The sequence below is a fragment of the Sardina pilchardus genome, chromosome 22, assembly GCF_963854185.1.
Source record: "Sardina pilchardus chromosome 22, fSarPil1.1, whole genome shotgun sequence".
Lineage (NCBI taxonomy): Eukaryota > Metazoa > Chordata > Actinopteri > Clupeiformes > Clupeidae > Sardina > Sardina pilchardus.
Window position 1 is genome coordinate 18,698,539 of NC_085015.1, and position 61,524 is coordinate 18,760,062.

At 45.8% G+C, this 61,524-nt stretch overlaps 4 protein-coding genes and 1 long non-coding RNA gene across 6 annotated transcripts in view; 3 read left to right on the forward strand and 2 right to left on the reverse strand.

The window, feature by feature from the left end:
- The window catches only part of si:dkey-94f20.4 (synembryn-A), a 7,424-nt gene extending 4,924 nt beyond the window's left edge, over positions 1 to 2,500 (forward strand). The window contains exons 8-12 of the mRNA XM_062527020.1: positions 1 to 65; positions 468 to 618; positions 989 to 1,084; positions 1,409 to 1,553; positions 2,220 to 2,500. The exon at positions 1 to 65 is cut by the window's left edge and continues 30 nt beyond it. Coding sequence (XP_062383004.1) covers positions 1 to 65; positions 468 to 618; positions 989 to 1,084; positions 1,409 to 1,553; positions 2,220 to 2,500 — 738 coding nt within the window. The remainder of the gene's footprint in view (positions 66 to 467; positions 619 to 988; positions 1,085 to 1,408; positions 1,554 to 2,219) is intronic.
- A 1,279-nt stretch (positions 2,501 to 3,779) lies between these two features.
- Positions 3,780 to 12,800, reverse strand: irf3 (interferon regulatory factor 3). Its single transcript, XM_062526603.1, has 11 exons — positions 12,624 to 12,800; positions 11,340 to 11,507; positions 10,373 to 10,559; positions 9,655 to 9,698; positions 9,305 to 9,359; positions 8,862 to 8,927; positions 8,062 to 8,304; positions 7,703 to 7,793; positions 6,067 to 6,359; positions 5,420 to 5,541; positions 3,780 to 5,316 (listed from the first exon to the last, which is right to left on the reverse strand). Exons 2-11 carry the CDS (start codon positions 11,502 to 11,504, stop codon positions 5,191 to 5,193), a joined length of 1,392 nt encoding a protein of 463 aa, XP_062382587.1. The 5' UTR covers positions 11,505 to 11,507; positions 12,624 to 12,800; the 3' UTR covers positions 3,780 to 5,190.
- Positions 12,801 to 13,479: 679 nt separating this feature from the next.
- On the reverse strand, positions 13,480 to 34,385 carry prr12a (proline rich 12a). 2 transcript variants are annotated; one of them, XM_062527155.1, is made up of 15 exons: positions 33,469 to 34,385; positions 31,517 to 31,674; positions 31,068 to 31,229; positions 25,719 to 30,733; positions 25,140 to 25,328; positions 23,986 to 24,808; positions 23,114 to 23,823; positions 21,567 to 21,683; positions 21,053 to 21,186; positions 19,210 to 19,661; positions 17,427 to 17,546; positions 16,694 to 16,791; positions 15,860 to 15,991; positions 15,518 to 15,613; positions 13,480 to 15,218 (listed from the first exon to the last, which is right to left on the reverse strand). In XM_062527155.1, the coding sequence occupies exons 1-15, from the start codon at positions 33,549 to 33,551 to the stop codon at positions 15,084 to 15,086; spliced, it is 8,424 nt and encodes a 2,807-aa protein (XP_062383139.1). In that variant the 5' UTR covers positions 33,552 to 34,385; the 3' UTR covers positions 13,480 to 15,083. The 2 variants fall into 2 exon arrangements, with proteins under 2 accessions (XP_062383139.1, XP_062383138.1); XM_062527154.1 differs by having other exon boundaries at positions 21,053 to 21,192.
- Positions 34,386 to 34,457: 72 nt separating this feature from the next.
- LOC134070726 (uncharacterized) lies at positions 34,458 to 43,436 on the forward strand. The gene is made up of 5 exons (XR_009936968.1): positions 34,458 to 34,541; positions 34,898 to 35,046; positions 40,452 to 40,596; positions 42,501 to 42,605; positions 43,084 to 43,436. It is a non-coding gene; the product is annotated as an uncharacterized LOC134070726 (long non-coding RNA).
- Positions 43,437 to 44,395: 959 nt separating this feature from the next.
- brsk1a (BR serine/threonine kinase 1a) lies at positions 44,396 to 57,399 on the forward strand. Its single transcript, XM_062526578.1, has 19 exons — positions 44,396 to 45,182; positions 45,360 to 45,454; positions 45,770 to 45,855; positions 46,054 to 46,194; positions 46,386 to 46,502; positions 46,936 to 46,969; positions 47,150 to 47,218; positions 47,956 to 48,102; positions 49,111 to 49,142; positions 49,402 to 49,569; positions 50,449 to 50,546; positions 51,001 to 51,151; positions 51,793 to 51,853; positions 53,011 to 53,293; positions 54,527 to 54,575; positions 54,878 to 55,001; positions 55,551 to 55,770; positions 56,043 to 56,132; positions 56,419 to 57,399. The coding sequence occupies exons 1-19, from the start codon at positions 45,095 to 45,097 to the stop codon at positions 56,598 to 56,600; spliced, it is 2,235 nt and encodes a 744-aa protein (XP_062382562.1). The 5' UTR covers positions 44,396 to 45,094; the 3' UTR covers positions 56,601 to 57,399.
- Positions 57,400 to 61,524: the final 4,125 nt, after the last annotated feature.

Below are 61,524 nucleotides of genomic sequence, written 5' to 3' on the forward strand. Positions count from 1 at the left end.
GCCATTCTTGGCCACTGCCTAATGGTTGACTGTGAGGGGGAGAAGGAAACGGATGACTTGAGAGGGTGAATTTACATAGCAGATACGTTACACAGGGTCTGTCTCACTCAAACAAACCAGCTTTCAGTTCTGTGTATATAACTGAAAGCAAACAATTAGATGCCACAGACTTTTGACACTGTTTTATGTTGAATCACTGTCACAATCAGAATGGGATTTTATTCGCTAAGTACAGTGTGTTCACATGCAAGAAATTTGGTTCTGACCTTTGGCATCATCACTCTAGCATTACATAAGATGATATATTATTCAGACAAGAGATTGTACATGTATATAGATACATGTACTGTATACAGACCTATTGACATAAGAGCCATGCTCTCTTCTCTCTTCCTCACTGCTCTCTCTCTCTCTATTCGCTTTCTCTTTCTTCTCTCTCTCTCTCTCTCTCTTTCTCTCTCTCTCAGACACACAGTTAATATGCTGTCTGCATTGCCTCTGAGCTGTCTGGACGTCCTCGCGACGGTGCCACTCTCTCCGAACTCTGAGCAGTGGGAGGGCTTGAACATGGACTGTGTCCACTCTCTCCTGCTCTACATGGAGAGGAAGCTGGAGAAGGTAAGACAGCCAGGCAGAAGGAGAGAGGGATAGAGAGAGAGAGAGAGCAGTGAAAGGAGAGTGAGGAGAGACATTGTGAGATAAGAAGAAAGGAGAGTAAAATGTAGAGGAAAGGAAAACAGATATTATGAATATGAGCCCATTGAGCAATAGGGTGTGCGTGCATGTGTGTGTGTTTCAGTGTGTGTGTTTCAGTGTGTGTGCATATGTATGTGACAAATAAACCTCCTTGTATCCTTGTGTGTGTGTGTGTGTTTGTGTGTGTGTGTGCGTGCGTGCGTGCGTGCGTGTGTGTGTGTGTGTGTGTGTGCATACACTGTATACAGTATGACTGCATGTTTGGGTGGTAATTGTACGTGTGTATTCCCAGGGCCATAAGGTGAAGGAGAAGCTCACACCAGTGCTGAACTTCCTGACGGAAATCAGCAGAGCTCACAGACAGACACGCCGCTACCTCAGACAGCAGGTGAGACCTTGCATTCACACCCCTCATACCTATACACCATAGGTGGCTCTCAAACACTCTCCTCCATCCTCGATGCGCAATCCTCGAGGGGCGTTCCCATTGATCTATAACTAACACTGGATAGACTATCCCATTGTTGCCGCCTCATCATTTTTTATCTAGATCAGTGAGGACGAGGGTCGAGGAAGGAAGGGAGGGTGTATAAAACACCAAACAAGAGGCACCCCTTGACCTCATCACACCACTCCAACAGGTGTTATACTGTTATTAAGTACGCATAAACCAAATGTTACCCTCCCTTTTCCCCTCCCCAACATCTGTCAGATCCTGCCCCCGTTGAGAGACGTCAGTTTGCGTCCAGAGCACGGCATGACGCTGAAGAGCCGGCTGGTGCGCCTCATGACGCACGTGGACACGGAGCTGAAGCACTGCGCCGCCGACCTGCTCTTCATCCTCTGCAAGGAGAACGGTACGAGAACCCCCCAGTCCCCTCGGCCCTCGTTCCGCTCAACAGAACCCTCACATAAGGACCTTGCATGGAACCTCAAATAGAACCTCACCCAAAGACCTCACACAAGGGTCTCACAGAATCCAGAAAAGAGTCTGTGTCTGTTATAGACATCCTTTTGAAAGACCGGCACGTCCGGTATTGTGTTTCACTTCCTCACTTTTTGACCGTGGTGCAGGCAAGAGCGGCAAAGCGGCAAAATTTGCGCTATGCTGAGCGCAGCGGCAGACCAGTTCTTCAGCTCAAACCATTGAAAGTAATGGGTTTCATAGCGCATAGCATGTGTAATGTGATGGGGCCTTTTAACTAGGGCACTGTAGGATACCTTCAACTTCATTTGTAGGCTATGAGTGTGTGTCTAAGACTGATCATGCCCATACCATACTCAACACTTGAATCAAGAGAGTAACATGTAGTTCTCATCAAGTGGTCCCTATAGGGTGGACATGAATGTTATTAGCAGTGCAGACACTATACCCTCTGCTACCTCATAGCATAAGAATGAGGAAGAACGATCATAGCATAGGACTGGTAAACCAAGTCCACAATGCTCACACATGACCTCGTTCCCTGTGTGTTCCCCATGGTCGTGCCTGAGTTCACCTCTATTCTCCGTGCGTTTGGCAGTGGGCCGGTTCGTGAAGTACACGGGCTACGGCAACGCCGCCGGCCTCCTGGCCACCAGGGGCCTGCTGGGAGGTGTTTCCAAGACCAGCGTCGTCTCGGCGTATTACTCCAGCGACTCCGACTCGGACACGGAGGAGTACCGGCAGGCCAAGGCTCGTGTGAACCTTGTGACAGGGCGGGTGGAGGAAGAGCAGCCCGACCCCATGCAGGGAATGACCGAAGAGGAGAAGGAAGAAGAGGCCCGACGCCTGGTGTCTCTCTTCAGCAAACTCTCAAGGTGAGCACTTAATAATAATAATAATAATAATAATAATAACTAGAAAATCACTCCAAGAGCGCAGACCTCCGCCAAGCGAAAACATAATCGCCTCCTGGATCCAGACGGTGATCAGGATCCATCCATAACTTTTTGAGTTATCTTGCTAACAGACAAGCAAACAAACAAACAAAAATGCAAACAAACAAACAAACCCCAATGAAAACATAACCTCCTTGGCAGAGGTAATAATAATAATAGTATGATGTGACATGAAGGTTATATGTAGTGTACTGTGTATGTATATGTGGTCAAATTTAGTATCCTCCTCTAATTCTACTCCCCCACCCCCAACTGACCGCCAGAGAGAATGTGATCCAGCCAATGGGCCTGAACGCAGACGGCCGTCTGACCCCGATGTCTGGACTCATGACTGACCCCATGGCCGAGGAGAGCGATCAGGAGAACGGCGGCGTCGACGACCTGGAAGATGTGGAGTAGAGCCAAAAACGAACAGTGTTAATTTGCTTCAGCCATTACCAGACGCTTGTGGACACACTAGTGTATTTGTTGTGATTTTCTGCTGAAATTGTTTATAACCCATCCTTTCATTTACAGAAAGGAGGAGAGAGGGGTTTTTTTAAAGGGTAGAATGCCTATATGAATCATCATTATTTTGCGCCCACATCAGTTTCAGATGCCCTGATCAAAAGGGGAACTAGAAAATGTTTCAAAGTTCCCAAGCAATGGTATAGCCACAGAGTTCTGATGAACTGATGAAGTACATTCTTAACCAGCTAAACCGATACCATAGTTCATTTCCACTTTATTTTGTGATGCATAGAGTATGTACTTCTTTTTTCCCAACCATCTAAGGTGATGTGAAGGGGCATGTCAGTTTTGCTAGTGTGTTCTCATCATTCTGGTCTTTGCACTTCCCTGTCTGGATGTGTTCTGTTTAACAGCCGCAAGCTTAATATATCGATGATATTCGCTCATGAATTATTAAGGCTCATCTCTTTATTCATTTTTTGCTGTTAAAGATTTTACCATTTCTAGATGTATAATGATGAATTTTGAAGCCATGATAAATTAAGTGTTTCCTGATTATTGTGCATTTTACAAATCGTACTTCGTTTTTTCTGTATCCTACTTAGTTATGCACATATCAAGTTCTGCTCAATGATTAAAAAAAACTGTGAAAATACCAAAATATGAATATGTACAAAATAGACAGGACCAGCTCATATCCTTTACATTATGTTGTTATTGTAGCTTTAGAAGCATTCATCTTTTCGCTACAAAACCACAGAATGCACCTTTAATCCAAGTTTATTACTTGTTCCATACACATAGAAAACATTGACCAGACCACTGATTCTTTTTGTCTAATTCAACTCGATGCTCCTCCTCATCATGCTTCTCTCCTTCATTGGGTAAAACTTCACAAAGCTTCACAAATATTAACAGTTTTTTACCAAAACCTAAAATGAATCATGGATAGCACCTTTCGACTTAAAATGCATTTATTTGATCTAAAAACTCCATTCCCATTCCATAATTCAATACCACATTCACTACTCACAAACAGTAAGGCATATCTGGCTTTCGAGTGAACAGAAAGTACTGAAACATTGAACATGTTGGACATGACCATTCTAAAGTTTAGAGAATATCACATTAAGTTCACCTGTAAAGTCTGTAAAGATTTTAAGCTCATCCTACCCTGAAAATCCAGAGTTCTCGCGAGAGCACAATTTGAATTGGGTTCGCAAGATACTCTGGCAATGAGCAATGATGCACGTTACTTTTACCCCAGGCATCGGGGGAAACCAAAAAAGGAGTGGGCGAGCTAAATTGATGACGACAGCGCTCCAACTTTCGTGTTTGGTCGCAGTCTTATCCAATTGTGTCAAAGTCAAGAATCAGTCAAAGTAAACATTGGTCGTAGTGTTATCCAATTGCGTGCAGTGAGATTTCCAAATGCATGCTTGGTGCCGCCCCTCGAGTTGGGCCATTTTCATTATTCGTGGCCAGACCCTTAATCTGAAAGATTCCAGGGTCTGGTTTACTACCAGGCTAGGCTCATCCTGAAATTTCAACCGAAAGCCGAATATCCCTGACTGTTTGTGAGTAGTATACAGTATAACCAATGTCACACAAGTCTGTCACACAGGCACTGTGCATCTATTAAATAAATTGTTTCAGGTAACTATTGTGTTTGTAAAGTAAAACGTTAATTAATTTCATTTGTTAGTTCATTTTATGATTCTTGCCTTTACAAATGGGCATCCCATCCTCTCCTAATGAGTGATTTTTTTTTTCAGAAAAGCATTTTTTGTCACATGCATCAAGCATCTTATCACAATCCGCTAGCAGCCTGTCCCCTGAGTACACTGTAAAAAAAAAAGAAAAAACACGGTCTCTGTAGACAGCCAGAACAAAAACAGCCTGGCGCTGCCTGGACCGTGACACATAGCAAACTTACCCAGCCATTCACCAACGAGACATACCACATGTCAGGTATGTAGCAGAATGTAAACAGAATATAAAGTGTTAAAAAGAGCAGATTGGCTCCTCTTAAGAAATCCACAGGTCTTTGAATGAACTGATGTTTTTTTCCTTTGACCAATCTTGAATTTCCCCTTGGGGATCAATAAAGTATCTATCTATCTATCTATCTATCTATCTATCTAATCTGAGTGTCCACCATTATTAAGACCAGTCCATCATGATCTGCTCCAATGACAGCTGCAGTTCCGCTGATGACGGTAGAGAAGAGGCTCCTCCATTTCCTTGTACTGCCACCATTTTTAGTTTCTCAAGGACATCAATAATCACCTGGATGAACAAATATACACAGTATTTGCAAATGTTAGCAATCATCAACTTTGCTGAGACTACAGTAGTGAATGGGGGAGAAGTGGAGGACATCCATACACACCTCCACCACGATGAGTTTCTTGTCCCAAGGCTTGGACTTTGGGTCAGGCCACTTTTCTCCAAGGCAGAAGAAGAGCGACGTGGAGGGGCATTCACATTGCTTATCGGCATAACCCATCAAATCTGACAAATGAGCACAAAGTCACGTCACCTTTTTTTCAGCAGCATAAGTAGCTAGCTACAAAGACATTTGTTGCAGAAACCTTATTTTCACAAATATCCCAACAAATTGCTCAACTCAACCCAATGCCGTTGAAAAAAGGCATAACAATGAGATCATAATTAGTTGGCTCATGCTGTCAAGTAAGGGCATACTCACACTAGGCAATTCGTACTGTACCCGAGTACATTTGGCCCCTAAAGACGATACGCTAGTACGCTTGGAGGAGGTGGACTCTGGTACGGTACGCATGTAAGCACAGGACGTCACTTGACGAAATAAACAATAACGTTCCAATTAACAATCACACGTTTGCATTAAGATTCTAGAACACAGCAACTCAATCGTACCCAAGTACGGTTTGATATGCAGTGTGAGCGCAGACCAGGGACCAGAGGCAACCGTGCTCCAGTACGGTACGGGTGAACCGTACCTGGTGTGAGTATGCCCTAACTCTTCATGCCGATATATTCATCCTGATATCTCACCTGAGATAAACTGGCTAACGGAAAATATGATTTCAGGCTCTTGCTTGGCCAGCTCTCTTGGTGTTGAGCTCTGTTCATACTTGTCGGTACTCCAGAAGACATGGCATTCGCCGTGGCGACTGCCGTAGATGTTAGAGCCGTAGTTAGCGTTAGAGACCTTCACCTCCAGTCCCCTGCCCATTGTCTCCAGGATCCTTGTGGTCAGTTTTAATGCCTTCTGGTCGTGCATGTTGCTTGGAGGTGGAAGGAGCACTGTCAGGAGGCTTGGGTCTGATGGCACACAATCCTCTTGTCTATAAAAGCCACACACACACAGAAAACACTCAATTAATTCTTAACACACATTGTCAGTATAAATAGACAAGCTCTTTGCCTTTGATTTGTTAATTACACTCTCAAAAATGTGTTATTACAAAAAGTATTACTCCTAGCATGACCAAACATGTACTGTAGGTTGTATCAGTGCGACTCGTTTAAACTGCATGCAAATTGATGGAAATAAGGCCCTAAATTCAGACCAAAAGTGCAAAACAATTATATTGAGGGTATATATGAACACAAGATATATGAACACAACATTAATCAAATAATATGTATTTAAAAATTTGGGATGGCTATAAAAAACACTTAACACCCTAAACCCAAAATTGCAATCACAAGCCTTTTGTTGCTATAGTACAGGACAACTTACATTGTTTAACTTATTTGTTCAAGCCATGTATGCAGGAACTGCTATAAATAAATTGCTGTAAGGTGACTAGCCTATCAGATTGTTTGATTGTTTAATAAATAATTCAAGAGGGGTCTAAAGACATATCTGTTCAGCATACACTTAGTTAATCAAGCACTTCTTATGAGTTATGGTTTGTATATACAATCTATTATAGTATATTATAGTATTTATTTATTTTCATTGCTTTTTTCAGTAGGCTATTGATTGCATTGGCATTATTGTTTATTATTGCTATTCTCCTTAATGTAGCCTTACCAACGCTTTAAAACTGTTGTTCACTGTTAATTTAAAGTGTCTGCCAAATCCCATAACCATAACCAATTATAATTACAGTTATTGAAATGTTTGACTGGTTTTCGTAGATTGAATATTGAATGCTGATTGAGATTTTTGATGTTGACTTTACAGTAGGTTCTTTATTAGAGCGTACACTCATTCAAATTCAAGTTGAAATGCCACTTCTAAGTAGGTTTATTTTATCTATAATGCATTAATTGGACCTTTAGCTGTGTACATGTTTAGTTCGTAATGATGGAAATATATTATTGATCATTCAATAAATCTGACAAAACACTCCTTTTTCCATACATCATGATATGGTTATGGTTATGGTTATGGTTATTTAGCAGACGCCTTTGTCCAAAGCGATATGATGATATGGCCTGCCACTTACAGTTCTCCATGTCTTACAATCTGAAAAGTGTGCATTACAGCTGAGACCATTTTTCTATTTCATTGTCCATATTTAGGGGACGTAATATACTCCATACGTAATATACTCAAGTAAATATGGTCTATACAGTATATACTGTATTCATCTTTCACAAAACCTCAGACTTCTATGACAATAAAAACGCTATTTCACTGTAGTATTTGTGATGCAAAAATGTGTGGATAGTATACCTGTATGCCAGCCTGAAACCGGCTTCATTCGTCACAAGCTCTTCCTTCACCCTCTGGCCTCGGTAGTAAACCACCACAGTAAAACAGGTCCCTATGAGTAGTGACAGAAATGGCACAATCAAGACAAACACAGACAGACAGAATACGTCACTCAGTAAAGTATTTGATCAAAAACAATTATATTAATATGGCAGTCTGCAGGAGTTGCAAAATTATAATAATAACATATAACTGAACTTTTAAATTGCTTGCAAATCATAGCCTCAGACAGACAGAGTAATTTTAAAGAATGTGCTTCTCAACAAAAATTTCCTTTTGATAATATCCTTCTGATTCTAGTGCTGGATTCAGATTCTTACTGAAGTCCATGGGTTGGAGTGTGGTGATCACTGGCTGCTCCTCGGGTTGGTCAATGTTGGGTGTCACTAGAACCTCCTCTACTGGAAAAGCCAGGTGCTGAGGGACAACACAGAGGGTGTCCTGAACGTAGTACTGCTCCCCAAAAACGGCACCATTTGCATCGGGCACAGTCATGCCCGGTACTGCTTCAGGTGGCGCAGCAATGCACTGCACCACACCTCCGTCAATACCCACAGTATGATCTGGAATATGGGTATAAGGCTCATTAGGTGACTTTATAGATCCTTATAGTCATCTCCTACAGGGTCTTTCTGGTTGAAATCATCAAAAATCAAGGCTTTGAAATTAAACTTTGAAATGAAAATGATTCAAGAGTTTAGCGTTATGCTCTACAAAATGTTGACTTTAGTTTAAAACTTTGTTTTTTTTTCTGTTACCAAGTTACCATCTCAATATTCTTAACTGTGTCAACGGAAATACCTTAGGAGCGCATATGCTTGTTTATTCACTTGAAAGGGTCTTATTTATTCAGGTGTTTCATCCACTCTCATGGGCATTGGCTTTTGTCTGCTATTCCTCAGATAGTTATGCAATATACTCACAATGTTATTGTTATGAATATACTCACTCCCTCCTATATAACTGAATGTGCAATAGCTTTATGTAAAGTTACAGGTCAGGTTACAGATACAGTTACAAGTATGACTTTCAGAAATTAAATTACAATATGTTGCTAAAAAATGGCATTAATAAAATACATTCATGCTGATTAATGGTGCTTATATGTGACAGGCCATACCTATTTGAGGCGACTCATATATACAAAGGTCATCCATACATTGCTGCAATAAATCCGGATTCTTGTCTAGATAAAAAAAAAAACATGAGGAGAGAAACCACAATGAAAAATAAATAATCAGATATCATACAGAACTTCAGAGAGATTACGTCTGTGTTTTCATGAAAGATCAGATTCATTCTAAATAGCACAATTCTTAAGCCAGGTAGATCAGCTAATTAGTGAAATCACCAGTGTTAAGTGCACAGGCAGAACCAATTCATGGGTTTCATCAGGTCGCTTTCCACAGGTGTATTAATCAAGCACCATGCAGTCTGCGTTGATAATCAAGGTGCTTGAGTTTATACACCTGTGGAAATGGACCTGATGAAACCCATGAATACATGGCAAGACTTCTTCTTTCTGAAACTGGACTTTTACATCTCTGTGAATGAAAGACTCACTTTGGAAGATTTCCTCTTCTGCCAAGTACAATTCCTCATAACCTGGCTGGGCAACCTAAAATACATATAAGTATTTGTTAAGTCACATGACACAGACATAATTTATCTTTAACGCAAATACATTGGGGTGGTTTCTCTGGGAACAATTCTACTGTTGAAATAATTTTGATGTTGAATTCGACAAAAGAGAGACTTGGCCACAACTACAAAACCACTGATTCAGTTTAATTACATAATCACGTAATAGGTTGACTGTTGTCTCAGAAGACAATTCATGTAACATGCATACTGTACATGAAAGAAAATGTAAATGTATTTAAGCGAGTATACATATTAAATATGAAACTTACCGTTTCAAGGGGACTGTTTTGCACAGGGGAGGCTTCACAGGATGCTTTCAGAGACAAGAGGAGGAGAGGAGTGTTGGTTTAAGATAAGTTGAATGCTGAAGTTAAGAAGTTGGATGGAGATATCCAGAGAGTATTTCAGTGTCATGCTCCTTTCTTCATTGCCCTCCCAATCCCTTCTTCCTCTCTTCAGGTCCCGTAACACAGTGAGATAATTCAGAGACTTTGTCTGCACATCTCAAACTGTTTATCAACTTGTGTATGACTGCATACGGTAGTTAAAGTTAATATGTACAGTATGTAGGAACTGGCCCTTAAGAGAGGTGCCCTAAAGTACGGAGGAAAAAAAAAATGCAATCTAGGACTAAATAGTTTATAAAAAATACAAGGATTTTTACCTTGAACATTACAGAGCCAATCGGAACAGGACAAAAAGCAAACCTCAGATGTGGAAATGTTTGCTACAGCTATGAGCTAATTAACTAATTAATAGCTATATAGAAAAATATATTGAAATATATCTTTTAATTATGTTGGAAAAAATACATATTGAAATATATGCTTAAATGTAAAAAAAAGTAGAAAATTATAAACATGTATTTTTTACATTTAATCATATATTTGATGTTATTTTTTTCCAATATATTTTAAATATTTCAATAAATGTATATAGATATGTTTATCTACAGGCTCCCTCCTCTCTCTACTGTGTTTGGCTTACCACTCGACTGGGACCCTTCTGTGGGCCAGCGGTAGACCTTGTGTGGGTTGGCTGCGTCATTCTTGTTGTCCGCCAACATGGAGAAGCCCCTTGCTCTCAGGGCACTCCGGAAGTTTCTCTTCCACACCGAGGGGTCTCCGTGGGTTCCACCATCGGACTGCCTACCCATACTTGCCTCTGCCCACGCCTGACCATGGAAATTACAGTGACATCAGCATCAGAATCAGAATCAGAATCAGAATCAGCTTGAGTAAACAAACAAGGAGTTTGACTGGTTAATCTTTGCTCTCAAAGTGTAACACTCAACAATAACAAATAAATACAGAACAGTAAGAATAGATTTAAGGGCAGTAGAATAAGGCTACAGCATGTATAAGAATAAATACAGTATGCACATTTGCAATAAGTAGACACTATAGGTAGGAATGCAATTGTCTGGAAGTGCGGTTGAGTGCGGTTGGGAATATTGTCCCTGTCAGGTTGCCATGGTCGTGGACACCTCAACAGGCCCAAGCAAGATGCAATATACAATTGACAGGAGGGTGAGAATAGTGCAATATCAGTATAGACTGAGGTTTAGGATTAAATATAAATATAGTGCAATGCAGTTCAGTGCAATGATAATGTATTAATAGCAATACTGCAACTAAGATTGAAGAGCACATGAGGTAGATGAGCAACACACGTTGATTGACTATGTTCGATGTAAGGGTTGGTGCTATTTGAGTGTTCAACAGAGTGACTGCTTGAGGGAAGAAGTTGTCTTTGTGTCATCTGGTTTTATGGCGAACAGTGCCCTGTATCATCTACCAAACGGAAGAAGGTTGAATAAACGAGGACAAAGAGGACTATTAAACATTCAATAAACAATGACAACACCTGTAATCAAGGTAAAATGATTCGCACAGATATGTTTATTTTATTTAATTGTATAAATTAATATACACAAGTAGTAGGATAGACTCACCTTGAAAATGAGAATATCATCACTGTTGGAGTCCTGCCTCAAAGCATGCTTCCATGGAATGCAGAATTCTGTTCGCTCCCCATTGGTCCACTGAACTCCAGGGTAACGCCCACTGTTTATCTGTTCCTTCAGCCATGGGATCAGGAGAGGTTTGGGATTGGCCATAACCTGTGCAAAGGTGGGCCTTGAGCAATACTTATACTTGGGATTGTTTACAGTATTCAATAACCAGTTTGGTTTTCGTATCCAAAATGTTCTCATGATGTTCGATGTTCTCATGAGTCGAAACACCGCAACTGGCGCAACTGGGCTGTAGACTGTTGTGGCAACAACAAGCTCCATGCCAATGCATTAAAGACTGAGGAAAAAGTTCTGGATTTGAAGAGAAGGCCTAACATCATTGCCCCAGTTATTACGTATGTGACCAGCCAACAACATACAGTAGACTCCTTTAACTCCTCCTTGGCTCATCAGCAAGAAGTGCTTGAACTTGAAGGGGAAATCCACACCACTCACACTAGAAGAAGGCTCAACAAAGACTATACTTCCTTAGGCAACTTAAGATGTTGCATGTGAGCAAACATCTGTTGGTGCATTTCTACAAACCCATCAGAGAGCATCACCACATCATCCATCACTAGGTATAGGAGTTCTGACTGTTGCACCATAAGGAAATTTTTAGAGCGAGTTGTCACCAAAGCCTCTGACATAAATGGGTGTGACCTCCCTCCAGTTCACACTCTGAACGCACCTCAAACCATGCTTCCAGAAATAAAAAGAGCGAATTCTCACCCAAACCACCACTTTTTCCAGCTTCACCCCTCTGGACAACTAGATCCATAAGGACTGAAATCACGTTTCAAAAACAGCTTCTACCCTTCAGATATAAGGGTCTTGCACACAACTAAACTTTATTTACTTTACTTTTTCCTATTTTATTTCTATTTTTAAATCATTAGTTATTATTTAATGTTATCGACTATAATTATATATTTATTATCATTAGGCTGTTATTATTATTTCTTCACAGGACTGAACTAGCCTATATCCTGTAACAAAATACCACCAATAGCAGTGTGGCAAGTATCTATCCTATCGATTTGGAATTGGTCTAAAACATTAGAGTAAGTAAACATTATATTTCATAATGATTAAACACAGGGAAACAGGGAAGTGCTCATACATCTGACAATGAAGCCTGTTACAGACCTCCCATTGCCGGATGAATTTGGCAGAACAACCTTACAGACTATCAAATCAGCTGTTGCAGCATGTAAACTTTACCTGACAGTTCCAAGGGTCAGCTGGATATCTTGGACGTTCGCTTTCTGTTTCCGTAGAAAATAATCTGACTGTCACTGTGTCACAACACAAGTGTATCCTTTCCAAATATGTTAGGTTCTGTTGTGAGTGATATGTATTACACAGCAACTCTGTAGGCTAGCCAGGAAACCCCTTTCCGTTCAGTTTCGTTTTCTATTTTCTACGTCATCCCCCCGCCTTTCAGCCATCTGATCCACTTGGGGGCGCGAGAGGCGTTATCGTAGTTTTCCAAAGAAAGGAGTTCCCCTGCACTCCCAAATCTGCTCACGCGTGCACGCGTGATTTGGAAGAGGGGGTCGTTTGTAGAATGCATCCTACAAATCACTCGCTGATGTTATTATCTTCTCCTGAAAGCAATAATTAATAGATAAACCAATAGAAAGACCAAAGAGCCTACATTTCAATTGATTTGCAACATTTCTGAAAGAGAAAGGAAAGAGCAAATAGAAAGACTGGGGAGTTTCCACAGGGCATGGCAAACTGACGGAATACCGAAACATTCAACCCTCCAGCTGTTCCCATCCTGGACAATATTGTATGACACTGAACGTCATATTAACCATCACCACTCACCAGTGTTCTTACAATGACCGAGGACCTATTAGGCTATGTATACCTAGATCATATTTCTTAATGATAATGGAAAAAAGAGAAATCTCCTGTAACATTTAATCCAACAACAAACACACAAGTACTTCATACTTTAGAAAAGTATATTAACAATGGCATTTCCTATAAAACAGGTAAATTATTCTCTAATATGACACCGTGGGATATAGAAAATAAAGCGATGTGGAAGAAATAGAGCAGACTGCAGTGATGTTACTCCACTTTGAAGGTTTTTTATTTGTTTGTCAAATACAAGGATAGTCCATGTTCAGGAGAAGCAGAGGGGGCTGTGGCAGAAGCTGTACAATATTTACACAAGGCTGTTTTTCAGGGGGGAAACAGAAATATTAAGATTGTTCCAAAATAATACTCATGATACCAACAAACAACAAGCGGATAAAATGAAAACATCCTTAAATATTACGTGTACATAAACCATCCCTTGTGGGGAGCAGAATGCTTCTCGAAGCTCTCTTACAACCGTTTTTTTTGTTTTGTTTTTTTTATTTATTTTTTTAATGAATGAATGGATGAATGAATGAATGAAATTATAGCCTACAATGCTGTTTAGTTTTCAAATATATTTAACTTTTTTTTCTCTCTTCCTCCACATTCTCTGCATCTTATTTTTAAAAATGAAACAAAAACACTAAAACTGACGCCACTTTAAGTCCTCCTTGAACGCAAATCCTTCGTGCAGAGCGTAAAGGCAGAAAGCTAGGAAATGTGGCAAAAACATTTCATTTGTAACCTTTGGAAACAAACAAATAAAACAAACAAACAAACGAAAAAGAGTTACTTCAAGGGCTAATGAATGTGTTTCTCTCATGTGAGTTCCTGTTAAAAACGTCTTTCGTATAAATAATAAAAATGCGTGTATAGTATTATTCTACATCATACACAGCACTCACATTGCCTGAAGCATTGAATGTCAATACATATTTACCCCCCCTCCCGCCACCCATCCTCTCGGAGTCCATTTTAAAATCTCACTGCATTCTTCACTCGTCATTAGAAACACTACCAGTCTTCTCACCTGCTCTGTAGTGTCACTCACAGAGTAGGATAAAACCATTATTATTTTTTAAAAAATAATTCTGTGTAAAACAGTAACAGTTTCACTCTCTAACCATTGTTCAGAACCAGTTCACGCTGTCAGTAATGAAGTGCACAATGAGTCAACTGACTCACAGCGCCCTCTCAAAAAAAAAAACCCAAAACAACGACAACAAAAAAAAGTCTCCTTTTGCATCGAAATGTGATTCCGTACTTCCTTGAATATCATGGTTCACAGTGCCGTATCATATCTGTCTTTTTGCATCAACGTTTTTTTTTTCTCTTTTTGCAAGGTGTGACTCAAACCACACCGTTGCATTCTTCATCTTCATCGTTTTGTCCTGTCCCCCCATTGAGTTTGCTTGTTTATCTTTTAAATGCGATGGCTCCTGTTTCACAATGGCCTCTTACTCTTCTCATTCAAGTGAATCTCACTACAGAGGGTGGAGACGGTGGTCTTCTTCACCACGTCACCCTCAGTCCCATTTCTTGTCAGGTGCTGAAGCTATAAGAATCGGTTTCAAAAAGGATATTTACGACCCACTTTTTGTTTCGCACTGATGCCTTGAAGTCAGGCAGATTTTCGTGTAATATTCCAGAACAGATCCGAGGCATGGCAGCAGCTTCCAAATCTCGCCTATGAAATTGTTCTAAAATTTCATTTCTCCTGTCCTCGTAGTCCTTCTGCCTGCACTACATCAGCCAGGACTGTAGAGGGCAGCACTTTGACCCTCCTCATCGCTCCTGCTGCCTCTCTCACGCTTTTGAGCTGAGGGCCATGAGCTCGATAAAGGAGTTGAAAAGGGTCTCAAGCCAGTTCTGATTGGCCATACACTGCTGCACCACCTCCTCTTGGCCAGGGTCTTCTGAAGCCTGCTCTATACTGACAGTCTAAAAAAAGAAACGGAAGAGAGATAGAGAGCGTGAAAGAGAAAGAGAGAAAGAGAGAGAGAGCGACACTGATGATCACTACCACATATTCACACATTATTTATTTTTCATTCATGATTCATTTTACCAGTGAATAACCATTAACAATAATACTTTATAAATCATTGTTTTTAATACTTACGGCCATTTACAACTATTCTCACACACTATTTTGTGCTTTTGCTTTGTTATTTTGTCATTTAATTTGAACCACTTAGCCACACCAGCAATATTATGGTTGTGTTCCAGATTTGGCTTACCTCTTTTTTACAGTGTAGGAATGTGTGGTATTTATAATGATGAAGAGAATGATAGAGGCTGTAGATGCGACACGTTTCAGTCGACAGTTTAAGGTCCTGTTAAACAAAAGACAAAAGAAAAAAGAAAAACGGTCAGGTATCACATCCTATAAACACAAAGTAAAAGAGATCAAGAAACAGCGATTAAATACTTAAGTCAAATGAAAGCGATCCAAAATAATCCCTATGTATTCATTTTCAGCCTATCTTAAATGACCTCTGTAAATATTTTAGATATTATAATTCCCCGTCACATTAGGGAACTCCATAATGCACTGGCTCTCCCTGTGGCTGGGGCTGTACCTGTGGTTTGGGCAGACTCTTTTTGACACGGTTCAGGGTTTTCCGATTGTAGCCCTCCCCGCCTAGCCGCACCCTCACTGTTCCAGAATCAAGCGGGTCGGCAGATATTTGAGGGAAGGTGTGAAGGGCTTCCTGTAAGGAGATAAGGACAAAAAAAACGTCAGCTTCAGAATAATTCCCATTTCAAGGACCACACAGTGATTCGCCAGAGAGGATTCGGTCATAATCTCTGTAATCTCTGTAAGGGTTAAACAGATTTGTAGCCAAAGATTGTACACAGGAAGACTTGTGGTTTCTTCTGACCAAGATGAGGACAGAGACAATGTGCTCTCATGCTAGTTGCCCTTGTGACAGCAGGTGTAACGCATCAAACACACACACACATTTTAATGGCCTTTATAATGCATGGGACATCAAAGGCATAAAATGTATGAATCTTAATGGAGAGGAACGAATCATGCATTCACCACCCCTTGTGTGTGGACAATAACCGGTCAGGTAGATGGGGGAAGTGGATGGAAAAGAAACTGATATAGTGTGTAGGACTGTGAGGTCCGTGAAATCTGTCCTATTCCTTATCAACTGACTAACTAAAGATAAATAAATGGACGGAAAATAAAATGACTGACTTTTTATATCATACTATACTGTTGCCATTTTTCCCATCGCTACATAGGAATAGCAAGCACACTGGGGGGGTGGGCTCTGACCTAAAACATCTATTTGGCAATAACATAAAATGAATGCGAGGCACCGTTTGAAGTCCATTTATCTCTTCTGTGTATAATCTATTTAGCATGGATTATAAGGATGGAAATGGAAGAGGTGAGGTACCTGGTGTTGGGAGGCCATGGTGACTCTCCTCAGGAGCTTCCGTTTCTGTTCGCCGAGGATGCTGTCAATCTTTCGCATGGGCGGGAGGTACAGCTCGTCTGTGTACCAATGAGAAAATGTAAAAATCACTTGCCACAGACAAGAGAACAAATATACAGTAGAAAGATAAGGAAGACCACAAAGACCACAAAGGCCATTATCTTGGGTAAATATGAGAGGTCCTTCTAACAGGTCTATCACACTATTCAGTGTTCACACTCTAAAGCTTGGCTGCCAAGTTAATTCTCCAGAGCCTTCAGTTCAGTATCCAAATACTTAATGTCAGATAATGAAAATTATTAAACATAAATATGATTTTAATAAGGGCTGCAACTATTTGGTAACCGTTTTTTTGTTTATATTCTCCTGTAATTCTCCTGATGGCAGATTGAATAAGTTCTGCTCTTGACAGAAAGCTAAACATCTTTGGCATGTGGACATAATCATAATTTGGGAAACAATGATTGACATGTTTGCCCACCATATTTTACTGATCTATTAATCAGATTAAACACCTTAATTCATTGTGAAAATAATTGTTAATTGTAGCCCCTTTTGCAATAAACTGGGCACATTACACGGTCAAATTACAATACCAAGAAAAGCAAGCATTTCTTACGAGACCAACTGACAAGACAATGACAAGACATGACAGGAAATTAAAGGCTTTTGTTGGCCTCGGTCGATGCCGCACCTTCAGTGTCCTCCAGCGCCTGGATCATGTCGGGGTCCAGTGCCGTGCTGACCAGCATCTCTACGTAGCTGCGGAACATCTCCCTCATGGCACGTGTGTTCAGCCCACCTCGCACAGATACTGGAAGAGGGGAGAGAGGGAGACACAGAGAGAGGGAGAGACAGAGACAGAGAGAAGGAGAGAGAGACGGATAGAAGGAGAAAGAGAGAGAGACAGAGAGAGAGGGAGAGAGAGAAAGCATGACTTTTATTAACTCCTCCATCCTTTCATGCATTTCAAAGCACCATGGCTTCCTGGAACACACAGGCCTCAAAGCCCAATAATCAATATCAGTCTGAATCATTGTGCAGAGAGCATTTGGCTGCTCTGACACATATTAATCATTGGATATGGTATAATATGACCAACCGTAACAGCAAATCACTCCAATCAATGTATTTTTCAAAGCTCATATGCAGAAAACATTCTCCTAGATATATTGCCAGTAATGTATTAGTACACTGAACATGGTTTACAGTGAAACACCAATCCGACCTTGAAAAAAATGGTTAAGATGAATAAAAATGGAGCAACTCAAAAGAGTAATGATGATCTCATCCCATGTCTAATAGTCATTCTTAACATATGCCATGTCCATTGTAGTAGCCTACACCACCGCGGAGTGATGTGCCATCACCGTTTTAAAACAATAACAATATATCGCGAGTCACTTTGAATTTGTTTGAGTCCATTTCGATTTGCATCTCAGAGCTACAGACCAAACTTCAGCCAACAGCCCTCTGTGGTTGCAGGGGCTCTGCGCGGCATGCAAATCGTGTGGTTTTTAGAGGACGTTTGTAGAGTGGAGCACATCAGTGGATGAGAATAACCTGCAGTTCCGCACGAGGCTGCGCTGACTAAAATGTGCTGACAAGTTGAAAAGTCACACGTTTGCGTGCCTATTGCCCAGCAAAAGGTGTGTCTGCTCAACGGCTCACTTCCTGGGTTGAATTTTTTTTTTTCTTCTTTCCTTTGCAGGCAACAATGCCGTGAGAAATTTCAACAGGGGGCTTAGTCCTATGAGTGAAACAATTGAAAGATAACTTATCTATTATCTACTCATTATCTATACATCTAATATGAGGTATGCTCTTTTCTGGAATTAGGACACGTTTGGCAGTGTGGCACGTTTGGCAGTGTCGTGTCCCCATGTGAATAATGCTGTTGCCTTGAAATTGAGCTAAACTGTGCAAAATGAACTGTATGTTGAGAAGGCCATGGGAATTTGAGAAGTCTCATCACTTTAGAGAAGTTCATACAGCATTGGAACACAGTGTGCTCAAGACAACATTTTCACAAGAACACCCAGGGGTGGTTTGAATTGAATAAAACATGTAGCTCTGCTCTACTCTGCTCTGCTCTGCTCTGTTATTTGAGAGCTCTGCAGCAGGAGTGTGCTCCCACCTGATGCAACATTTCAACGTTCCACATTTGTGCCCCATTTCAATTAGCTATGGTGCATTTAGCTCCCATTTTCGCAAAAACAAAATGCACTGCATCTGCAGCCGCTCCGGTTGTCGTGAAACCACAAAAGCTTTCTCCATGGAGACAAATACTAATATATCACACACTAATATTTCATACAAGTTATGACTTCATAGACTAGTAGAGATAAAGCAAAGGAATTACTATCTTCACACACACACACACACACACACACACACGCACACACACAGCTCACACACACACTGCGCACGCACACACACACAAACTGCACGCACGCACACTGTGTATAGTCACTCACCTTCATCCTCACTGGCCGAGGAGTCGGACGAGGATGACGACGGCACCTCCTTCTGCCACTTCCTCCTCTTCTTCGGCGGCGGCTCGGCCTTGGCCTTGACCTGGACCGGTTTGGAGGGACGCTCCGACCTCCTCTCTCCGCCGCCGCCGCCTCCGCCTCCGCCTCCCTTCTTCTCCTCCTTCGCTTTGGCGCGTTCGGCAGTCGCCGCCGCCGTGCTCCTCTTCTCGGCCTTCTCGATGGCCGGCGGGGCTCGGCGCTCCCTCTCTTTCTCGCGCTCCTTCTCTTTCGTCTTCACCGCCCGGTCGGAGGCGCGCTGCTCCCGCTCCTTGGCGTTGCTCCTCTCTCTCGTCTCGCGCTGCTCCCTCTCTTTTGGCTTGTCCTTCTCCTCCTTCTCCGCCAGAGGGGCCGACTGGTTGTTGGCAGGGGCGGCCATCCTCTGAAGGGACTGGCGCCTGGACAAAGGTGAGAATGGTGTTAATTGGAAGATGTCAAATGACTTGTGAATCCTGCCTTTCCGTTATTAACACAAACATGTCATACAATGTATGACTACACAGACTGGTAGAAATCAAGGAAAATAATTACAATCCTGCCAGATACACACACACACACACACACACACACAGAATACTCAACTAACAACTTGTAGTTTAGTCACTCACTTTCATCCTCACTGGCCTCCCACTGTTTATTTGCTTAAATCATTTAAATAAATTGTTAAAGTTCTAGGCAAACTTCTACTTGATCCAAGGCCAGTGGAGGTGTTAGAGACGTTTTGGAAGGCTTTTGAGATGTTGAGACTTTCAAGGATGGTCACTGAGTAGCTGTGAAAGTTATCTGAGGCTGCTGAAAAGACAAGCCAATGTCATTGGGGTCATGCTGTGACCTGAATTGACTCTGAGATGTTGGGTGTGGCAGTCCCCGCATCACGGCAACGAGAATAATAATGTGTTGGTGCCCACATCCAAGGCTTGCGGTTACCTGTAGTCTAGTTGTGTTGCTGATCAGTTCAAAAACAGCCACAGCAACAAAGAGGAATGACCGAAGAATTTGTGGGTGTTTGTTGGTGGCCGCATTAGGGGTTTGCGCTTGGTCTGGTTATGTTACCGATCGAATCAGGAATGGCCACAGCAAATAGAAGGAGCAACTGAAGAATGTGTTGATATTTGTGGGGTCCCCGCGTTAAGGGCCTGGTGGTTTGTCTACCAATACCGTAATTTCCAGACTATTAGCCGCGGCTTATACATTGATTTAGCAAAATGTCTTCAGCTATGAGGTTAATACAGGGGGGCAGTTAATATGGCGTTAACATGGTTTTGTTTCTTTTAACTTGCATTAAACACTGTCCTGCGGCTTATACACAATGCAGCTTATATGCGGAAATTACTGTACTGGAGATCAGATCATAAACGTCCAAAGCAGCGAAGAGGAACGACTGAAGGATTTGTTGGTACTTGAGAACTCCAGTGAAATGCTCATAAAGACTGCTGCTCTGTTGGTGATGCTGCTTTGTGTTGCTTTGCTCCTCTGGTTGGGCATTCAGGCTTACTTGCAACACACATGGTACCATGAAAGAGGTATAACATGCGGCGCGATTGAAACTGATGCCAGCCAATTGTGCACGATCACATCCTGCAGCATGCTGTGTCATGCTAAACAGGCCCTGGCTGCTGATTGGCCACTGAGGGGAAATCCCCCTAAATACAGCACAAGAAATGTAACACTGTATCTGAAGTTGAGATAACACAGAAAAACACCCGCTTGTAGATGTATTGATAATTCAAACAGTGGGCCGCTGTTTAACAACAATGTAAGCATCCAGAGAACGTTGGGGGAACTATACCTGAGCGTGACGGAGGGTCTGTGCCATGGCTTGCGGGAGCAGACTCTCACATAGTCCTTCTTGTTCACATTCTCCAGGAACTTCACGTACAGCCGCTGGTACCGTTTCTTCGCATCACCAAAGTAGCCCAAATACTGACACCACACATCGAAAAAACAAAAACAAATGAATATCGGTGCATATCGACATACCCAAGGACAGAATCTAAAACAATAATCTGGGAAACACTGATTGGCATCTTTTCACCATTTTCTGATTTTTTATATCGGTTAATCAAATAATCGATTAATTGAGAAAATAGCCAACCGATGAAAACAATCATCAGTAGCAGTCCTGATGATGGGAACTATAGTAATATCACTATGAGTGGGGATGACTACAGGACATGCGACTCGTGGCTGCGACTCGTCCATGGCCCATGGATACATCCCGACTCACGGAATGCCTCTTGTCCAATCAGAAATCCAAACTGTTTGACCCGGATGCAGCGCTTGCACGATAGAGCCCCACTTACGTTGCTGGTAGCACAGAACTGCCGTTGGCCGTCTTTGATCTCGGGGCTGAACTTCTGCAGCAGAGCTTTCTGCACCCTCCAGATAGGCGGCGGCTCTCGGCCCGTTTGCAGCGCCAGCTACGGAGAGAGACACGCAAACACAACGTCAACCTCTTGATCTGATTCCGAGGATTTACAACATTAAAAAAAAAAAGCTGGATTCGCTAATGATTTAAACAAGTCATGTTTCCAGGCTGAGGATTTTGGTTTACAGCCTACAGTGGCACCACAATAAACAATAACTAATCTGTTGAGTAAGTAAACTTTTTAGAAGATGCACAGTTAACTGATTTTTTAAAAGAATTGAAATGCATCAAACTCGCTCATTCACTGTGCCTGTGCATGCTAAATATGCATTCAGTAACAAGGAAATAGGCATATGATGTATTCTGTCATCTCTGAAAACTGATCTGACATTTCACGTTTCCAAAACCTATGCAAACCATGGGTCTACAACACATAGGTCCATATCTCATAGACTATCAATTGCATACAGTACAATTTGCTTTGCGCATATACACGTCTTTGCATATCTTTCCATAAAAGACATTTGTATGTGAACATGACTGCAAAATTAGACTTTCGTCCTTAGTCTGCTGCTCATGTAAACTGTGATGGATGCTGTTATACCGCCATCTGTTCTATTGCGGGCGCAGAGGACATGGGATTAAAAAAAAAAAAAAAAAAGAGAGAGAGAGAGTGAGTATCTATTACCAATGCTTCCTAAAAATAGATGCTGTATTGGTGGCGAACAGTGAAGACAAGCATGAAATCACTCTTTGAAAGTGTTTTTGAGAACACGACACACGATCACGACAATAATGAAAACACCCATCTCATTTCATCATAACCATAATCAAAACCACTGAAACAACCCAAGCATGTACTGTAGTGAGCTCTAGCAAACACAGCATTACCAGAGGGTTGAAGTGGAGCTAGTGATCAAAGATCTACAGCATTACAGCTGGCTTTCAGCACATTGGGTTGCCAGATCTAATGTCTCCGGCCATGTCAGCCGAGGTCACGACCCTAACACCTCATGGGTGAAAAATCTCACACATTTCAATGTGACTGACGCCCATTAAAAGTCATCAGGTTTAGCTCTGGCCTTTCTCTCTTTTTTTGTTATGGTAATGTTATTGGTCTATTCAGCACAAGGACTGTTCCCATAGCCTTCTCTAAAGCCAAAACAACCACCGTTTCAATTTCCATCTACTTGGCTCAACCCAGAAAAACAAATGGTGCCTGTTAACTCTTTTACACTTGTAACACCCCAGTTGACAGTGTCAACACTTTTGCCCTTGCGTGAGTTATCGCAAGTTTGCGCACACACACACACACACACACACACACACAAATCTACATTTAGGTGAAAAAAAAAAAAAGGAAAGCATGTGTGTGCTATTACTGTTGATATGATTAGCAATAACTTTCAGTGACAGAGACATGGGGGTACCCTCTAAACAAGAGAACAGCTAGGCCCCATTTACACAGGCAGATATCCCCACCTTGAGTTGCTTGATGTCCTCGATGCGCACGACAAACTCGTCGCGCTCGCGGAAGATGCCCTCGCCGCCGCTCTCGCTCTCGTCTTCCTCGCTCTCGCCGGTGATGGCCGCGCCCGGCTGCTTCTGCGCCAGGTGCAGCGGCAGGATCTGGGGCGTGGGCGGCTCCTCCGGAGACTCGGGGGGCACCAGGGCCGCCGGCGCCGCCCGCTGAGGGGACGCAGGGGACTCGGGGGCAGCGGGCGAGGACGGCGCCGGAGACGACTCTCCCCCCGAGTGGCTGGGGGAGGGCGATGACTCGGCGGCGGTAGGCGCCACATTGTTGTCGTCGTCGCCGCCGTCGTTGTCGTCGTTGTCGTCGTCGTCTCCTCCTCCCGCCGCGTCCAGCGACAGGGGGGCGGACGGCGGTCGGGAAGCCGAGGAGGGCCGCGGCGGCGGCGGGGGCGAGAGGACGGGGATGGAGGGGGCGAGCGGGCTCAGGGGAGCGGGAGAGGACGCCGCCGACGATTGCTGCTGCTCCTCCTTGTCCGGCTGCGGAGCATCCTCCTCCTCCTCTTCCTCCTCCTCCTCCTCCTCTTGGGGAAGGGGTGACGGGAGGGAGAGAGGCGGGAGCGGGGGAGGAGAGGGAGAGGGAGAGGAGGAAGGAGCGGAGGATGGAGAGAGGGCAGGAGGAGAAGAGGGGCCCGTTGGCAGAGGAGTCTGTTCTGGAGAGTCTGTGGAGGGGGAGAAAAAGAGGTAGAATGCAGAAGAATGAGCAGCTATGCATCATGAGTGGTGAAAATAGCTCCGGCACAAATCAGGTGTGTAATGTAGGTCAACGCAACCCCACGGTTCTTACGAGAATTGGGTTGCATTGATGGGTCTTTTTGTCTTACCTCCGACCTTCGGAACGCCCAGCATCTCGAGCTCAGGAACTCGGTCCTCCTCGGTGTCGTCCTTCTCGTCCTCTTCCTCGCTGTCCTTTCGCTCCTCTTCCTCCTCCTCCTCCTCCTCCTCCCGACGCAGCTCCTCTTGCTGCTGCTGCTGCTGCTCCTCTGACTCCTGCTCCATCTCCATCTCTTCCTCCTCTTCCTCCGGCTCTTCCTCCGGCTCTTCCTCCGGCGCCTCTTCACGCTCGAGCACGGCGGGCTCGGCGTGCTGACCGAGGCCGTGGGCGTGCTGGCCGTGCGGGGTGTGCGTCGGGGGCTGCGGGCTGAGGGCGGGAGGCTGCTGGGTGGGGGTGAGCGGAGCGGGGAGAGACGGCGGAGGCGGTGGGGGCAAGGAGGGCGCCGAGAGCGACGACGAAGTGCTGAGCTGGGGCGTGTCGTAGAGCGCCGAGATGGCCGACGAGATGCTCTTCTGCAGGTCCTGGTTCTTGCCCACCGAGTCCTCCTCGTCCGAGGAGAACGACGGCAGTGTCTCCAGGTTGCGCTTGAGCTCATCGTCCAGGCGCTTGCACGGGCTCGGGCAGCTGCCCAGCGACAGGCTGCCGTCGCCCTCGCTCTCGCCGAAGCCGCCGGACGCCGGGGGTGGTGGGGGCGGGGGCGGAGGGGGAGAGAGGGGACGAATCCCACCCGTCTTTCCCGGAGAGGCGTCCCCGTTGCCAGGGCCAACCCCGGGACATGGGGGCATCCCCATCCCTGGAGTCTTCTTGCCGGATTTCAGGAAGTCCAAGAAAGATGCCATAAAGCCAGACTTCTCTGGCTCTTTGTCGTCAGCCTATAAGGGGGTAGAACAGGACAAATGAGAAGATTCACAAACAACGAGTAATGATGCATGACATAAACATATTCACAACAATGCTCTACTCTATTGAGTTTATTAGTGATAAGTGCTCAGTGTGTTGCCAAATTGAAACTCTTGATGCCTTACAGTAATTTCCTGTGTATTAGCCGCATTGTGTATAAGCCGCAGGACAGTGTTTTATGCAAGTTAAAAGAAACCAAAACGGTGTATTAACCTAATGGCTGAAGAAATTTGGCAAAATCAATGTACAGTATAAGCCGTGGCTAATAGTTGGGATATTAACGGTAAAGTTGTCCATTCTCACCTCCTGGCTCTTGGACTTGCTCTTCTCCTGGCTTCTGCTGAGGTCGGGAGGGCCCGGGGTCCCCGGGCTGAGGCCCAGAGAGGGAGCGGACCCAACGGAACCGTCAGAGAGCGCCTGGTCGGTGCCGGACAGAGAGTCCGTCCGCAACAGGGCATCAGAGGACGGCACCGAGCTGATGGGCAGTTTGATCTGCAGGAGGAAGGAACGTACGTTTACGATTGGTCACGCTGCACTTAACACATATGCTTATATTTAGAGGAGACACTGTTATCAACTGTTTCATCAGATGTGCACTCTGGTCAGTGTTTTTTGGTGTTGTTGGTATCATGCTCTGCAACAGTTCGGGTAGAGTTCAGTACACTTTGTCATTTTTACAACTGGATTAACTTCTTGGCAATGCACTGCAGTAGATCTAGACCGATATCACTGATTGCAATCGAGTTCAATCTTTCCTGTGCACAAGATAGTGTGAGTGTGTGAGTGTATGATGACTCTAAAAAGGTTTCATTAAAAGCAGCAGTATTTCATCTGTAGCATTTGAGAGATAGCATAATGGACCAGCTTTCATTTCTTGCTCACCTTAATGGGTTTGATGGGTTCCTGGTGCTGATGGGGCATCGTCTGTTGTTGCTGTTGATGTTGTTGTTGCTGCTGATGATGTTGTTGTTGTTGTTGTTGATGTTGGTGATGCTGCTGCTGCTGCTGCATGTGTTGATGATAGAGCTGGTTCTGCTCCTTGTGTGTCATCTCAATGTCCATCATGGCCTCGTCTCGTCTCCCTCGGCCTCTGCCTCGTCCGCGGCCCCTGCCTCTTTCCGGGGGCACGTAGCCCGTGCCCATCTCGCCCATCATGCTCCTCGACAGCTGGGGTTCGGGCAACGGGCGGATCCGCGGACGACCCCGCGGCCGTGGGGGTCCTTCCCGTTTGGGCTTGGTGGGCTTCCTGCCCCTCTTCTTGGGCCCGTCGTGGGGCAGCAGTTGAGGGGGAGGGCCGAGAGAGGGGTACCCGAAGTCGAGGTCCTCCATGAGCGGGTTCATGGCGCCGCCTCCCATTCCGCCTCCGCCGGACTTTCGGCAGCTGGAGACGAGGTCGGGGATCAGATCGGGGAGCCGGCGGCTGTTCAGGCGGATGTCGGCGGGGCCGTCGGCCTTGTCCTCGTCGTCCTCGAAGTCGTACTCCTGCGCGTAGCTCTTCTTGGGCATGGAGTTGGGGTCGGGCCTCTCCTTGAGGAGGTGGAAGGAGCTGGACTTGAGGAGCTTCTTGGGTCGGGACGAGCAGAAGATCGGCGAGGTGAGTCCGCCCGCGCCCGGGCCGGAACCGGCGGCGCTCTGCATCTTGTTCCCGGGACCGTCTCCCATGGCTCCGGCGCCGCCCATGCCGAGACCCTGCGGCTGGGACTGGATCAGGCCCAGCTGCTCCGTGTTGACGGTGGACGGCAGCTCGTGAGTCTTCAGCGAGTCCAGGTCCAGGTGCATGGTTCCGTTGTCGGACTCGGAAAGGTCGGGGCAGTACTGGCCGTACCCTTGGTCACTGTGGTGTCCAAGCATGTCGTAGCCGCCCTCGGTACCGTCTCCTCTACCTGATCCTGCCCCCTTCATGCCCTCCATGCCTTCCTGCCCCCCGTGGCCCTGTGACACGGCTTCCTGCCCCTGGTTCTCGCCCCCGTGGCAGCTGGACTTGTACTCGTCGGGGCAGAACATGTCCTCCATCCCCGGGAAGAACGACCGGTCCTCGTCCGGCAGGAGCGAGTCCGGGAAGCAGATGGACGGCAGCGGCACGTACCTCTGGCTCTGGCTCTGGCTCTGCGGCGGGCCCTGGCCCATGTCGCCGGGCTTGACCGCCGGGCTCCGCGTGTCGTACTGGTGCTGCTGCTCGGACGCCTGGTGCGCCTGTTCCAGCGGAGGCGGCTGCTGGAGCTGACTCGAGTGACCGGGGTGAGGACCGTCCTGCTGCTGCTGCTGCTGGCCGGCTGACCCACCGGCCTGCGAGTTGGACATGTGGTGCGGGTGGTTCTGGGCGCGAGGATGCTGCTGCTGCTGCTGCTGCTGCTGTGAGTGGGGGTGTTGGTGGTGGGAGTTTGGGTGTGGCGGCGGAGGGGCCTGGTGGTGCGACGTGGGCATATGGTGCCCGTGGGCAGCCGCCGCCGACATGCCCAGGTCCGGCTCCGACAGGTAGGAGTGCAGCTCGGACGCGTGGTGCTGCTGGGCGTGGTGAGACGGGTGTCTCTGCTGCTGCTGCTGCTGCTCCTGCTGGGCTCGGTGGCGGTCCATGGACCCGCCGCTCCCGGCCTCTCCCCGAGCGCCCATGCCTCGTCCGCCGCTTCCCCCGCCGCTGCCCCTCTCGTCGCCCATGCCGCCCTCCGTGCTGGACGTCCGCGAGAGCGAGCGCTCCAGCATGTCCAGGGACGACACCGTCGAGGACTTGGACCGAGACTGGTCCTGCTGCTGCTGCTGCTGTTGTTGAGACGCGCGCCCGTAGTGGCCCACCGACTCTAAAGCCTGGGACTGGAGTTGGAGCTGCAGCTGGGACGTCTGCTGCTGCTGTCGGGCTTGGCTCTCCGTCACGCCCCCAGCGGCTGCCGCCTCCATCATGGCCTGCTGCTGCTGGCTCATGGAGTGCTGTTGCTGCTGCTGCTGCTGTTGTTGTTGTTGTTGTTGTTGCTGCTGTTGGGCCTCCATCTTGTTCCGCGTGGTGTGGGAGAGGACCGACTGGAGCAGGTGCGGAGGCTGCCGCGGCTGGTCGGTCGGAGAGTCCATCATGGAGATGGACGACTGCGACTGGGATGAACGCGACGGCGGCGCGTGGTGCTGCTGGGACTGCTGCGGGTGGGACTGCTGTGGGTGGTGCTGCGCGTGCTGGGGCGGAGGCTGCTGTTGTTGATGATGGTGCTGCTGTTGCTGCTGCGCCTGTTGCTGTTGTTGTGAATGCTGTTGTTGTTGCTGTTGATGTTGATGCTGTTGTTGTTGTTGCTGCGCGTGTTGGTGCGAATGGTGATGCTGCGGCGGCACCTCGGGCGTCTTGCACACGTACGCCATGTCGGCCGAGTCCTGCGCCTTCTTCTGGAGCTCCATGTGGGGGTGGGAGTGCAGGTGCGGGTGCGTGGGGGTGTGCGGGGCGTGCGAGGAGTGGGACGAGTGGGAGCTGTGCGGGTGGTGGCCGGCCGCGTGCTGCGACAGCGGGTGCTGGGAGTAGGGGTCGCCGCGGCCGTAGTGGACCACCGAGCCCAGGGCGTCGTGGTGGTGCGAGTGGGGGTGCGCCTGCTCCGCGCTGCCCCGTCCGTCGTTGATGGACCTGCTGCTCTTCTGCTGCTGCTGCTGCTGCTGATGGTGCTGCTGCGGGTGTTGCTGCTGATGCTGCTGCTGTTGATGTTGCGATTGGTGTTGTTGTGGTGGCTGTTGTTGTTGTTGATGCTGCTTATGCTGCTGCTGTTGTTGTTGTTGTTGTTGATGTTGTTTATGTTGTTGTTGCTGCTGCTGCTGCTGTTTCTTCAATGACATCTCCAGCTGGCCGTCCAGGCCCGCGCTGGCGCCGGGTCCGGAGACGCCGCTGTTGGAGGTGGCGCTGTGCGTGCGGATGACGCTCTGGAGGTGGTACCTCTCCTCGGAGCTCTTGCTCATCTCGTAGGCCAGACCCTTGCCGGCATCCTGAGTGGAGGCCACAGGCTGCTGCTGCTGCTGGGCCGACGGCGGAGGGTGGTGGTGGGAGGCCTGGGGCGCGGGGCTCTGGGACTGCAGCAGGTGCTGGATGAGGAAGTCCTCCTCGTCGTCGTCCTCCGGCGGAGCTCCCCTCTCGGCCACCCCGAGCAGGCCCGCGTCCGACTTGGACTTGGGCGGCGGCGGGGGGTGGTAGGACTGGGAGCGCGGTCCCCGTGTGTCGGGGTAGCCCTGAGGCGACGGCAGGAAAGAGGGGGACAGGACCGACGACAGGTACTTGTTCGAGCCGGCGGCCCCGACGGGCGACTGGACAGGCCGGGAGGGCACGGGGGAGTGCAGCCCTGGACGGATGATTCCAGAATTGCCGGAGGGAGAGGGGCTGGAGTCGGGGAGGTGGTACGACCCACCGCCGCCTCCGCTGCTGCCACCTCCGCCGCCCCCGCTGCCCGCGCTGTTGCCCCCGCCCCCTGATCCGCCACCTCCTCCGGAGCGCAGGAGAGCGGGCGAGTGCCCGGCGGCTCCGTAGCCCATCGACGGGCTCCCGGCGCCCCCCAGAGAGGGCGGCAACGAGCCGTACCCGGAATCCGCCCCGTAGACGGAGTCGGCCGAGTAGGACTGTCCGCCCATGCTGCCGTAGCCCTTGGCGCCAGAGCCCCTGCCGGAGGGCAGGTCGTGGGCCTGCGGGGAACTGAAGCCGCCGTACGACTGCGAGAGGTGGGACGACGGGGGCTGACCGGGGGAGTAAGACTGAGGCTGGGCCTGCGGCTGTGGCGGCGTCTGACCGGTCAGGCTGCTCGAGGGCTTGACCGAGGCCACGGGGGACCCGTAGCCGGACAGACAGGACTTGGGTATGGACTGCTGTGTGGAGTTGGAGGATGTTGGCGCCGGTTGAGGGTGCGTTTGAGGGGGAGGGGGCGCGGACTGGGTGGGCGGCTGCTGGCGCGATGGCGCCGAGGTGGAGCTGGAGGTCGGGAGGGAGTTGGACGCCCGCACGCCGGCCGCCGAGGAAGAGGAGGACGAGGAGGAAGAGGAGGACGACGCGGACGACGCCGACGGGGGAGTGTGGGGGGTCCGCGACGACGACCCCGAGCCGGAGGACGAGTAGCCGCTGCTGGAGCTGCTCTTCGTCCCTTTCCCGGCGGCTCCTGAGGAAGAGGAGGAGGAGGAAGGGTACGGCGGCTGAATGATGGGCCGGTACTGCTCGATCCGGGGGGAGGGCTTGTGGTCCGACGAGGGGCTGTGCTCCCCGAGCGGGCTGCAGGCCGAGAGGCCTCCGTGCCGGGAGTGGGAGGGGGGCGGCGGCGGCGGCGGCGGGGGCTGTTGGTACCCGGACACCCCGCAGCTGAGATAGTGCTGGAGGGGGTGCGGGGCGGACGAGGGCGCCTGGGCCGAGCTGGGCCGCTGGTAATGCTTGATGACGCTGTCCTGCCGCGGCGCCGTCCGCTCCTGGGTGCTCGGCTGCGGCGGCGGCGGGGCCGGCGCCGAGGAGAAGACGGAGGCGCCGTACAGCTGCGAGGACTGATCCTGGAGCTGCGACGACAGCAAGTTGAACTGGTGCGACTGGAGGTGGCGCGCTGAAGCCGCCGCCGCTGCCGCCGAGGCCGACGCGGACGCCTGGGCCGACGACACGCTGCCGCCAGTGGGGTCGTGACCCCCGCGGTAGGCGGCGGCCGCCGCGCCCTGGGACGACAGCAGCCGGTCGAAGCCCAGGCTGGACTGCGAGGGCGTCTTGATGTGCAGCAGCGGGTCGTGCGGCGACAGGAGGCCGTTGGAGGTGGGGCTGAAGGTGGAGGCGTCCTGCAGGGAGACGCCGGGGAAGGAGCGGCCGGAGAAGGAGGCCGGGTGCTGATAGGCGGACAGGGCGGAGGACGATGGGAAGGAGCCAGATCCGGGAAGGGCGCCAGAGATGAAGAGCTCGGCTGGGGCTGGGGTGTGCATCGCTGGAGACATAAAAAAGATAAATAAGGAAAGGTAGCAATGGATAGAGTGAGAGAGAGAGAAAGAAAGAGAGAGAGAGACAGAGAGAGAGAGAGAAAGAGAGAGAGAAAGAGATGCAGATACAGCCCTGGCACTGAATATTTAAACATCTAACTTGAGAAAGCACTTGTCACAGACAACTCAGACTAAACATAAACATCAAATGAGAATCATCCGGTGGGATGGCTACAAGTTTACTGCCTGAGAGCCAGGGCTATGAATCCAACAGGTGATAAAACAAAAAAAAAATAGATCGGTAATCTCAGGGTTCTCGTTCGCTCGGCGCCCGTAGCTCACCAGTCTGCCAGGAAGGCGTGCGGAACTGCGAGAGGAGGGAGGAGGCGGAAGGCGGCGGCTGAGGGCCGCGGGACTCCAGGGCAGAGATCAGGTTCATGACGGATGCATCCGCACCTGAGGGGCTGGCGTGGTGAAGCCCTGCATCAAACAACCCTGACAGGCCTGGAACAACATCAGTGTGTCGTGTTAGATTAGATTGTCACTCTCAGTCAACACTGACGCCATAGAAGTGAGAATTACGAGCACCACAAGACAACGGAGAGATATTTCATTACAAATCCACATTTTAATCTACATTAGATTAAACTAGATCTAACTAAATTAGAATCCAAATCATCTGTTATTTGGATAAATCCAGCACAAATTGCACGCATTCAAATTAGCGTTCTCACTGAGGCATGAAATAGAACGAGGCATCAGCAGAACTTTGAAATGAAGAGCAATCTTACCCAAACTTCGCCCAGCTGCACCCCAGGCTCCTCCCTGGCCAGAGCTACCTGGGTGGTGATTAGTTGCATAGCCCTGCAGAGGGTGGGGTGTGCCGTAGGCCTGCCGGTGAAGGAGTTCTGACTCTGGATGCGATGACCTGGAGCTTCCATAGACCAGACTGAGATGGAGAGAGAGAAGATAGAGGGAGTGTGTGTGTAAGTCTTAAGCAGGCTTAAAAAAAAATCAATACTGAGTTTCATGGAGACTGTATACTACTACCACTAGTAGTAATAATAATAATAATAATAATAATAATAATAATAATAAAAAATCAACAAAGTTATCAAAAAACAGAATAGGTCGTGACATATCTGTTTACTTCTGGATATCTGCTTAAACTACAGGATTTGTGGGTAGAAATTGATGGGATTTAATGCTGAATTGACTTGAAATAGTAAAGTACCAAAATAGAATGCATTTCCATCAGAAAATAGGTCGAGGGTTTTGTAGGGGTACAGCTGCACATGCTCCGATGGGATGTAACGCCAGATTTATTTCACCTAAAATGCAATTGTGAGGATATCGTAGAGCCCCAGTACCACTGGGCCCACAGAAAGCCATTTAGAACAATTTCCATGCCGTAAAAAAGATGCACGACTGAAACTCCCTATCTAGACATGCAAACGAAAACCATTTCCGAGCAGTTAGTTGTATGTACCGCGCTTAGCAAGCTAACCTGCTGGCAAAATAGACCACCTTGTCATATGACTTTGCGATAATCGTTATTAATCAAATGGACGAATAGTATCAAGTAATATCAAGTAACATGTATTTTGCATCACAGGCTAAATGTGGTTTATCAATATTGTGTGTGCTACGGGCGTTATTTCGAAGAGTATGTTAGCATCGGCTGCAGGCTACGGGGTTTTCAGTAACCGAGGCCTGCCGAAGGCCTTGTTAGCTGACCCGGCTAACGCGTTGTTCGGCAGTGATCACAACTTCCCGATTTAGTACACTGAATATCTCAGTAAAAGGCTATAGCAGAATAATTGCATGCTATACTAGCTACCACATTTAACAGTTTGCATTTTGGTGTAATATGGACAATTTGTCCTAACACGCCTCCCGACCCATAGCATAGCATGGATTTATGGTGAAGGCTAAAATGTGGCTCGTGTTAAGCAATTAACTTTGGGACCGGAGGAATCATGTTAAAAATATTGGCGTCATGCGTCAGTCGGGTCGCTAATTACTGAGGGAAATTTGGAGATGTCCTATTTAGAATTTAATACATCAGGGAACACCTAGATTTCACCATGCTCTCTGGGAATTTCAAATAGTGTATGTTGTCATTAAATTAAAGCAGGTAACGTTAACTTGTCGTCGTGACTGCTATTTCTATTTAATTGTCGCGACAATGCATTATATTTGTCAAGCCCGTGCATTAGACATTCAATGTCACCTTAAGTGTGTTCAAGGAATTGTGTGGTTCTATTATTTTAGACAAAAGGCATCATTATGGTAATCAATCTAAATGTGTGTCCACTGTCACTTTTTAACAGAGCATGTGTCTAGGGCCAAGGTCTCATTCTAATGGGAGGCGTGAATTATTGTAAAAGATCCAGTAATTTAAAATAAATAAATAAATGGCAAGAGCACAAACCCGCCCTCCCTCTGCTCTCTCCACCCAAAAAATCCTTATGTCTACCTTCCAAACCACATTAGGACTGTCAATCACATTCCTGGGGTTTCCGAGACCCCAACCCCCTCCCACATGCACTGCTTTTCAATTGATAGCCTGGATGGAGGTTTCAGACACCTTCGTAACGGCGGTAACCTGGGTAGTGTTAGGTCACTCACAACAAAAAGCGGGGGGTGGGGGTCTAATGGCGATGTTAATGTTATTGATTATCAGATTAATTGTTTATTTTCAGAGTTGTGATATGCATCATCCACATGGTCAATTTCTTACCTTGCCTTCGCCGATCTCTCATAGCTCCATCCTGCTCCTGCGCCTAGATCACCAAAGCCCGCTCCTGGGTAATTTCTATCCATTAGTGAAATATGTGCGACAGAGCTGATGGAGGCAGCGGAACGCGGGTTCCAATAATCCCGACTGTGCGACTAGGTCTTCGTGACTGTCAGGTTCTGTTCATTATCCTCCGTTCAAAAAGCAAATCCATGCGAGTGGAAATACGGCATATTGAGAGGGAGAGAAATGGAGGAGAGGGTAGAGGGGGTGTTCACCGTCCTCTGGAAATAATAATGAGAAAACGTTACCTCCTGTCTTACTCTCCCTCCCCTACCGTTAAACAAAAAACATTCTCTATGAAAACCTATGGCTGTGCTGCAAAAGATAATCAAATGTAATTAGGAAAGCAATAAATGACTGATGTACACATATGACCGTACACGTCCTTTCCTCCGCCTCTTCTCCCCTCTCTCCGCTTACTTTACTTGAGTCGAAAGGTAAGCTAATGGCCACGCACGCAGGGTGGATCAACCGCTGTTACATTATAGCCTAAATTCTCAAGCAAAGTGTGCCACGATATTAGGAGTAAGTGTAATCTCAATGCATTTCGATATGGCATGCAAAAAAATTCCCACCCCAAATTTGTTGTGAGCTAGCTAGCATCGAGCTAGCCCTGTCGACGCATCCGAATAAGATGGTGCTGCTCTATTTTCATATTTTCGTCCTCCCTTTGTTTTCGCGTTTTGAGAAAGAGACGATATACTACACCTAAAAAAATAATCAACGTCCTGATTCCGATTTAATCCAACTAGATTTTGAGATCGCGGCCTCGTCTTTTTTTCATAATATTAGTCATTTTCCCTTGAAGACGCCATTTTTGAAGGCGGCTGTTTCTCTCTCCTCCCTCCCCTCTCTTGTACACGAACTCACGCGTAGTCTGCCCCCTCCACCTCTCTCCACTCTCCCCTCACTCAACAAGCTCAGCCGACAGAAATTCCCAGAATACATCTCACCCTGTATTCAACATTTATGTCCAAACTAACGATGGACAAGGGAAAGAGTGGGGGCAATATGTGAGTAAATGCACACGGCTTGCTTTCAATGTTTCACGGGGGAACATGAGAGACCATTTGACGAGATAAGAAATGTTAAACCATGGTAACAAACATATTGTTTTTTTCCTGTAAAATGTAGAGCAAAAGGAAGAAAGCATGGGGTTTTTTTAAATATAAAATTAAATAAAATAAAATAAAAGTTTAATAGAATGCCATATCAATTATTGTATTTCGATTCTGTGCCATCCTCTCGTAAAATTCTTGAAATAACTGATGATTGCGCATGCTGTTGTTGTGTTAGCTGAATGTGAAAACGATGTTCATTTCATGGCATAATTTGATGTGTGACTGATGTCTTGCACAATCTGGTACAGTATGTCCATTACAGAATCAAAAATGTCTCCCAACTGCCCTCTGGTGGCGACAAGAGGAACAGTTACCAAATAGCTGTTGCTATGAGGTCCCTAAGCATCCGTGCAAGCGCTTCAACTTCAACTGGCTATGTGGAGCACCCAAGCCAAAGGTTACATGCTTTTTATTACTGTTGTCTGGTCTTATCTTCTACGGTAAAGATATGGGTAGTGAATTATACTGTTGAAAGAAGAAATCAGGCCTAAACTTCACTTCAAACGTGTTTTCAAACAAGTGGGAGACCCCATTTTAAAACTCATGTCTATAGGCCTACACATGTGGATATGGTACAATATTCAGAACAATAGTACTGAATCACCAATCTACATTAATCTAAGTCATTGGCTAATGTAGGTTGTCATTATTCTTCTTGAATCACCCATGCATCTCAATCATACACCAAATTACACAGTTCTTTATCAAGAAATGTAGGCTAAAGCTATCATCTATCAGTTAGAATAGGATTAAAATTCATGCCTACTGAATACAGTGGATTATAGCCTAGACTAGACACCTTAACCACTCGATCACCACTATTACCTATATGATTTTACACGTCAAGAGTGGTGCTTTATCTTCTCAGTCAAACGTGAGCAGTAAGACTGCCGTGAGTTGACAGACGGAATGGTACAGTTTTGCAGATTCTAGGGGGGAAATATTGCCACCCAGTGTTTTTGTGCAGAAGTGCATTCTATGCACACTGTAGTAGGCTTGTTAATATCCTATCCTCAGTTCAAACCACATAAATTGATCTAATCTAATCTATTCTCATAAACTATGTAGGCTAGGCTGCCAACAAATATTCGGAATTCAGACCATATAAACTGATAAGTCTAATAAACTATATAGTCTCCCAACAAATAATGTCAGTAAGGTCACTAAATGTGTCAAGTAGGCCTATATGTACAATGCCAATAGGTATTAGCATGTATACTGTACCAGTGTACTAGGCCTATACGTGACTGTTATCCTAAAATGGTAGGGAGAGGTTTTATTGGAGATGTTGCATCTTAAAATTATACAAGAATCTGGATGTCATCTGATCCATGCAGTGAGTGGAGGGGAGACCAACCATGGAAACACCACCTTATTTTCAATAACACTATCACAGCAGTGGAATAATCCGGTATCTTATGGCAAAGGTTAGTACATTTTGGTTGTCTCCTACAGTATGTCTGCCACTACAGCCTGCACCTCTGGTGCTGGGCCCTAGCAGGAGTTATTCAGTGGTGGAGATGTAATGTGAAGTTTCTCCAATAAAATACAAATGATAAACACTATACAGTACCACCAAAACATTATAACGGTATTATGCATATTTACACTGTTTCCATTCATTATATTAATACATTTTTATTCAACACACCTTACACTATACTTACTGTCGTTGAAAAGTGGTTAGAGTTCAGGTTCTGTGTGTCCCTGTGCTTAAGCTATTCAACAGTGGCAGCCACCTTCACCTCCACACAGTTCTTTCCCGTGACTCAGCTGCACGGACACAAAGGGTCTCCGCCACAGCTCACAGCGTGATGATTTTGATCTCGGCTCACTCGTCGGGTCTCCTGCCGTCTCGTCTCACTCAGTTCAGTTGCGCCGTCGCTCGCTCCTCGTCTGGTGCTGCTGCCAGATTGTCTCAGCAGCTCCGCTTCTGCTGGGACCAAAGTCTGGGAGTTTGCCACTGACGAGAGCCCGAGAATGGTCTTATAGTTTTCAGTGAGTCAGCAAATTATGATGAGTGATTGATCCATTTCATCTAAATATCAGGAAGCCTTTTTGTAATTGGGCCTAACCCAGGATATGCAATGTTGTCATAGCGCCAAAATAATTGAGCCCAGAGATTTGTTTTAAACTATCATATTGTTACAATATATTTAAGCAATAAGCCCCGAGAGGCCGTGGGTTATACTGTATAATCGAACAGTTAAGGGGCGTTGTTAGGCACGACGCGAAGCGGAGTGCCTAAAACCCCCTTAGCTGTTCGATTATACAGTATAACCCACGGACTCGAGTGGCTTATTGCTTTTCTAAAACGGTTACTACGTCGATCTGGCAAGATTTCATGAAACGAAGGCACAGCAACGACAATGTAACGATGTATCCATAGATAATCTTTCTTCCGCCAAGAAATATATTCCCTCTTTATGAATGGTTGCCATGCAACAACAAGACGCAGCCACTGCTAGTTTTGTGCTAGCGCATTACTATAGAACGAAATGCGGTCAAGGTGTGAGTTTATCATGATATTTACAACGGCATCGAACGCGATTCAGCCAATCACAATCAAGGACCGGAACTATCCGTTTTAGAAGTAAGGGATAACGGCCGACGAGGTGACCGGTTCGATGGAAATAATGGCTAGGTGGAGGTCTAGAACTCCGGCGACGTGCGAAGCACGGAGACGGAGTTACCTCCGCCGTGCCATTATTTCCATCGAACCGGTCGACCTCGAAGGCCGTTATCCCGCTTATCTCCCGTTAGTATTCATCACATGTATATTTAGAACATAGTTTTATTCCCCCGTTGCGTCCGTTAACATCGCTAAAACTGTCTTGACTGTGGGACTACTTTCCGCCACATATCAACTTTCTACTTGCAGGACAAAACTGCCGTTACTAGTTCTAAATGGATGGTTGCTATGGCCAAAAGCCAGTCGTTAGTTCTAAATGGCTGGTTGCTACGGCCAAAAGCCAGTCGTTAGTTCTATCTCTCCCGTTGTCAAGCGGGCATATCCCAGGATTCTGATTAACTTTAACTTTGAAAGATCGCTACTTTTATAGCCTAAATGGCATCCAACTAGCTACAATCCACCTCCGTCATATGCTACAATGTTACTATGGTTCTGCACGTCTGTATTTCAGCTTGGATGCAACGTGACAGTTCATTTAAACTTCGCAACGAGTTTGGCGAATTAATATTCAAGTGTGATACGGGAACTACTTCAAAGGTAGCAGGTTATACGAAGTTAATGGCCACCCCAGCAGCCAATCAGAGAAGAGAATTCCATTGTTGAGGGAGATAACTTGAAATAATCATGTTGGATTTTTTTGTCTTTAGGTAATCAAACACAGTAGTTACAGATCTGTTATAACCTGCCTAAAGAGATATGCCTGCAACTGATGTTAAAATCGTTTTTGTATACCTTCTGTTCTAGGGTCTTGTCATTCGTGATATAGTGCGCAGCTGCATGAGGATCAAAGCCATCCATACATTTCATAGGGTCATTTGGTAATCCCCTGTGAGCTTCCTATTGAATTACTGTTGGCTTGGGCGTGTTACTTGCTCAACCAGTTTACCAACAAGACACCCTCTGTGTCTTGAAAAAGGACCTCTGCATGCAAGAGGTTAAACCTGCATGGTTGAATGCCCCCAAAGCACTAACCAACTCTGTTTCGACACCTTTATATATTTAGGATGAGTGAAACACTGTTATTATGCTGGTGAGCAGTTACAAAGAAGGTGTTCTGTTTTTCATTTCAATTCATGAAACAGTTCTGTTTAAAAGAAGAACTCTCAGTGCCAGCATTTTGACAGGCAAAAGAGCAGTGCGCGATTTTAATCGGTGTGCTTTTGAAGAAGAATTGCTCGGAGTTAGCGCTGTTGATCCAGGCTCCCAAAGGCCAGGGCTGTCGACAGCGCACCAAGCAGCCACTGAGAAAATGAGCAGAAAATTGCAAACACTTGCCAGTGAAAAAAAAAGAAAAAAATAAGGAGAGAGGGTCTTATTACAGCTGGTTTGACCATTCAGCGCTCTCACCCAGAGACAGCTGGAGCCACGAAGAATGACAGGGGGAATGAGGGATGAGAGAAGAGAGAGAAAAGGTCATTGCAGAGAGAGAGAGAGAGAGAGAGAGAATTAGAATAGAAAGCCAGGCATGTATAGGTGTGTGCCTTTATCAGTGTTGGGGAGTAACGCATTACATGTAATTGAGTTACGTAATTTAATTACAAAATAAATGTAACAGTAATATATTACAGTTACTGTAGAAAAGTTTGTAATTCAATTACAGGTACTTTTGAAATTTTTCAAAATTACAATTTGAATTACATCTCAATATTGTCAGCAAAACCTTGCAAAGAATATTGTATGTAAAAAGAACTGTTTCCCTCCACAGCCATAGTTTGATACGGGACCTTCTGATAGGCTCTATCAGGTCTACAGCGCCATCAGCGTTGGCCTACATGCCTGCCTGTAAACGTGTTATGATTATCATTATATTATCCTCACAAAAAAATGTGATGCTAATTCATGTATTGAATGCCCTTGCTGCCTTGTGCACTTGTACAGAACTGCTCGGCAGCCTGTAGACCAAGGCCGAAATCTTCGCATGGATTTGGGGACTACATATATCATAAAAAAATTGGAAAAGTAATCAAAAGTAATCAAAAGTAATTAGTTACGTTACTCAGAAAAAGTAATTCAAATAGTTACACTAATATTACACTTTAAACAGGGTAACTTGTAACTGTAACACATTACATTTCTAAAGTAACCTTCCCAACACTGGCCTTTATGTGTGTGCGTGTGTGTGTATATACAGTATGATTGCCTGCGTGCAGGTCTCCATATGTGCATGTGTTCAGGGGCAGGATGCCAAAAAGAACCTAAACTTCATTTTTTTATATAAATCCCTGCATTATGCAACCCTCATGCCAGTTCAGTTTTATGCAGCGGAAGATTACACGGGATTACACGCAAATCCCATTCAGCATCCTCAACGTGTGCCGTCCGACCCGTCACCGCTGCCACAAGAATAAAATGATTTCTGAGCTTTGCAAGAGCATCATTCTGAGCACCCTGTGCTGTGCTGCACCGGGCAAACCTTTGCCATGACAGTCAGAATGATAAACTAGGCTACCTTGCATCTTGAGCATTGGACATCTGTAGATGTCCAAATCACCTCGCCTTGTGTGGAACAACAGCGACAGAGAGAGAGAGAGAGAGAGAGAGAGTGAGTGTGTGTGTGTGTGTTGTAAGCAAAACGGATCCTACAGCAGACACCCGCCGTGTGTCAGGAGGTGTCTAGCTCAACATGAAAACATTTGTGTCTTGTTTGACAGTCTCAACCCCCCCCCCCCCCCCCCCCCCCCCCCCCCCCCCCCACACACACACACACACACTCACACACACATTCACAGCATGCATATGCTTCCCGCTGCCATGCCTGACTCAACAAGTATTGTGCAGACATGCAGATTGCACATGTGCCACTTGCCATGATGCCACCACTACACAGATATGGCAGTGTAATGCAACAGACATTTCTGGTCTTCCACTGTAAATGAAACGTGCTCCTCAACTCAACTCAACTCATCTCAACTTGTCCTCAAATTATCCCCCCCCCTCTCTCTCTATCTCTCTCACGCTCTCTGTCTCTCTTCCCTCCTCTCTCTCTCTTTCTCTCCTGCGCGCCCTTTTTGTCCTCTCCTGCTCCTACTCCTCCCTCTTGCCCAACCCGGGCCCCCTCCCCCTCCCCCCTCCATCTTCTTGCCACTCATACAAAAACTCCTGCCCCTTAGTCCTCAGAGGCCACTCGACTTAGTCCAACAGACACGCCGTCCCAGCCACACTCCCCTCACTACCCACCACACTACAGGTCAACATGCCCGAGGCGGCCGAAGTCCCAGCCCAGTGCCTGGCTCCCAAAGCAGAGATGGAGAAGTGGTAAGTCATAATTAAGGCACTTTTTACACGTATCCATTTTACACATATCAATTTGAATAATCCAACTAAGTGTAGTAAATCTGAATTCATTCAATGTACATGTGTTGTGTGGTGGAGCTGTAAAGTTACCAGAGGCAAGCGAAACTGTGAAGATGTTAAGTTAAACTTATACAGATGTTCGAGTATGATATATGAATATTCTAACCCTACATCTTTTTGGCCTATTATCATCATTTCATTTTAATAACAGATAAGAAACGTAGTATGAATACAAATCACACTGCACATTTGACTTTCCTTGCATGTTTTTTTTTTAGTAGTTTGTAATGTTTAACATGGACTCCTTTAGTTAATTGAGTTGATTTAGTTGAGCTACAGTAAGCAGAGTGGGAGAGTCCAAGCACGTGGCCGCCCGGGGGCTGTGAAAAGTACAAACATGATGGTGATGCAGGTGGAAAAATACTGCAGCCATAGCCACAATGTTGTGAGCACAATCTTGTTTAGCACCATCACCAAGACAAAGTAAAGCATACTGTGAAATGCTTGTGCAATGCTATTACTTAGCCTGTATCAAAGGTCAAATGGAAAAGGTCACACCATCATATGGTGCCTTACTACATAAAAGCTAATTGGTAGTCATTGTTATGATGGTTGAATATAAACAAAAAAATGTGTAATTTGGGAACAAACATTTTGACCAAACTTCTAAGAATCAGGACACGAGTTGTCGTCTAGATTATGCAGAGACCTCTAAAAAGCTGCGTTTAAAGAAGAAGAGAGGATGGTGATTTCTAACCCAAATGAGCGAAAGGCCATTAGAAACAAATTATCGGTGGCATACACATGCCCATATCATTCCAACCTTCTCAGCAGGGTATCTCCAGAGATGTAATCACATCAACAAGATATTTAATCTCAGATGGAGCTGGAAAAAGTTCATTTAATATTGAAGAAACTGTCAATATTAAATATTAGAAGAGCAACCAATGCGTTATTAGAGTAACATTAAGCTCTTATTGACCAGCCCTGATGAACAGGCCATATGTGTGGATGGCATCCAGCATGAGTGCACTTTCCATGTGACAACCAGCTGTGCTGCCATTCCATGCCACGGTGTCTGGGCCACGTATATGCATTCACATATTAATAGCATGCCACCAAAATAGCCCTCACATGTGTAACCTATGGGAGCGGAGGGTGACAAGTGTACCCGATGGGGGGATGTTGCAGTGCAGTTCATGTTTCCTATCCTACAGCAGCCATCATAGTACCGCCTTAACCCCCACCCTCCAGCCGCCCAATGCAGGGTGTTAAGTAGCTACGCGTATGCAGACATGGCGCAGGCGGCTGACCTTACCAGGTTCAGAGGTCAAGCGTGGTCAGATGTGTTACGGCAGATGAGTGACAGCACTGGGCGATACGCACGACAGCGTGCCCGTACACATGCGTGTGCCACATGGTACGAGAGCCGAGACCTTTGTTGACATTTGACAAAGAAATGTGCCTCTCATCTTCAAGTAGCACTTTTAACATGCAAAGGTCAGTTGAGCAGCATTTGTACAGCCACACTGTACGTCCTGCCCTTGCTTGCTTGGCCTGTCCAGTTAACTATAGCGATAAGGATCTGGGATGACTAGGACAGTGGCAAAGCCCTTGAGGTATTAGCGCTGCACAGATCAGCTACTCGAGGGTCTAAAATTAATTGTGCTGAACACTGGAATACTTGAAGCAATAGGTTTGGTCAACATGCCTCCATGCAGGGAACCAATGGCCTCCACCTTTGAACGGCTGGCAGAGTATAGCTTAACTCCTTGGCATTTTGTCAGCCCAACCCACCTCCCCCCAACTTTCCATACCTCGCTCTTGGAAGTCAGATGAGTGACATGATGTATGTTGTTTCCCAGTGTCCAGGGGAAAGGAGCAGAGGCCTGCAAGGACCTTGTAGAAGCCTTCGCGGCATGTGTGAAGAGTGCTTCTTCGTGAGAGAGATCCATGCTTCCACATCACAAGTACGTGGATCTGTGACCGACTCTTTCTCCCCCTCTGATTGTCTGTGATATATTGACTCTTTGTAGTGTTAGTACATAGTTTCTCCAGAACAAGGCTATTTTTTGTCTTGATGGCAACTAACTTGAATTGATTACTAATCATGAGTCATATGAATTATATGGTTATTATTGTATAAACAGCTGTGTTGTATGCTCCATATATAATATTTGTTCAAATTTGTCAAACTCACAATTAGTCGCAACGTTATTGAGTGAAGCACCCACTTACTTCAGGTTTATGTTGCAAAGAATATAAATGACAAAAAGCTAAAATATTATGTACAAGTGAACCTGATATGAAGCATAGTCCATAGCTATTGGACTTAAACAGGCATTTATGCTTTCCAGGAACATTTGGCCCACCAGATCAGCTAGGTTTACATTAAGTTATTGTATTATTGAGATATGTAAATTTAATTTGTCTCCATTTCTCTCACAGGTCCATCATTTTGATTTTTGAGGGGTTGAGTCTACCAATTTCCCAGCATTCCCTGATGCACATTGCACTGGACTAAACCATCTTTGGGACGGGAGTGGGGGTGTTGATCTTCAGGAGGCCATAGCAAGCCCCCTCTTAATCCTGCCATACCATGTTTGTGTCCCTATTACAGTTCATGTACATATGTGCCCCCAAAAAATTGATTTTAAATGTGATATTGTCTGTGTACATGCACTGTACATGTCATTTCATTATGAATTAAGTTTATGCACTGGCAGTAGTGAATGCAATTTCAGAGCTATATGTCTTTTAGTAGGGTGTCTGGTTCTATAATAATAAAAGAACTAAAACAATCTGAACTGTGTCTAAATTAACAGAAGAAGACTATGAGAGAGAAAAAGAGGGAGAGAAAGAAATAGAGAGACTGCTTTAAATGGAGAATTTATGGGGAAATGCATAAACTTGACTTGACAGTTATGCAGCTCAGAGATGGTGCAGATTAACCAACAATTCATGGCAGGTGTTTTGTGCCACGTGCTGGCCGAGATTTAGGCGGCTGAATAGCCATCTACAAAAAAGGAAGCTGAGGTGGACCAACATGGCTCAAGACGATTCAAGAATAATACCACAGAAAAGTGGATTACAGCACGTTTAAGCTCAAATAGAAAGAGGTAAGGCGGAGGAGACCACGGAGGCAAACAGTAAAGCGCATTTAAGAATTCGAGAGGGAGGGGACTGGGATGGAGAGGGAGTGGGACCCGGATGCTGATGCGAATGAGGAGAAGGAAGAGGCGAGAGAAAACAACGATTTACTGGAAGGGGGAATAATAAAACGAAGAAGTGTTTTTCTTTTTCATGCACGCCTTTTTACATCTTGTGGGAATCTAGTCAAGTGATATCAAAGGACCTATTGCCCATATCTGCAGAAGACAAAGCTCCATGAATGAAATCAGACCCGGCGAAGGAGGACACGGCAAAGGCGAGAGCGAGGGAAGATGCTGTGATACGCTCGTAGGGAGGGTTAGAGCGAAAGGGAGGGGGAGGGTGCATCGCTAAAGATGGTTGTTTTGCCAGAAACAAACGTATCCCCCGATAAATCCTATATAATGAGCCATGGTGGAAAAGCATGTACTGTAGTACAAGAACGAAACTTTATCGTTGCTATATTTTGACATATCTTTGAAAAAATGATTACAGATGTATAAGCGAGGTCAGTTAGAGAGGATGTGGGGAGGACTTGTTTGTTTAACATAAAGGGTAGCATGCTGGGTCCTCACCTGTAATATAGGCCTAGCACCGGGTGCATATTTGACTTAAATATCCCTGAACCTATATCGAATCGTCCATATTACTGTTGTAGTTCTCCGGGTGAGAGGAAGTGAGTGGAACCACGCTGATAAAATAGATACAATTGTGGCAAGAAAAGTCAGTGGATAAATCGTCCTGGAACGTTTGCGTATTCGAAGCATTACGCGTATAGTTGTCATAACTTACATGGCCTTGCAACTCGCTTTGCTTAGATTTCTTGTAGATATGTATATGGCATTAGAATTGACTGAGAGAACGAGATAAATGGTCTGCTTTGACATCATCGATATACGACTCAGCCATTAGCCTACTAGCTCTATCTGTAGCCTTTTTCTGTGTGTCATTATTTTCCAACGCATGGCATTAGCAAAGCTTACATTATCCACCATGTCACGATTGCATATCCGGACCCTATTCTGTCAGATAGATATAATAAAACAGTTGCTCTCGTAGACGAACCGCACCTGTAATATTTAGACTGTTTCCCATCAAACTGCACGACGTAGGCTAACGAATAAGGCCCAGAGTAGTCAGATGTCATCCAACACAACCGAGCCGAAATCACCTGCCATCTGACATACCCCAGACTACCTAGGCACCTTCCCGACACTGGGACAGGCCGTTCATGACAGACCGTTCCTTGCAGCAACGTGGTGAAGTTGAGTACTAATCACAGTAGTTGTAATCCGCCGCACAGGTCATTATGTCGAGTAAGGAAATGTCGGTAACCCAGTCTGCTCAGTATGTTGGCCCCTATAGACTGGAGAAGACCCTGGGAAAGGGACAGACAGGTATGATATAATCTTTTGTATCCATGCATGTCACTAGGCCATTAGATCAGACATATTGCAATATTTGCCTTAAGAATGTTTTTAAAATGTGTGTGTGTGTGTGTGTGTGTGTGTGTGTGTGTGTGTGTGTGTGTGTGTGTCTTCCTGCATACATGGTCACCTGTGTGGCGAGAATAGGTCTGGTTAAACTTGGAGTCCACTGCATAACTGGACAGAAGGTTGCCATTAAAATAGTCAACCGAGAGAAGCTCTCTGAGTCAGTGTTAATGAAGGTAGGAAAATAAGCAGTTTCTGTTGTATACCGCTACTTCCTGGGCATCATAATTTTGCCATTTGTGTGATACCTTTTAACCACCTGCACCTGATTTGTTGACACCTTGCAGTTGATACTAACATTGTTAGTGTGCTCTGTTAACTGAGTATTGGTAATGATAACACTTCAGGCACAATAATGAGTAACTCATATGGCTAAATGTCAATAAAAATATAGCAATACTCACAAGATTGCTGCATAAAACGGTATGAATTTCTATACTTTTTGCTTCCTCTTAACTCTCACCTCTCTCTATCTCTCTCTGTGTGCATAGGTGGAGAGAGAAATTGCCATACTGAAGCTGATAGAGCATCCGCATGTGTTGAAACTGCATGATGTTTATGAGAATAACAAATATTTGTGAGTCCTTTAATATTCACTATGTCCCTGTCTGTCTGTCTGTCTGTCAGTCTGTCAGTCTATCTAGACAATCTATCTATCTAGCTATCTGTCAGTCGGTCAGCCTTTTTGTCTGTTTTTCAATCTATCGGTCAGTTACTTGATCTGTCTGTGCATTGTCACTCTCTGTCTCATTTGAGTATGTCCTCTGTTGCTCAGATATCTGGTGCTGGAGCATGTGTCAGGTGGGGAGCTATTTGACTATTTGGTGAAGAAAGGACGACTGACACCTAAAGAAGCCAGAAAGTTCTTCAGACAAATCATCTCGGCCCTGGACTTCTGCCACAGCCACTCTATTTGGTGAGGAGCGGAGATATCTTTGGGGTCCTATATGTCATAAAAAAATCATGTAGCAGACAGACAGAGTGCTGTACATTCTCTGGGTAATACGATAGGTTTGATGTGTATGGGTATGACAGTGTTCTGGCTCTGTGCTCTGTTTGTTTGTGATGTGTCAATTATGAAATGATTGGTTCGATCTCTTTATTCAGCCACCGGGACTTGAAGCCAGAGAATCTGTTGCTGGATGAGAAGAACAATATCAGGATCGCTGACTTTGGCATGGCCTCACTGCAGGTGGGGGACAGTCTGCTGGAGACAAGCTGTGGGTAAGTTTTCTCTGTGTGTGTGTGTGTGTGTGTGTGTCTGTGTCTGTGTCTGTGTCTGTGTCTGTGTGTGTCTGTGTGTGTCTGTGTGTGTCTGTGTGTGTGTGTGTGTGTGTGTGTGTGTGTGTGTGTGGGTTTGTGTTTGTGTTTGTATCTGTGTCTGAGTCTGTGTGTGTGTGTGTGTATTTGTCTGTGGTGTGTGTGACCGAAAAGAAGCGAGTCTCACTTCTGTTTTTCTCTGTGAATAATGTGTCTGCGTAAGTGTGCGTGGGTGGGTGTATGGCCATATGTATCGGTGAGTATTTTTGTGTTTGAAGAGAAGCACTGGCGAGACAAAAGAGAGTTCCATTCCAGAGTGGACTGACAAGCACTTGGGGAATGGGCGTAATTCAGCCGCCTGCCCATTACCATACTTACATGTTTTAATCTCTTGCAGCTCCCCACACTATGCCTGTCCGGAGGTTATAAGGGTAGGTCTCTTTGTTCTGTGCGTAATTAGATGACACAATTCAATCCCACTCTTTTTTTGACTTGGTCGTGCCCCGCTCAGGCAGCGATTTGTTCTGCTCGTCGGCGGGGGCGACGGGGGGGACGGGGGGATGATGTGTTTTTTTTTCTTTTTTGCTGACCGTTGCTTTATCCCGTCTCAGGGCGAGAAGTACGACGGTCGTCGGGCAGACGTGTGGAGCTGCGGGGTCATCCTCTTCGCTCTGCTCGTGGTGAGGAGAAACTTTAAGCCCTCTCTTTGTCGTCAAACCAAGCTGACACTCGAATGGAATGTGTACAGGAAGCTGTGATCTTTGCTAAAATCATGCCAAAACTTTTGTCCTGTGCAGGATGTAATAAAACAAAAAGTATTTGTGGCATTACAATGGCATAACTCACTAACTAACTTACAATTCTCATTTTGATGACATTCTAAAAATGTTCTTAAAATTAAATTAAAGGCCCCGGCAGTGGCGCAACTGGCTGGGGCACCTGCACTGTACGCTGGCGACCCGGGTTCGATTCCCGCCCCGTGGTCCTTTCCAGATCTCACCCCGACTCTCTCTCCCACTCACTTCCTGTCATTCTCTCTACTGTCCTGTCCAAATAAAGGCATAAAAAGCCCTTAAAAAATAAATAAATTAATTAAAGCAGTGACATTTAGCAACCACTGCCCTGATGCAATGTAACACAAACATGCAACGTCATCATTCCCGACAGACCATATGTTCCTAATTTAGTGCATAACAGTGGGTCTGCCCCTGCAGTTGACCTTAGTGTTTTACTGTGCATGTGATTTTCATACAGGTAATCACCGCTCTCTTTCCTCTACCTCTGCCCCTTCACCTCTCTTTCCTTTCTTCTCACTATCCCTCCCTCCCTCTCTCTCTCTCTCTCTCTCTCTCTCTCTCTCTCTCTCTCTCTCTCTCCCTCCCTCTCTCTGACCTCTTACATGTGTGTGCTTGTGTAGGGCGCGCTACCCTTCGACCATGACAACTTGCGGCAGCTGCTGGAGAAGGTGAAGAGCGGGGTGTTCCACATGCCGCACTTCATTCCGCCCGACTGCCAGGCTCTGCTGCGGGGCATGATCGAGGTCGACCCCGAGAAGAGGCTCACGGTGAGGGTCTCCGTCTTCCGCGCCCCAACGTTACGCGCGTCTGCCGTCTAGGCAACAGGAACGCGTTCCCCCGGAAAGTGTTGTTAAACAACTATCGTTGTGAACCAAAAGGGAGAGAGAGAGAGTCTCTCTCTCTCTCATCAACACTTTCACCTTTGGGAAACGCAGGCTATTATTTTACAGATTATTTTATTAATTTACATAATTTAGTCATATGCAAAGAGGCATTTATGTAAACGCTAGCATTTTAGCATCCATCCCCACACTGTACTGGTGCAAATCTAGAGTCATTTCTCTATACTGTAATGTATATTGAAAGCGTATTCCCATTCAGCTGATGCAAAGCAGTGGATGGTCATGGTTCTAAAACGTTATTCCCCCAGTCGTGCTACATAAGCGCACATATTTGAGGCCATTGGCTGCAGTTTGCTGTAGTCAGTTTGGCTATGACCTGGTTTCTCAGAGAGTCCTAGACTCAGCACCAGGTCCACGCCTGCTTTGCTCAGTGTTGCAGAATACCAGTGCAGAGCTTTTGCAGTTTGAGTCACTGTTTTTCCTGTCCGATTCCGTGAGCTTCATTTCCAAACCGAGCACCATAGGTCTACTCAAATGCATTCTACTATAAGAATATGTAGCCTGTACGTGTTATTACTCTACCTAGATCCTTGATTTTCCGATTTTCAAAGGGGACATCGATAGTGTTTTAAAATCCAAAAAGGTTTGCGTTTTGATACTACAGTTATTTAATCCCCATGACCCTAAATAACTAGCTAGTCGTTATTATGTTATTATAGCGTGTATTCATCATTAGTATCATCATTAACTGTTGCAGACTGGCACACAATGTCAAATAGCTGAAATTGGGATCCACTGATACTGTTATATATTGATATGCACTATGCACAGGTATATTGTACCTCTATGGCCACTGTCCACAGACTGACACATAGCTCCATCTGCTGCTGAGTTAGACACATTGCTAATCACTTTGCCTCTCTGCTTTTACAGTTAGAGGCCATAGAGAAGCACTCCTGGTATCAGTAAGTGGATATACAATTGTTTTTTCATTATATTTATTGCACACCCCTTTCTCACTATTAATCGATTGTAATTTTGGGGTCTCTCTGCTTATGTTTTTGTGCTTATGTCCGTTATGTTTGTGTGTGTATTTTCATAACGTGTGTATCTGTGTCATTATTGTGTGTACTGTATGTGTATGTGATTGTCCAAACTTATGTGCTTGGGTGTCTGACTGTGCTTCTGTGTGTGTGTGTGTGTGTGTGTGTGTTGTTCATCCAGAGCGGGTCGTAACGAGCCTCCCTGTCCAGAGCTGCCGGCCCCGAGGCGAGTGTGTGTGCGCCGGATCGTGTCTCTGACCGAGCTGGACCCAGACGTGCTGGAGAGTATGTACTCACTGGGCTGCTTCAGGGACCGCAACAAGCTCACCAGGGACCTGCAGTGTGAAGAGTGAGTGACCCCTGGCCCTCCATCACACTCCCATCTGTCTTCTCTCTCTCTCTCTCTCTCTCTCTCTCTCTCTCTCTCTCTTTCTTTCTCTCTCTCTCTCTCTTTCTCTCAGTTGCTTTTCTCCTTGAGTCCTCCTCAGTGATGTCTTTGTCTGACTCTCTACTGTCTTTGTGTCTCACCCTCGACGTCTAACATTGATGTATCAAGAGAGAGAAACTTCTCTTTCTCTTTTTTACTTTTTAAGTCCTTCAGTGAAGTCTTTGTCTGACTGTCTGTCTCTGTGTCTCACCCGCCACATCTAACATTGTATCATGTATCAAGATTGAGGAACTTCTCTCTCTCCCCCCCTCTCTCTCTCTCTCTCTCTCTCCATCTCACCCTCTACATCTAACATTGATGTATCAAGATTGAGAAACTTCTCTCCCTCTCTCCTTTCTCTCTCTCTCTCTCTCTCTCTCTCTCTCTCTCTCTCTCTCTCATTCTCCTTCCAGTCCTTGCATGTTCTGGCACTCTCTTTTTGACATGCTAGGGGTGAATAACTTCTGAGTCATCTGTATATCAATCCAGGCTGTCAGACTTATTCTCAGACTGGATCTTTAATACAGATATGTTTCATACCATTTTAATAGCAATCCTTTGCTGTATTGTGCATACTGTACATTTTATAGTTTGAAAATATCTAATATTGTATTTTGGTTTTGATGAAGGCTTACAAACAATAAAGTAGTGTCCAAAATGTGGGATATTAAACACTATGAAGGTATATTGTCACACTAGAAAGTATTTATTCTGTTTTGTTGTCAAAAACAACTGTACCTTCATATATATCCTCATAAGCCTTTATGTATACAGAAAACTGTCCGTTTTGCCCCATTTCAGAGAGAACCAAGAGAAGATGATCTACTACCTGCTGCTGGACCGTAAGGAGCGCTACCCGAGCTATGAAGATGAGGATCTGCCCCCCAGGAATGATGTTGGTGAGTCTCAGTGATATGATCAATTATCCAGTTTTCCACATGTGTGCGCTGCATTAGCAGATGTTGTTTAAATCTGCAATCTGCAGCTGTGTGCTTTGTGTAGTGTGTGTGTGTGTTGTGTGTCGTCCCATGAATTTGGTGAAGCGTTGTGTACGTAATTTGTATGTGTGTGTGTGCATATCACTGATCACTGTGGTGTGTCGCTGTGTGTGTGTGTGTGTGTGTGTGTGTGTGTATCGCTGTGGTGTGTGTGTGTGTGTGTGTGTGTGTGTGTGTGTGTGTGTGTGTGTGTTTGACTGTGGTTTGTGTGTGTGTGTATCACTGTGGTGTGTGTGTGTGTGTGTGTGTGTGTGTACGCGCGTGTGTGTGTGTGTGTGTGTGTGTGTGTGTGTGTGTGTGTGTGTGTATGTGTGTGTGTGCGTATGTGCGCGCGTGTGTGTGTCCCCTCCGTCAGACCCGCCGCGTAAGCGAGTGGACTCGCCCATGCTGACGCGCAGTGGCCGCTGCCGGCCGGAGAGGAAGAGCCTGGAGGTGCTGAGCGTGACAGAGCAGGGCTCGCCCACACCCCCGCGCAGGGCCCTGGACACGTCCGCACACAGCCAGAGGTGGTGTGCACACACCAACACACACACACACACACACACACACACACACAAATACACACATACACATACTCTCTCACTCTCTCTCACACACACAGAGTTATACAGTTATACACTCACACACACACACCGGAAAATACATACCCAAATGTGTACACATTCACACAGTCTCTTTCTCTGACACACACACACACACACACACACACACACACACACACACACATGCACACAAGGCATACGTGCGTACTTGAACTGCACACTTCCACTGAAACAAAAACTCATCTTGACAGTAAGTGCAAGTGCGGACAGAGTAGGATCACCTCAGGCAATGCACACATACTGTACCACACACATGCTAATGCTTATGGGCGCTAACACGTGCACAACGTACTCATATACGCATTAATAATGCATGCCATCTTGTTATTATGAAGATGATAAATACACACACACACACATACATACGCACACATACACACACACACACACAAACAAACACATGCACAAACACACATAAACACGCACGCGCACACACACACACACACACACACACACACACACACGGTATGAGCAATCATAGTTCTGCACTGCCAGCTCAGTCATGCATGTTTGATGCAGGGTCTCTTGTTGTGTCTTGTGTGTAGGTCTCGTTCCGTCAGTGGAGCGTCCACTGGTCTGTCCTCCAGTCCGCTGAGTAGCCCCAGGGTGAGAAACCTGTTGTCCATTTTCCATTTTCTTTTTTCCTCTCTTAATATCAATTTAGTTTCACAACACTTCAATGAACATGATTATGTTTCTCTGTAATGAAATGCTAGAGTTCAATGAGTTTTTCCATAAACTTGATTAGTGGTTTTTGCTTGTGCACTGAAAAAGAAAATGTACTGCACTACTTGCGATGCTGTCATCATAAAAACGTTCACACGTTCTCTCCTTGAGGAACTCATGACACCAGAGCACCCTCCCTCCAAATATCACATGACATGTCATTGAGTGATCACTCTGTGCAAGTTTTTTGTTTTTATTGAGAAACACCAGAAAAAAACCCTCTTGTCCACCCTTAGCTTTTTTTAATCACGCTAACACGCTAGCCCTGCCCTAGTCACTTGCCTCACTGTCACAAACACACGGCCATCCATGACTTCTTTTTTTCATGTCACTCTTGCCGTTTCATAACCCATTACCATTGCTTTCTCTTTCTTTCCATCTTTCACTCCTCCTCCTCCTCCTTCACTCCTTTGCCACACTTTCCTCCCCCCTTCATTTCCTCTCCATCTCACTCTGCCTCCACCCAAATACCCTCACCATCCCCCCACCCACCCCAACCCCCAACACCCCCGCAGAGCCCTGTCTTCACCTTTAGCCAATCCGAAGTCGGCACGACCACCAAGACAGGAATTGGAGGCGGAGGAAGTGGAGGCGGTTGTGGTGGTGTTGGGGGCAGTGGTGGTGGCGGCGGTAGCAGTAGTAGTATCGGTGCTAGTGGCGGCACCAGTGGCGGTAGCGGTGGCGGCGGCGGCGGCATAGCCGGAAGCAGCAGCAGCAGCAGCAGCACCACGCCGCGCCCCGCCCGCGCCCACCACCACCACCACCACCACCATCATCACAACGAGCCCCAAAAAACGCAGACGCTGCCCCCCAAGGCGCCGGCCGAGCAGCGCCCGCACCTGCAGTCCGTCAAGTCGCTGCCGCTGCACAAGCCGCCGCTGTCGGCCGTGTCGGCGTCGTCAGCGGCGTCGTCGGCGGCGGCGTCCCGCTCGCCCTCGCCCTCCCCGCTGCTCTCGCCCCTGCCCCGCTTCCTCTTCTTCCCCTCGCCCTCGGCCGTGCTCAAGTCGGTGACTAAGACCCTGTACCCCCTGTCGCAGGTGACGCCGCAGGGCTCGCCGCTGCCCACCCCGCTGGGCACGCCCGTGCACCACCCCCAGCACCCCCCTCCCACCCCCCCTTCCTCCTCTTCCTCTTCCTCGTCCTCGCGCGCCGAGGGCGGCGGCGGCGGCGTGGGCTCGCTCTCGCTCACGCCGCCCTCCAGCCCAGGAGGGGGCGCCGGCGGCATGGCGGCCAGCAGCTCGGCCCACTGGAGGACCCGGCTCAACTCGTTCAAGAACAACCTGCTGGGCTCGCCCCGGTTCCACCGACGCAAGCTGCAGGGTGAGGCCACTTGACGCTAACACACTGCGTCACGCAGGGACATTTTCCATTTCAATTTCAATTTAATTTCACTTATAGAGCGCCAAAACATTACACACGTCTCATGGTGCTTCACAAAGTGTTAAACATTCAGAGAGAGTCCATGAGTAACAGAGTCGAGGAAAAACTCTGAAATTGGAGACTGACTAGGGCGCAGTCTCATATTCTAAGCCTGGAAGCTTAAAAAAACATCATCGTCAACAGCTGCCTCAAAACGGAAATATGTTCGTAATATATTTTTTGTGTCAATTTAACAATATGTCAGAGGTGCTATTACCGTTTTGAACTCTTACAGCCTCTGAAACTCAATCACTTATCTGCCGGTGTCGGTTAAGTCTGTGAGGGTTAAGGGCTTAGACCTTAGAGGTGAGAAAGAGATGTAGCAATTGAACACTTTTAAACTGGAGTTAACATGCTTTTTTCCCACACATGTAATATGCCTTGTTAGCCTAGAGTGCTTTCTGATATAATAAATGTGCGTGGCATTATTGTATTAATGTGGAGCAGGAGCTGTTTTCAATTTAATTCAATTTGGCTAGTAGTCATTAACTGATGCATTTAACATGAATCATAATTTCAGAAAATGGCAGGATAATAATGAATAGATTTTTGCCAGTGATGTTATAGTCTCTTTTTTAATGAAAAAAGGGAATGAAAGATGACTCAAAACCTTGTTTAATGCCTTTGATTATTATGACACACAAACAAACTGTGTTAAGCATCTGATTGGACATAATGTGCATTTCCGTTAGCCTTTTATCAGCGATGTGCTGTTCGTTTAATTGTCACATTTTCAGATTTTCCCCATCTGGTGTTATTCCTGATGCTTTTTTTCCCCCTGCAGTCTTTCACATTGTTTGTGTTCAGTGTTCCAGATACAGTTCTTGCGGGCGCGCCGACTAATTTTGTCCGGTTTGATTTATGGCCAGAGTGCAGCACTGTCGGCGTGGATTAATAGCGTTCAGCACCAGCTGGCCCGGAGAACTCGAGGGTTCTGCTATTGAATTTGTGTAGCTCCCAATGAACGATGCTGTTTCCGGTTCTGCGATATTTCAATTATATCAACAATTAGTGTCACTTAGCAGGCCAATGTGCCAGGAAGCAGTTTCTGGTGTGCGTGCGGATTGTGGAGCTGTTTTTTGCTGTTGTGTGGCTGTAATAGTGTTGTTATGACGATGTGTGTGTTTGTGACAGTGCCAACCTCGGAGGATATGTCCAGTTTAACACCAGAGTCCAGCCCAGAGTGAGTGGCACACGCGCGCGCGCACACACACACACACACACACACACACACACACACACCATCTCCCATCTCACACATACACTCTCGCAGACAAACACACACTCACACACCCATCTCACCTATCATTTTAGACACACACACACACACACACACACACACACACACACACACACACACACACACACACACACACACACACTCTTACAGACACAAACATATACTCTCGCACACACATATGCCCATTTTACTGATTACATCTTCGGCTTCATGTTGTCGGTTGTTTGTTTGTTTGTGTTTGTCAGGCTGGCAAAGCGGTCATGGTTCGGGAACTTCATCAGCCTGGAGAAGGAAGAGCAGATCTTTGTCGTGATCAGAGACAAACCACTCAGCTCCATCAAGGCTGACATTGTTCATGCATTCCTATCCGTGGGTGCCTCCCTTTATCTTTTATCCTTTTGGTGGGCCTCCCCACTATCTGCCCATGTCTCCCATTATGTTTGCTCTCTCTCTCTCTCTCTCTCTCTCCCTCTCTCTGTCCCTCTCTCTCTCTCTCTCTCTCTGTCTCTCTCTCTCTCACACACACACACACACACACACTCTCTCTCTCTGTCACAAACACACACAAACGCTCTCTGTACCTTATGTGTAGAATGTTTGTCTTCCCCTTCAACATGAGAGTGTTATCAAGATTAGTCCATTCAAATGTTGACTCGTGAGCACAATGGAAAGAATAATTATTCCTTTCTTTCCCCTTTCTCTCCCTGTTTGCCTTTGCCTCTGCCCTTTTGTGCTCTCTCTTCACTCTTTCCAACCCCCTTTCTCTCTCTATCTCTCTCTTCACTCTTTCCAACCCCCTCTCTCTCTATCCCTTTCTCTCTTCTATCTCTCATCACTCATTCATCCACTCTCTTTCTCCTTTTCCTTATTTCCCTCTTTTTCTCTCTCTCTTTCTCTTTCTCTCTCTCTCCACCACAGATTCCCTCTCTCAGCCATAGCGTTATCTCCCAGACCAGTTTCCGGGCAGAGTATAAGACAGCAGGAGGCCCATCTGTCTTCCAGAAGCCTGTGAAGTTCCAGGTGGACATCTCCTTCTCGGAGGGAGAGAGGGAGCGCGAGCGCGACCGGGACAGGGAGCGAGAGCGCGACGGCAAACGGGACCTGGGCATCTATAGTGTCACCTTCACACTCATATCAGGTTTGTGATGCTTTCGATAGCCACCGGCGCAATATCAATTTTTAGCTCAAGTGGTTTGGAGATACTGTTACTGTAGTATATAATGTGTCCAGGCCAAATAAGAAGTAATTGTGTGTGTGTGTGTGTGTGTGTGTGTGTGTGTGTATGTATGTGTGTGTGTGTGTGTGTGTGTGTGTGTGTGTGTGTGTGTGTGTGTGTGTGTGTGTGTGTGTGTGTGTGTGTGTGTGTGTGTGTGTGTGTGTGTGTGTGTGTTTTTGTGGGTGTGTGCACAGGACCCAGCCGAAGGTTTAAGAGGGTTGTTGAGACAATTCAAGCTCAGTTACTCAGCACACATGATCAGCCTTCTGTTCAAGCTCTTGTTGGTAAGTTCCTCATGGACTTCTCCTGTTTTCAATTCTTTATGCATCCATGCACGGACTGTAGCCTATGTATCTAGCTATACACCCAGCCAGACACCATGGCTATACATAGAGTTGCATGACATATTGTGTGCCAATTTCCTATGACTCATGTTCAGATGCGTATACATCCCCCCCCCCCCCCACACACACACACACTCTCACACACACACACACACACACACACACACACACACACACACACACGTACACAGAAGCATACATACGTATTAATCCAATCTGTCCTCAGATGAGAAGAATGGTCGCCCACCTGGCACCCCGACGAGGCAGAACTCGCGTCGGTCAGAAGGAGGAGCCGACCGTTGTGATTGGACAGAGCGAGGAGAGGGCGGGCCTTTGCTCCAGCGCCGAGGATCAGGCAAAGAGAGGACCCGCCTGCTGTCCTCCAACGGGACCCAATCACAGCCCTGAATGAAACCCAATCCACCAATCCAGCAGCATGTATACATATGAGCCACACCTCCAAACCCCAGGAACACACTCTGAAATTCTGTTTGAAAATTGCCCACAGGATGATGGTATCTTTTTTGCTCCTTTTGTTACTGAAAAAGGTGCTCCGCCATGAAAGCAACAAGACCAAATATTGAGAGGAAGTCAGCTGAAAATGTACCCATTTGCCCAACATGAGGACTGAACAAGGCAAAGCTGCCTCAACCAATCAACCCTCCCCCACCCAAGTCATGGGGCTAAATAATGAAGACAAAACAGCCCTGGAAGTAAATGCAAATTCTCTACTTCAATACTGATAGTTTCCGAAAATATCAGAAATATTTACATGCCCCCAACTATGATTCCATACGATGGAATATTTAATTCCTGAAAATGTGGCATAACAGTCAATCAATTGCATTCTTTAACTTTAACCAATCCCACTACCCCCCAACCTCCCACCACCTCCCTCTTTAGTTCAGTCTAGCGAACTGGAGCTGACCAATGTTTCTGGTCATTGACAAATGCACTGAGGCATGTCTGCGGTCATCAGCGACTGCAGAACCCCTCGAAACACATGACTCACCCTCTATGTACGACGCACATCCGAGGTAGCTGCCAGTGCCTGTCCACACAGAGCTTTGGCAGTCTCACATGCAATAAACCTATCAAACCTATAAGCTAAGACAGAGTGAGCCTACACTCCTGAAACTGCAGTCAGAGCCTAGAGTGCATTTGCGGTAACCCTAAACGTCTCCAAAAAAAAAAAAAAAAAAAAACATCGGAACGGTTTCTTTACACTGAGGATTTAACATATCATCCTCTATTTAGAATTTGTTTTTAAAAGAAACATAAAAGATTTTAATCTGGCAAATCTTAAACCAAGTGGGAGAAACCTGCTGCTGTGTGATTCCAGAGATTATTATGGAGCTGAGTGACTGACCATTCCTGAGCCCTGAACCTAAACCACATACATACTCATACAGTACATACTCCTGAGGAGTCAGACACACTGAGACACGCGGAGGGAGGGAGGGGTCAGACTGAACCTCGGCCGTCACATGGACAAGATGAGCCTGAGCTAACACCGGGGAACTGTTGGGAAATAATGGGAAAATGGGAAACACTGAACCCTTGGAGCTGGGACCATACTGGAAGAAAAGCCTGCGACACACACACACACACACAGACACACAGACACACACACACACACACACACACACACATACATACACACATTCACACAATCCATATCCCAGAGGATTCCCTCCATATGATCAGAAGCATATATAGACTTGATTCATCTCAGTCCCTGTTGCTGCAAATGTGGATTAAGCTAACCAAGTGAATGTCATGATACTATATTTTTTATTTGTGATAATTATTTAAGATTATTTATTTGAAGAGGAGAAAAAGTGAAGACACTGGATTATAGCATTGGCCAAGTGGGAGATTTTGTCTGGATTCACAACGATCCTGAAACCTGAATGGATTCTCTGTAGGTCGTGCTGGATCTCCTGGGAAGAAAACGGTTTGAACAATGCAAACTGTATCTGTACGTGCTTGAGGACTCCTGGTTGTGAAACAAAAAAAAAGATATTTTTGATTTTAAAACAAATACCACAGTATAAAAAAGGAGAAAAAAACAAACATTATACTGAATAAGGAAAAAATAACTGAACGCATTCCCTCACAAAACACTCCAGGACTTCAGTTAGGAGTGACAGGATTGATCTTCAATGTGCTTGTCTGCATTTATCCATAGTATTCACCAACTAATTTGGAAGCAAAAGACTTCTCTCCATCCAATGGTGGCTATTCCCACAGACATGCTCCCTGAACTGTGAGTGCTTTTGTCGTCTTATCTTTAAAAAGAAATAAATGATAAAAAAAAGAAAACAAAACAAGAGAAGGGAACAAAAGGAAAACCAATCAACCAATCAAGATCATTCATCTCCATCCTCACCTATAGCTTAGCCAATCAACTCGCATCTTCCCCTTTCCCTTCATTCCGGCCACACCCACATAAATGGTGCCTCTCTGTCTCCTTCTCTGGTTGTATTGTTATGATGTTGCAATGTATTATAATGATATATACACCACTGATCCTCTCTCGGACTGAAAGGCACTGCTTTATCGTCGGGCTTCCTCGCAGTGTAATTATGCAACTGATCCAGGATCATTTTGAAGCAGGAGAATAAACTCACTAGCCATACTGTTTGGAGTTTTGGGATCCTTCTCCTTGCTGTAGCTAAGGTACTCATAACATAAACAGTCGGATATTTTTTTTCCAGAGCTGTCTCTGTTTTTGTTGTGTGTGTGTGTTTTTTTTGTTTCTTTGTTTTAAGAGGGGAGGGGAAATTTTAGTTATTTATTTCTGGTCTCTGTTGATTTGTGTGTCATATATTTTATTTATTTATTTGGCTTCTCATGTCATCATTTGTGTATGTACTTTATGGAACATATTTATTTATTTAATGTTAGCACAAATGTTCTACAGGCAAAAAAAAATGTCACAACAGAAATTTGGACACTGGTTTGGAAGTGAATTCAAAGATGGACATCTCATGTCTTGCAATGTTCCATGCTTCCCCCAAAGTTCATCAGACAGCACTGTTCTTGTGCATAGTTGTGTAGACCGTGTGTGTGTTTGTGTGTGTGTGTGTGTGCGTGCGCGCGTGTGCCTGTGTGTGTGTGTGCATGTGAATCTTGCACGTGTGTTTTTTTGTATGCACATTTGAGAGGCACCACACGCAAATGAAGCAGATGTAGTGCACGTTATCTTGAAAGGAAAGCAGTTTCCGCCAGAAGTCTTCATACGTTGTCGATGGGGAAGACTGTCTTGTCCATTGCACTGCTCACCAGCACATATACCCGAAGCTGATGATGTTTGTCCCTTTGTGCCCCGCCACTAGTCACTTTCTACATTTGTTTGTCCATTTTTTTTATGTTCTTTAAAAGGTCCTTCCCATCACGTTTTCATTTGCCTCTCAGTCCACTATCACAGGTTTCTTACCTGGTGTTACATCACATATCTTTTGCCTTTCTAAGAAAAAGACATTGTGTCATGACTATGTCGTCATCCTCATCGCCTGTCATTCTTGTGAAGATTGTAAGCTGTACTACATCCTTGAGTCAACAAAGCAAGGTTTTCCTTTTTAATGTCAAAAGGGTGAGAACAAAGAACAAAAATGAAAAAGAGACATCTGTATCATAATTTAGGTATAACAGTGCACTATTACTATAATTATTGCCTGTGATTTAAAAAAAAAGGAATAATAATGATTGAAATTATGGTCATAATAAGAATACATGTTCTTATGATTATAATAAACTTTAAAATGTGTTCTGTGTGGTGTGTTTGGAATGACATATAGTGCCCCATTTTTATAGCCTAGAGACCACGACTCTTTGCAGAGAGTCTGGCCTAGATCCATTGGCAAACATTTATTTCCTGGTTTGTGGACGCTTGTCTGAAGTTTCAAATCATTGGAGTTCAATTACTAACATTTGGTAATGATGTATAGTAACCACGGGGGACAATGATAACAATATCATTGAACAAACATCTTAAAACTTCAATGTAATCGCTCTCGGGAACACCCTCTGTTCGCTGATTGGGCGGAGGTGCACTTGCCGGAGTAAACAAAAGTGGATCAGGGTATTCCAGACAGAGTACTGAGGGGAAAAGGAATTGAGCGGAAGTGTGTAGACAGGTGGAGTCAGGTTTTCAATTTTATGCTGTCTTAAAATAACCTGAATTATTAATTATAGGCTGAAAGAATCTAAAGCCGGATTCACATTGTACTGTACGTGCAAGTACCAATGCTGCGCTATGAAATCAGCATTTGATGCGCTGAGCAAAACGCAGTGCAAGCGACATTTTGCCGCTTTGCCACTCTTGTGCGTGGCACGGTTGAAGTTGAATATACAGTAACAGACATGCCCAGTCACTCTGACTCTGCCACAATAAGCCTTATTACTGGACAAAACCCAATCTGAGTCACGTTAACTCCTCACTATCCATCCAGTGTTTTTCCAGAATGAGGTTGAGAATTTTCTTGAGATGACGAACTGTAGGCCAACCATGATCATGGTCATGTTCAAGTACTACTTTATCAAAATATGCAATGCTGACCTCTTCAGAGAAAGTTAAGATGTTTGCTTTTGTGCAGAGGTCTTGTCGGTTTCAAGTCAGAGGTATAGCTTATGGCCTGAAGGACTGCGATAAAACATTCTAAAAATATCTGTGGCCCTCGGTTATGGGGGTTTTGGTCGAGACAAATCTTCAGGACAGAATCCAGTAGGCCTACAAAATGTTCTCAGGCAACACTGTGGCAAAATCCTTACCTCTGACTAAACTCCACCATTGATATCTGAACCAAATATGAAGACAAGCCCTCCACTATGCAATTTATCTGAAAAAAGGGAAAAAAAGCACATAGAAAACTGGCATTAGTTAAAATTGTGTGTATGAAACTTACATTGATTAATACTTGTTAGCTCATGGTTCTTAGCAGAAGCTTTTGTCTAAATTGACTTAATGTCATCAATAAACATTACATTAACTTAGTTAACAGGAACAGCTATTCTTCATTAATCCCTACACAAGCACAGTAAAAAGTAAATCCTTTTGAAACATACAAGTATAACTCATTTAGCCTGGAAAAGATTTCCCACATGAGCTCTCCACTGGCAGCCAAAAGCCAATGTCAAGCACCTGGAGTTCACTGCTTGTCACAACCTGGCAACTTCGCTGCAAAGCGGGTCAGAGGATACGAAAATAGAGCTCTTTCTGGTCATACACACCTGCAGGGGGGTCATGACAAAGAGTGTGCCTATGCAGAAAATTGTAGCTGGCTTGTATAGTAGATTTCGATTGTATTGCCGGTTCTATTAGAGCCAA

What these genes read in the sequence shown, in the direction of transcription:
- brsk1a (XM_062526578.1), top strand. Translation starts at nt 45,095, where the DNA reads ATGTCGAGTAAGGAAATGTCGGTAACCCAGTCTGCTCAGTATGTTGGC. An exon ending in ACGTCCGCACACAGCCAGAG is followed by an intron (nt 51,152 to 51,792) that starts GTGGTGTGCACA and finishes TCTTGTGTGTAG; the next exon opens with GTCTCGTTCCGTCAGTGGAG. An exon ending in GTCCGCTGAGTAGCCCCAGG is followed by an intron (nt 51,854 to 53,010) that starts GTGAGAAACCTG and finishes CCCCTGTCGCAG; the next exon opens with GTGACGCCGCAGGGCTCGCC.
- irf3 (XM_062526603.1), bottom strand. Translation starts at nt 11,504, where the DNA reads ATGGCCAATCCCAAACCTCTCCTGATCCCATGGCTGAAGGAACAGATA. An exon ending in AGAAGGGTCCCAGTCGAGTG is followed by an intron (nt 9,699 to 10,372) that starts GTAAGCCAAACA and finishes TGTCTCTGAAAG; the next exon opens with CATCCTGTGAAGCCTCCCCT. An exon ending in GGTTTCAGGCTGGCATACAG is followed by an intron (nt 6,360 to 7,702) that starts GTATACTATCCA and finishes TGGCTTTTATAG; the next exon opens with ACAAGAGGATTGTGTGCCAT.
- prr12a (XM_062527154.1), bottom strand. Translation starts at nt 33,551, where the DNA reads ATGGATAGAAATTACCCAGGAGCGGGCTTTGGTGATCTAGGCGCAGGA. An exon ending in AGGACATCAAGCAACTCAAG is followed by an intron (nt 21,684 to 23,113) that starts GTGGGGATATCT and finishes CTCTCTCCGTAG; the next exon opens with CTGGCGCTGCAAACGGGCCG. An exon ending in TCCTACACTGTAAAAAAGAG is followed by an intron (nt 15,219 to 15,517) that starts GTAAGCCAAATC and finishes TTCTTTTTTTAG; the next exon opens with ACTGTCAGTATAGAGCAGGC.